A 72,089-nucleotide genomic window follows, 5' to 3' on the forward strand; every position below is an offset into this window, starting at 1 on the left:
ATTTCGAATCCCAAACAAACGCTTGACCCTTCCTAGTCAACTTAGTTAACGGTAATGCTAACTTTGAAAAACCTTCGATGAACTTTCTATAGTAACCCGCCAGACCAAGGAAACTACGGATTTCGGAAACTGACCTCGGAGCTTCCCATTGAGACACTGCTTCTACTTTCGTTGGGTCAACGGCAATACCATCCTTAGAAATTACATGCCCAAGAAAGCTCACTTCGTTTAACCAGAACTCACACTTTGACAGTTTTGCATAAAGTTTCTTTTCCTTCAATAGTTCCAATACCACTCTAAGATGATCCGCATGCTCTTTTTCATTCTTAGAATATATTAAAATATCATCAATAAATACTACTACGAACTGATCCAGAAAAGGATGGAAGATCCTATTCATATACTCCATGAAAACCCCCGGCGCATTGGTTACTCCAAATGGCATCACTGTATATTCGTAATGACCATACCTCGTTCTAAATGCCGTTTTCTGAATATCGTCCGTCTTCACCCGAATCTGATGATATCCCGACCTCAAGTCAATTTTGCTGAACACACATGCTCCAACTAGTTGATCCATCAAGTCATCAATCCTCGGCAAGGAATACCGATTCTTGATAGTAACCTTGTTGAGTTGTCTGTAATCCACACACAACCTCATTGAACCTTCTTTCTTCTTCACTAGTAACACCGGTGCACCCCACGGTGAGACACTAGGACGAATAAATTTCTTCTCAAGTAAATCTTCCAATTGACTCTTCAACTCATTCAATTCCGATGCTGACATACGATAAGGTGCCATCGACACAGGATTAGTTCCAGGAATTAGTTCAATAGCAAATTCTACTTCCCTCTCTGGCGGCAATTCTCTTACATCTTCTGGAAAGACTTCTGGAAATTCACATACTACCGGTAAGTCACTACCCACCGCTTTCTTTTTCACTTCCATGGATGCAATCAACATGAACACGGCAGCTCCGTCCTTCATTGCTTCATCCACTTGTCTAGCCGTCATCTCTAAGTCCTCAACAATGACGTCTTCAGGGAAAATAACCGTTTTCGTGAAACAGTTGATATGAACCCGATTAAATTGCAACCAATTCATACCCAATATAACATCAAGTTGTTCCAACGGAAGGCACACTAAGTCCATTCCGAATTCTCTACCAAAGATATCAATTGGACAGTTCAAACAAGCGAACGAAGTAGTCACTGAACCCGACGCAGGAGTGTCAATGACCATACTTCCATTAATCTCAGATATTTCCAAATTCAGTCGTTTAGCACAATCCAATGAAATAAACGAGTGAGTTGCCCCAGTATCTATTATTGCAATTAAAGGAGTGCCATGGATAAAACACGTACCTTTAATCAACCGATCATCTGGAGTAGTCTCTGAACCAGATAAGGCGAACACCTTACCACCAGCTTGATTCTTCCTCGGCTTAGGACACTTAGGACTGATATGACCTTCTTCCCCGCAGTTGAAACAAGTTACAGTGTTCCCTTTGCACTCGATAGCAATGTGACCTGCCTTCCCACATCTATAGCACTTCTTTTCCTCACTCTTGCATTCGTGAATGCGATGTCCAGGTTCTCCACACTTGAAGCACTTGATAGGGGCATTAGAGTCTCCCCCACTAGGCTTCTTCCAACCTCCAGCCTTCTGGTTACCCTTACCATACGGCTTACCACGATCCATATGCTTTTTCCCTTTCCTGTCGACTAACTCGCGAGAGTGCGACGACTTCAGCTTAATATTGTCCTCTTCAAAGATTCGGCTGCAGTCAACCAAATCGACAAACCTGCGAATCCTCTGGTATCTGATACCCTGTTTAATCTCATCGCGGAGACCATTCTCAAACTTAACACACTTCGAGAATTCACTAGCCTCATCATTATTGTAGTGGACATAATACTTTGCTAGCTCAACAAACTTGGACGCATACTCCGGCACAGTCATGTTACCTTGTGTCAGCTCCAAAAATTCAATCTCTTTCCTGCCTCTAACATCCTCAGGAAAGTACCTCCGCAAGAATTCTCTCTTGAACACAGCCCAAGTGATTGCAACACCTGCAGCTTGCAGTTCGTCCCTACTAGCCATCCACCAATCATCAGCTTCTTCAGACAGCATGTGAGTCCCATATCTCACCTTCAGATTTTCGTCACAATCAATCACCCGGAAGATCCTCTCAATCTCTTTCAGCCACTTCTGGGCGCCTTCGGGATCGTGAGTGCCTTTGAACAACGGAGGGTTGTTCCTCTGAAAACTATTCAGCTGCCTGTCAGCACCAATTCCAGCTCCATTGGCATTCCCTCCCAGCACACCAGCAATCATGCCCAGAGCCTCAGCGATAGCATCATCATTTCTTCCTCCTCTTCCAGCCATTGTTCTGCTAAATATCAAATAATATCTATTAGAACCAGAAGTATCGACAGTGTCAACCTTACACTAATCGCATACGAGGGGTTAACCGACACTAAGACTCTGACTCAAACGACCGACAATGCTCTGATACCACTATTGTAACACCCTTCTAATACCCCGCATAAATAATAAATAATAATCAGAGTAAACATGAAAAAGGGCATTACAACTTCCAAATAATTAAACAATAATACTCATGTCATGCCATAAAAGAGAACGTCAATCAAATTTATTCAGATCATCATGTTTAACACAGCGGAATTACTTTAACATCTGAATAACAAACAGCCAAGTCACAGACTTAAGGCGTTAACATAAAATCCATCCAAAAACAAAAGTTTAACAAGTAACTCTAAACGACGCCCCCAGTGTTACACGACCAGAGCATGACACGGACCCAACTGACTCTAACGAACTACTTGACGAGCTAATCCTCACCAAGTACGAGAGCTACTCCTTAATCTGAAAAATAACAACAGTAAGGGTGAGTCTCATTCACATTTAACTAATGTTATAAGATATAGATAATAAAATATCATTTCACATGCAATTCACCCAATTACAGTTATGATCAGATTCAAACATACAATCAGTAAGCAAACAACCAAATTAACACATATTATAACATTGGACAATCTTCCATTCATGTTATAACATCAAAACAGCCTAATGCAATGCAACTACATGCATGTGGTACCAAAATCTGGGATAACCCAACTCACCGACCCACCATCGTCAAGGATACGGCAACACCCACTCACTAATTCCACACAATGGGAATTAGCTACTACTGATCCACCATCGTCAAGGACCAGCCACAAATGATTATGAATGCATGCATCAACCATAACATGCTCATCACCCACATACATCGATCAATGTCATAATCATCAATAAAACACATATTTCATACCAACAATACATGTATAATAAACACCAGTTATAACCACACATCATACAGGTAAGACGTTCGTTAGTGTACCTATAAGCATATCCCACCACAACAAATAAGATCGATTGTTTTTAAAATGATTCAAACCACAGTTCAAAACACCATTTGATTGTATAAATTATTTGATTAGCTTCACTGTGCTCGAAACGGCACCAAAATCCGGTTTACGGTTTAAAAGTTACACCTCTTTAAAACTTTTCAAAATGGACAGTCGCAACAACTAACAGCACGCGGCGCCACACACGGTTCGCGGCGCGGAACGAATAGGAACAACGCCTTCGCGGCGCAAACAAGGTTTCGCGGCGCGGAACGAGAAGAAACTACGCCTTCGCGGCGCGGCCATACCCTCGCGGCGCGTACTGAGCACAACAACACTTCCTGGCCTTCTGCCACGCAGTTCGCGGCGCCAACTCCTGGACGCGGCGCGAACTGGCGATTTCCTGCGCTCCGAATAGCAGAAATCAGCCTGCGATTTCGTCCCTCTTTCACCGAATCACTACCAAACAAATCTCATTCCAACCAGATTTCGCATACAGTGAAATAGCACATATTATAACACGTTTATAATACATTCAAACATCCAATTATCACCAATACATGATCAATATAATCATTATGCATCAATCCTCCCAAAACCTAACAATTCTACAACCTGAGCATAACCCAATTGATCCGAATAACATGATCAAATCCTATCCTACCACCTATAATCCCATAATAGAAGATAAACGGAAGAGTCCCCCCTTACCTGAAGGTTGATTCTTCGTTCTTCCTCGGTCGCACTTCTCCGCTCCTCTTCTCTTTTCACGTTCAGACTTCTTTTCCCAAAATGCTGTAACCCTCTCTATTCCACAACTCCTCCTATTTTATTAAAATTGAAATAACCTTATTTTAATTAGTAATAGGGCCTATCAATGCACCCCCTCTTTACTAACTACAACACAAGCCCAATTGCTTAATTCCTCATAGTCTTCCATAATTCCAAATAATTCCCCATAATTTATTTAAATTAATTAAATTAAATTATGAAAATAAATAGAGTGTTACAAACTCCCCATATGAATTAGATCAAAAACCCTAATTTGAGCGCCAGATGAAATTGAAAGTTGTTGACTTTGAATTGAGCCACATTTGGACTTGAAATTTGATGAGGGGAATCACTTGAGAATATGATAATGTTTGAGCTCCTTTGTGGGCCTTAAAACCCTAATTTCCCTGAGTCTCCTGATCAGTCACCTACCTTGAGCAACAAGCAATAAACACAAATCTTGTATATTTTTGGTTAGCAAATGATATTTGAACAATGATAATGATGACAATGATGATGATCATACTATTCTCAAAATGAGGTGGGATATCATGGTCAAAAATTGGGGTAGAACACTCCCTCCTCTCTTTCCTCATGCAAATACAGGTTTTCTTGCAACGTTGTAACTTGAATCGCAAAGTATCCCTCAACGTTAAGATATCTTGGATATTGTAAGTCATACACAAGTTCTCCACTACCCCCTTTATAGGATTTCTTGAATCAACTCCACTTTTCTTCTTTTTCATCGTTGAATTCTAGATTAGCAAATAAAGGCTTAGTTGCCCGGTTACGACTTTGCCTTGGATCCCCATTGAAATTTGACCTAGGTTGGGCATTGTTGGTGTTGAGGACATGAGCATATGATCTTGTCTCTGTTACCTATATAACATGTGTCACTCGTATGTTTAAACATCATTTGCTTGTCCTTGTAAGCTTGATTTTGTTTTAAGTGCTTGTTGACTTCCTCTTAAATGTTTGTATCTCTTTTAGTGTCTTGATTCCAATCATCTCTTCAGATTTTTCTCCTTTGAAACCTTGGTAGATTCACAAAAATCTTCTGCTTGCCAATGAAGATATTGTTTAAATTGGTTGCTAGAAATCTCACATTCTTTACATTAAAGAATGTTACGAAGTCGTATCGCCTTCCCTGTATGTCTTTCTTGGGTGGTATCACGGCCTCATCAATGCCACAAAACTCCCTGAATTCCTCATACATCTCCTTGGTTCTACACTTGTCTTGTATCAAAGTGAAGAAGAAGGTCGTGCTCAAGACAACTTGACCCCTACCACGCCTAGTTACCTGGTTGTCCCATTGATTGTTTTTCCAGAATCTCCTCCTCCTATAGTTTACTTTCTTTCACTCTTTCATATTCGAACACTCTTATATAATAAATTAGTTTTAAACTTTGTATATGCATTTGGGTTCAAGCAATGTATCTTTCTTTATTATTCATAATACATTTAAAATACATGTATATGTTTAGGAATGCTGTAGTAATTTTATAGTTTGGTTTGGTGTGGTCTTAAAATAAATGCTACATTTAAAAAGCAATGTAATTTAACCGCATCTCAAGGACTTTTAAGTTAAGGCATTTACATGCCCTATTCCCTCAACCCAGACTTATGAATTTGTGTTTAACCTTATTATCTTTTTGAAGCATTATGGGGTGACTTTAGTTTAAAACTTTTCACCAATCCATATCCATTTTAAAATACCACTGGCCTACCAAATAGCTGGCTTCAGTTCCAAATTATTAGCCTCATTCACCCCTTAGCTAGCTCTTATTCTCTCATCATATTATCTCTCTTCCACCTTCAAACTTAACCCACATGACAAATTCTTAACTTATAATATAAACAATAATAAAATCTTTCATCTTATTAAAACAATAGTTTATTTAATTTGTGTAAGAGTAAATAGTTTATTTAAATGATTAACAAAAACTAGGTAGATGGAGATAGATTATAACTATAAATGATTAGAATTTGTTTGCAATGTTTTTTAAGCAAAAATAGTAGTAATAAGTGATAATCAAACTCCAATTTATCATAGTGTAGAATATAAGTGCTTATTATATACTATGGAGCAGTAAATTTTACTTACATGCATGTAGATTTCTATAAAACACCAAAAACAAATTATGTCTAAAACTTAATAATTTCTACACCTATAAAACAGCAAAATAAATACAATGCGCATGTCCAAAACTACCAAGCTTTAATTAGTAAATTTTCAATCTCCACCGCATTATCATCAAAAGATAGAAACAATACATCTTCTTCTATATCACGTGTGCAAACTCTCAACAAATTTTCAGTTGAAACCATTATATATGCATGGGGTGGCTTACCACAAGAAACGGTTATAATCATCTAATTTACATGTAAAACTATTGTCTGAAAATTACAACATTTCACATGAAATCTATCATTATATAGGTATGGGAAAATGACATATAATATTCATATGATCATGATATATTCGGTAAACAAAAATATCCATTGGAAAATACAACACAAAATAATAGCATCATTCATATTATGAAAATAATTATAATATGTTATATTATACCATATATCATCGTACCAAATTAAAGCACAGGCTTGAATATATAAAACATAGTTCTAGCACCAAAATATTAATACATGTAATAATAATCATTTTTGTTGTAATCTTTAGTCTTACTTGTTATTCTCTTCAACTACAACAACCTTGTTGTCTGTCTGTCCCAATAAGCTGCTCATGGATCGTGCTTTAACCATTCCAAGTTTCATTCTCTTCTTAATCACTGTCACTGGCTTCTTCTCATCATAACTGTATAACTTATCAACAATATCATCCCCAGTAGTGATTTTCTTTACAAGATCAGAATTAGAAGATGAAGCACTAGTATCTCTAATATCAACAACATTGCTAGGTGCAACAGTAGTAGTAGTAGTTGAAGAAACTCCAATAGATCTATTTCTAACACTTGTCATACTTCTCAACCTTCCTTTCCCTAAATGATGCTCACAAAGAGAATAACCAACAAGTGTTTGTTGACAACATCTCCATCCTCTTCCATTAACACGACTGCACCGCGAACCTTCCATCAGTGCACTTCCCCTTTTTGTTATCCTCTTCTTAATATCATTCACTTTTGTTTCGCTTTCTTCATCTTCATCCTCATCTTTTCTCTTGGAACATGTCTTATTCAGCTTCGTCTTCATCTTACTCTTCGGTTTCTTACTATCATTACTCTCCACACCAACATTCTCCAACCTTCCTTTCCTTTTCTTTAATGGAATAGCTTTCTCTCCCTCGCACCATCTCCCATCTACATATATAACTCTAACTCTAATTAAACCATTCTCAACAATATACATGCATGAAATAACGAAGTAGTAGTAGTAGTGTTTGTTACCTTGAGCAAAAGTAGTGGATGATGGAAAGAGTTGAGAATCAAGCAAGATATCTCCTTTGCTAAGAATAAAGCAGACCCAGAAATACCAAAAATCACATAAACACATGAAATTTACATAAAAGAAGAATATATAGATATTGATAAATAGGAGTGCAATATTATTGTTGAGGATGGGGACCAGTTATAGCAGCTAGTAGTGCACCTTAAGTGCAAAATGGTAGCTACCCATTTTACCGAAAAGAAGGATGGGCTTAATTTGGTTATACATACAAATATAATACACAATATTTATCTTATTTAAAACACCTACAACAGTATTTTCCATTGCTGTATATCTTTTTTAAATAATAATAATAATAATACAATTTTCTTTTCGGGAGCTGGTTAATAAACTTGAACTTTTATTTTTACTATTTCATGAAAGATGAAAGAATAAGATAGAAAAAAAAGTCCGAGCTTCATGATATATTCTCACCTGATATGATTACTTTTGTTGTCTCCACTCTTTTTCTCTTCCCCTCTAACCTTCTCATCCTGCAAAATCAAACAAAAAATAAATGGATGTAATGTAAGAGCCCTTTCTGAATGTGAAATAATAATTTTTTTTAGAAAAATAAATTAAATAAATTAGACACAAGGGGAAACAATTTGCAACAGATTAGACAAAAGTGCACTTCTAAAAGCCCAAATCATGAAGTTTTTTTAAAAAGAAAATTTAAAAAGATAAAATAAAAACGGTTTTTTTGCTTACCAAAGGGTGTTGCTTGTTGTGCTGTTTGTGTACCCCACTTAGTTCGATGGTGGATGGGTAATCGTAGCCGTTGTTTAGTTTCCCGATCAGTGGGAGTGTTTGATCAGACGGCTGACAAAGATCCAAGCTCGAACTAGCTGAAACAAGGAACGAAGTTGAAGAAGAACAAGGTTTCGGTTCTGTGTGAGCATGAGCACCATCGCTGAGTTGCACCATGACCGGTGACCGGTTAAACTGGTTGGGATCTGAGAGATGGAAAGATGAAATAGACTCCGAAGAAGAGAAAATAGGGTGTCTTTTACGGATCCTCATCGGTGCAAGATTCAGAACAAAAGAAAGAAACTGATTCACACAAAGCAATAACTCACGAGATTCAGTCTCTTAAAATAAATGAAAGTGATTATTTAAACAAAGATTCGATCTTTGAGTTTTGAGAATTTAAGAAAGAAAAAAACAAGATTGAAACTGTGAACCCATTTAGTCTACTTACTACATGGGCAAGACCAAGAGAAAAAATGTTTTATGCTTTTAGTTTTATCTTAATTTTGTGTGTCTCTCTATATATTCATTATATTGGTTCCTTCCACACGAGTTTACTTTCTCTCTCTAACTTTTATTTGTTGCACCACAAAAAGGAAGGAAGTTGTATGGGTGAGAGATGGCACGTGTGAGATAGTTTTTGGGAGGAGGAAGCACGAATGAGGATGGAAACTTGGAGAGACGGTAACCGGTGGAAGATAGAGAAAAAGAAAGTGACAGGGTCCAACGAAGATGAGAGGGTGGAATGGATTAATGGAATAGAAAAAAGAAAGCGTTACATAGTATTCTACTCCTATGACATTTCCAACTTGTTAGTATTATATCCTACGGTTATATGTATGTGTGTGTATATATATATATATATATATATATATATATATATATATATATATATATATATATATATATATATATATATATATATATATATATATATATATATATATATATATATATATAATTCGTCGCGAGTACGAGTTAGAAGATTTAATAAATATCCACAAGTATAATAAACATATATTTAATTATCTTTTTTATGGGTACGGATACGAATTTGATAGTATCCAGCTAAAGTAAGTGCTTTCTTTGGTGTGGATAGCTAATATTCCGTCCAAAGTGAAAGTGTTCGGGTGACGCCTGTTATATGATAGATTGTCAACAAGAAGTTAATTAGTAAGGCGTGGAATTTCCAAAATTCTCATGAGAAGGTTTGTGTGATCTAATTTAGTTATGACGAAGCTTTAGAGCATGTGATGATTAACGGTAGAATGGTTACATTGGTTTGGTAGAAGATTCTAACATGGTTGCAAGTATTTCATGAGTTGTGTGATAATTGTTGTTCGAGTTTTTTGAGTTCAACAGTAGCGATGTTGAGGAAAGTTTCAGAAAATAAGGCGGGGATCATGTGGTTGGCGGTGTCGTGGTGTTTATGGAACTCAAGGAATGACATAATGTTTAGGGATGGAATAGGTAATGTGGATGAGATCGTCTTTAAAGTTAAGATGTATTCTTGGTGGTGGCTTATTATAGGGTCAAAACTTAGAATTAATTGTAATTTTTATAAATGGTACACTTGTCCATTAGATTATCTCAAGTAGGTTGATTTGTTGGGTCGGTTGTATCGCGTTTGGATTTTTATGATTTAGGTTAGAGTAGCCCAAGTACTCACTTTTGAATACAAGTTGCTTATAAAAAAACCACCTTTTTGCCTAAACTTTACTTCACTTAAAATTTTTATGGTCCCCTCCAATTTTTCATATGTGGTAGACTGGGATAAAAAATTATTTATAAAGACTTGGCATCGGTGATTGTATTAATATATGGAAATGCTTATTAGTAAGAAAACATGGAAATAAGAAAGACAATAATAAATCTCCATCATTCATTCATTGTCACCACAACCCTATTATCCTTATTAAAAATGAAATTACATTTAAAATTAATTTAAAATTCACCTTTAAAATAGAGACATATGTGCATTCTTGCATTTCTTCTTCAAATTTTTTCCTACTAAATAGCACTACTCTTAATATATTAATTACTACTAATTAATAACTTTAATTATGTTTCTATTTTAAATTAATTAATCAAAACTATTAAATATAACATTGTGGGACTATTTCATTTAATAATTAGTCCAGCATCCATGTTGTCAATAACTGTAGTAGTATTGAGATATATAAACACTATTCATATTTGTTACAAAATCGACGTGGGACTTTAATAAGAAACAAAACCAACACTTGCACCTTCAGCCCTTGCTTCTTTTCCATCAAATTGTATCATCTCAACTTCTCTGCATCAAACAATTGGCTTCCTCTTTTCTGCAAAATTTTCATGATTAACTTACCAATCCAACCAGCGACAAAAACACCACTAACAATCTAAACAATGGATCAAAGCAAGCATATCAAAAAGAAAATCCAAAAGCGTCTTGCATGGTAGTCCACATATCAGCAACAAGTATAAGTGGATGATGTTAGAACAAGAATTGTTCTGATCAATAATCTTAGTTTTGATGATAACAATGTATATGAATTTTGCTCAAGATAATGTGGTACTCTAATCCTATGCAATTTCCCTTTCAGGAAATATATAAAGAGTATGCACAAATCAGCGCTAAGAAGCTTTGACTCAGAAGGTTCAGTATGCAACTTTAGCACATGGTCTGGCAAGACATCAGAAAATGGTCAAGCAGAATCAGAACATGGTCTATTAGAAGCATCAGAAGAACTTGAGTTCAGAAGCAGGAGCACTGAAGTCATGGAATCACGCTCAGAAGCATATCAAGATCAGAAGATCAGAAGATGCTCTGCACCAAGCTGTTTGTACTCTGATGATTTTCAACGTAGTATCTACAAAGAACAAATCAGAATCAAGTACTAGATGGCAGGCTACGCTGACTGACAAAAGGAACGTTAGAAGCTATTAAAGGCAATGTCAGTAGTCACAGCAAAAGCAAGGCTCGAGGTAGTTGACAAAACAGTGAAACATTAAATGCAATGCTGTACGGAATACGCAAAGCATTAAATGCTCCCAACGGTCATCTTCTCAAATGCCTATATAAATGAAGTTCTGATGAGAAGCAAGGTTACCAATTCTTAACAATTTCTGTGAATATTAACTTGCTGAAACGCTGTTCAACTCAAAGCTCAGAAACTTCATCTTCAACCTCACTACATTACTGTTGTAATACTTTAGTGAGTCTAAGCTTAAATCTGTAAGAGAAATATCACAGTTTGTGATTATCGCTTTTAAGAAGCAATTGTAATACTCTTAGAATTTGTTTACATTAATTTGTAAAGGACTAGAGTGATCGGGTTGTGATCAGTATACTCTAGAGAAGTCTTAGAAGGTCTCTAAGCAGTTGTTCCTAGAGTGATCAAGTTGTGATCAGAAGACTCTAGAAGACTTAGAAGTTGTCTAAGTGGAAAACCATTGTAATCTCGTGTGATTAGTGGATTAAATCCTCAGTTGAGGTAAATCACCTTGTATAGGGTGGACTGGAGTAGTTTAGTTAACAACGAACCAGGATAAAAATACTTGTGCAAATTATTTTTATCTTACGAGTTTTGAAACTACACTTATTCAACCCCCCCCCTTTCTAAGTGTTTTTCTATCCTTCAATTGGCATCAGAGCGCCGGTTCTAAGGTGCAAGCACTTAACCGTGTTTAGAAAAGATTCAGGAAGAGAAAAACGCTTCAGTAAAAGATGGCTGGTGAAATTTCAACAAATACATCTACATCTACATCTGGCTCAGCTGAGCAATACAATGGTAATGGTAACAATGGTTACACTAGACCACCAATATTCGATGGTGAAAACTTCGAATATTGGAAAGATAAATTGGAAAGTTACTTTCTTGGTCTGGATGCTGATCTATGGGATCTTCTGTTGGATGGTTACAAACATCCTATTAAAACTACTGGTGTAAGGCTCACGAGAAGCGAAATGACTGATGATCAAAAGAAAGAATTCAAAAATCATCACAAATGCAGGACTGTTTTGCTGAATGCTATCTCTCATGCTGAGTATGAGAAGATATCTAACAGGGAAACGGCTCATGACATATATGAGTCCTTGAAAATGACTCATGAAGGAAATGCTCAAGTCAAGGAGACCAAAGCTCTTGCACTAATCCAGAAGTACGAAGCCTTCAAGATGGAGGATGATGAAGACATTGAGAAGATGTTTTCAAGATTTCAAACTCTGACTGCTGGATTAAGAGTTCTGGACAAAGGCTACACCAAAGCTGATCATGTAAAGAAGATCATCAGAAGCTTGCCCAGAAGATGGGGCCCAATGGTGACTGCATTCAAGATTGCGAAGAATCTGAATAAAGTTTCTTTGGAAGAGCTGATCAGTGCCCTGAGGAGTCATGAGATTGAACTTGATGCAAATGAACCTCAGAAGAAAGGTAAGTCTGTTGCATTAAAATCTAATTTTAAAAAATGCACTAACGCTTTTCAGGCTAAAGAAGAAGATTATGAAGAATCAGAATCAGAAGAAGAAGAAGAAGATGAACTGTCCATGATTTCCAGAAGAGTCAATCAACTCTGGAAAAGCAAGCAAAGGAAGTTCAGGAGCTTCAAAAGCTCAAAGAAGCCTGAAAGAGGAGAATCTTCTGGAGGCAGAAGATATGACAAGAAAAAGGTCGTGTGCTATGAATGCAATGAGCCAGGACACTTCAAAAGTGAGTGCCCAAAACTTCAGAAAGTGAATCCCAAGAAGAAGTTTCATAAGAAGAAAGGTCTTATGGCAACATGGGATGACTCAGAATCAGAATCAGACTCTGAAGATGAGCAGGCAAATCTGGCACTAATGGCCACAATGGATGATGGATCAGAATCTACATCAAAATCAGATTCTGAAGAGGTATTCTCCGAACTATCTAGAGAAGAGTTAGTTTCCAGTTTAACAGAACTTCTGGAACTCAAGGCACATCTTAGTATCAAATACAAAAAGCTGAAGAAGCAGTTTGAATTTGAAACTAAGAAGCTGGAAGTGGAAAATTCTGAACTGAAGGAAAAAGTTTTAAATCTATCCAAAGATAGTGGATCTCCTTCTGAAACAGAAAAATCCATTCCTAGCATGAATCATATTATGAAAGAATATGACTCGAGCTTCAGAAAGTTCTTATCTAGAAGTATTGGCAGAAGTCATCTTGCTTCTATGATATATGGTGTTTCTGGAAACAGAAGGTTTGGTTTTGGCTATGAGGGTGATACCTCACATAAATTTGAACTTATTGATGATCTGAAGATCACATACAAGCCATTGTATGATCAGATCAAATATGGCCATGCACATGATATTAGGCTCACTTCACATGCATAGAAGTTTAACACTGTTCACACCAAGAAGCATGTGACACATCCTAAGAAATATCATGCTGACAAACCTAAAGAATATCATACTGTTCCTCCTGTTAAATATTTTGCTAAACCTAAGTTCAATCAGAACTTGAGGAGAACTAACAAGAAAGGACCCAAGAAATTGTGGGTACCTAAGGAAAAGATTATTCCTATTGCAGATATCCTTGGCTGCAAAGAAGGAAAAGCACAACATGTCATGGTACCTGGACTCTGGATGCTCGCGACACATGACAGGAAGAAGGTCTATGTTCCAAGACCTGGTGCTTAAATCTGCTGGAGAAGTGAAGTTTGGAGGAGACCAGAAGGGCAAAATTATTGGCTCAGGAACTATAAAGTCTGGTAACTCTCCTTCTGTTTCTAATGTTCTTCTAGTAGATGGATTAGCTCATAACTTATTGTCCATAAGTCAATTAAGTGACAATGGTTATGACATAATCTTTAATCAAAAGTCTTGCAAGGCTGTAAGTCAGAAGGATGGCTCAATCCTATTTACAGGCAAGAGAAAGAACAACATTTATAAGACAGATCTTCAGGATCTTAAGAATCAGAAGGTGACTTGTCTTATGTCTGTTTCTGAAGAGCAATGGGTCTGGCACAGAAGATTAGGACATGCTAGTTTGAGAAAGATTTCTCAGATTAACAAACTAAATCTTGTCAGAGGACTCCCTAATCTGAAATACAAATCAGATGATCTTTGTGAAGCATGTCAGAAGGGCAAGTTCTCCAAACCTGCATTCAAGTCTAAGAATGTTGTCTCTTCCTCAAGGCCATTAGAACTTTTGCACATTGATCTGTTTGGCCCTGTCAAAACAGCATCTGTCAAAGGAAAGAAATATGGATTAGTCATCGTTGATGATTATAGCCGCTGGACATGGGTAAAGTTCTTGAAATACAAGGATGAGTCTCATTCAGTGTCTTTGAATTCTGCACTCAGACCCAAACTGAGAAGGAGTGTAAGATCATAAAGGTCAGAAGTGATCATGGTGGTGAATTTGAGAACAAATTCTTTGAGGAGTTCTTCAAAGAAAATGGTATTGCCCATGATTTCTCTTGTCCTAGAACTCCACAACAAAATGGAGTTGTAGAACGAAAGAATAGGACTCTACAAGAAATGGCCAGAACCATGATCAACGAAACCAATATGGGTAAGCACTTCTGGGCAGAAGCAATAAACACTGCATGTTATATTCAGAATAGAATCTCTATAAGACCTATTCTAAATAAGACTCCTTATGAATTGTGGAAGAACAGAAAGCCCAACATTTCATATTTTCATCCTTTTGGATGTGTTTGTTTTATTCTGAACACTAAAGATCATCTTGGTAAATTTGATTCTAAGGCACAAAAATGTTTCCTTCTTGGATATTCTGAACGCTCTAAAGGCTACAGAGTATACAATACTGAAACATTGATTGTAGAAGAATCAATCAATATCAGGTTTGATGATAAGCTTGGTCTTGAAAAGCCAAAGCAGTTTGAGAATTTTGCAGATTTTGATATTGATATATCAGAAGAAGTAGAACCAAGAAGCAAAGCTGCAGAAGCTGATAGTCTCAGAAGCAATGGATCAGAAGATCAAGTTGCTGCATCTTTAGAGAATCTCAGGATTTCTGAAGAGCCAACAATCAGAAGATCACCTAGACTTGCTTCTGCTCACTCAAAAGATGTCATTATTGGAAAGAAAGATGATCCTATCAGAACAATATCTTTTCTAAAGAATGACAATCAGAAGTAGTGATCTGAATTAAAAGGCGTATAGTTTTTTTTAAATACAGTTGTCATCTATTTCCAGATGGTAACACGTGTCTACCCTATTTGGACAAACATGCGTGCAGTTGAGGAGGCGCCTTTCCTAGGTAATTGTTCTATCACTTCATTTGTCATAATTTCTCTCTCCTCTTGTCACGTAACATTAAATGCCATTCATCATTTCCTTTTATTTTTTTTATTTTATATTCTTCAAACGTTTCAGTTTTTTCCCTCTTTCATTTCTCTCTCTTTGCGTTCAATTTTTCATCGTTCACCATCTTTCTCTGTCTTTCTGCATTTCTGCATAAACCCTAGTTTACTCATCTTTCACCTAGCATTCATCATGAACCCATCTTCAAGTAACTCTCGGTCTGAAGAAATGTCTTTGTCATACCCCAAAATTTGCCCATCCCACTTCTCTTATTCATACTCATATCAAGGTGCAAAGCTCAAAGACATCCCTCCTAAACAACAACCCTCAAACTAGGGTTTTGATCTTCTCAAAGCAAAATCAGTCTCTGATACCTCAAGTTGACTTCATGGCCTCTCATATGCCTCATAAAAGCCTCATGACAAGTTTGAAGCTCTGATTCCTCAGAATGTTCAGTCAACTGCTCAAACGATCAATAGTCGACTATTTACCCTAAAAAGCCAAACTATGGTCAAACCACAGTCAAAACTTTTGATTTTGGTCAACATGCTCATTATGAAGTTTCATTCATCATTTGATCAAGGATTGATCATGATTCATCAAGGAAATCTCCCAAATCATCAAGAACCTGAGTTTCTAAATTAGGGTTTTTAAAGGAAAAGTCAACTGAACTTTGACCAGCCATATCTCTCTCATACTTTCTCAGAAATTTTCCATCCAAAGCTCATTTTGAAGGAAATTGAATTCTCTACAACTTTGTCTCTCACATGCCAAGACTGAAAATGCACCATTTGAGAGATATGAGCCAATACATTACAGGTCCTTCTAAAGGATCGCAAAAAGGTCATTTTTTTCTCAAAGCTCATAACTTGGACATGGTAAACTCAATTGAGACGAAACCAAAAGGGGTGTTTAAAGGACTCTTTAAGCTTTCTAAAAACTATGAGAACACCTTCATATGATTAAAAATGAGGGAGATACGCGTAGTACAAGTTGATCGATTTTCAAGAAAAGCATGAAACCACAATTGAACAATTTTGCATTTTTGAGTTAACGGGCCTAGGTTTTGGACCTTAAACATGTTGGTGACCTAAATAAGAGCCCATAAATTTATTCCCTTTGTTTTATGACATTTATTTGATTTATTTGGATTTTATTCCATTTAAATGATAAATAGATTGAGTAAAATCATAAAATAATGAAGTAAACCCTAAAGCTTCTATTTTTAATCATCCAAAGGACCAAGAGAAGCCCCATGAAGGTCCAAATTCGTGCTAGCATGGTGGTGTAAAAAGATATCCAAAAATAGAAGGATTAAACTCATTTTTTCCTTAAAATTCCAAGACAACTTATAAGGTAAAGGTCCAAGCCCATTCATGACCTAAATGCATCCACTATATAAACACAACATCTTCAGCAACAAGAGGACGAAAAGGAGGAGAAGAAACACTAGGGTTTCCAAACTTCCAAAATCAAGGAAAATAGGGCATAACCAAAAGTAACTCTCCAGTCGCTTTCGTTCAGTTCTAAGGATTGATTCATCTTCTTCAACACTCCAGCAACTGCCTCAAGTCTTTAAGCAAGCAAAATCGTGCCCGGAGCTGTTCCAACGAAGTTGCACCGTTTGGTATGTTTTTGTGAATCTTAAACCTCCGTTTTACGCCTTATAAATGATTTCTACGCATGTATTTGTGTTTATATTGATGCTTGTGGGTGTTTAGAACAATCTTCCTCAAGATTTGACGTAGGAATCCGAGAACGCCATTGTTAGGGCGTTCATAGCATTCATCTTCGTTTTCATGGTTACAGGCTTTTTTATGAGAAACCAACCGTTCCATTGGACTCGCAGTGTCCAAATTAGTATATCTGGGTTTTTGTTTCTTTCGTTTTACTTGTTTCTGCAGGATGTTCAAAACCTTCTCGTCGGAGAAGATGAAGACGCCACCGCCGGCGGTGGTCTGGAGTCTCCTGGCTGGGTCAATTGCTTGCGTGGAGTTTCCATGACATTTGATTCGTCCGTCAAAAGATTAACTTCCTCTCACCACGTTTGATTGGATGCAAGTGCAGCATGTGGGCCCTGGTTTGACTTTATTTTGAATACCCCAATTAAAACGATTTATTTATATAATATGTATTCGATGCGTTTGAATCATGACTAACAAGTAATAGCACAAGTGGCAAGGAATCTATGTTGGTAACTAAGAAGAACTGGGCTCGATCCCAGCGTCCTGCAAGTTTTCTTTTTAAACATTTATTTGGTTGGGCACCGTTTGATCCAGTGTGCAACATTCACGAAGACTCGCGATGCACCCTCGAATGCCCACCATCAGATCTCAACCTCAACAGATCTAACGCACCACCAATCCGCAGGCACACCAAGGATCCTCCAGGAATTGTCACACAGGATCACAAACGCCCAGCTGAGTCTATTTTCTTTTTCTTTTCTTTTCAATTTTTATTTAGATATTTTCATATTATTTCTTTTGTTTCTTTCAACCATAATAACCACTAGAATTAGATTTATTTAGTTTAGTTTTTTTGTTATTATCTATTTTTAGGACAAATGATTAATTAATTAATGATTAATTTTTTAGATCAATTAGAAGGTTAGCATTTAAATTAGGTTAATTTAATCATCTAGAAAATTAGGGTTAACTAAGTTATGATTTAATTTGGTAATTTAAGATTAAATTAGATTAATTAGGTTAATTAACTTATTGACTTAGTCTAATTTTAGGTTTTTACCATTAGCCTTATAAACCCTGTAGGTCACAATAAGTTTTCTTGTGTAGGTTTAAGGGAAAGGTTTGTAAACCTTTTTTAGGATGGGTAGATCATTCATGCACTAACAACCTCTTCTTTGTGCCCAATTTTCAGGTTTAATCAAAATCCTCCGACAGCACGCCTTACCAATTAAAAAGCTAAGTTTCTAACTCTTTCTTTATTTAAATATTATTTTACTTTTATTTTTGCCTTGTTGCCCAAAATAGGGTTTGCCTCGAATAGTCAATACACTCACCCCTATTATTTGCATTTTAATTTCAGGGTCAATCAAAGGTTCGAGGGAGATCAAGACATTCAATGTTAAAACTTATTATCGATCTTTCTTATTTTACTTTCTGTTTTAATTCCCCCGTCCCCGCAGGTGTTTATTGTAATAGCGTAGGATTTTTATTTTCCTGCCTTTAATTTCCTGCAATTTTAAACTGCGTGGTTAGTAATCTTAGGGAGTGCAAGCCTTTAACAGAATTAGATAACTAATTATAAGATAATATATATGAATTTAATCACATGATTGTACCACACACTCACCTTTAGGGTAACCTCTTCTGTTGCCTTATTGTTGCCTTATTACTGTTGCCTCTAAATTGTACTAAATAGTCAAGTCCCTCGGTTCCGAGGATACCTAAAGCAAGGTTGCCTACAGAGATTTAAAATCATCTAGTCCCTCGAAGTTGCCTCGATAAAAGATGATTGTCCCAAATTGCTAAGGTATCCTCGCATGATGCCTAAACAATAAAATGACTATTATATCCTTCCCTTAAACTACCTGTCTTTTTTATGGCATGGGATAGTCTTATGGTGAACGATTACTCGATGACCCTTTCCACATCCAATTGAAAGACTTCCTGCCCTCTTATGGTACGGATAGACCCTTTCGCCTCGAAAAGCTAAAAGAACGATTTTTCAAACTTAGGGTAGGTGCTACTAATTGCTTGCTCTAAAATTCAAACTCTTTTTCCCACTAATTTTCAAATACTTTTCAAAAAGACTACGCTTATTTACAAGCTAAAGTTCTTATTCGAATTTCTTTTCACACCTCATTTTCAAACATTTCAAACATTTTCAAAGTGAGCTAAGCAATTAAGAGCCCATGGATAACCATGGATGCAAAGGGTGCCTTACACCTTCCCTTTGCATAACTTACCCCCCGAACTCAAAATCTTTTAAAAGGTATTTTCCTGTTCTTTTAGCCTTTCCTAAAATTGGATAAAATAAAAGTCGGTGGCGACTCTTGCTTACCGCGACATTTTCGATTATAAAAGTCAGTTCACCGTGTTACAGAACTGGCGACTCTGCTGGGGACGCTTTCGATTAAAAGAGGGGTTACCTTAAAGTCTAGGATCACTTTAAATTGTTTGTATTGTTTGCTTTATTTTTAAGGGTACTGCTTGGGAATGTTCTTGTGTGAAAGATCCTACACCCGGATCTAGTGTACCTTAGGTATGTGGCATGAGACCAGGGAGGCTGTACGACATGTATCGTTATGGTTAAACTGGTGGCCACCGTTAGTGCGACACTTTGGTTTGTCCTGATGGCCCTTGAATATGATTGAGGAGACATTTGGCTACCGCGTGGTGTCATAAGCACTAATCCGCCCTTAGAACCCTAATTGAACTTGACTTTGGCCTATAGGAAGTAGCGAGATAGCTGGCTTTGGATTCCTGACTGAAGCCGGTTGATACTCGATGCTACACTCATTGAGATTGGACTCAAGGGATGCTTTTGGCTGGCCGATTATGCGCTATGTTGAGACAATGCCCACGAGAAAGATCAGAGATATGAGCACCATAGAACCCGATCTTTATCTAGGACAGGTTGAACCAACTAGACTTCAGTGGGGAGGGTACTTACCTACGAACTTCACGCGAGCCTTTAAACCTAAGGACACTTGTGTGACTCGTCTGTGTTTGCTACTAACCTTTGTTTTCTTGCAGGTTTTGTTAAAAGACTTGTTTGCCCCCACTATTCTATGTTGTGCCTAATGAGGTGCATTCACATAACATACTAACTGTTGCTTCCTTGCAGGTTTTGTTAAAGGACGGGTTTACCCTTACTATCTCACACTATGTCTAATGAACTGCATTCGCATAACATCATGACATCATGACATCATTAACTAACCCTTTCAAGGATCTTAGGAATTTAGGAAGCACAATTTCAGGTGCCTTTATCAAGGACTGAATTCCTATCTAGGGGCAAGAGGATTTATTTTCCTCTGGCCACGTACCTTCCAATTCAAAGACACCGCACCTATCAAAGGGCAAGAGGATTTACTTTCCTCTTGCTATGTATCTTCAAATTCAAAAGTGTCCCGAATCAGAGGCGATGACCCACTCGATATGGTGAGCTCGACTCTCAAAGAAGGATGTTCAAAAACGAAATTCAGAATTCTTCAAACAAAGATGCAACCAAATCATTTTCTAAAGTTGCTAACTAAATTCCTAAAGATCCTTGAAAGTATTGCATTTGCATTCATGACATCGCATATTCCTAACCTTGTTTTCAGGTTCCGCCTCGACAATCATTCCTCTCAGATATAATCGAGCTGGAGATTCATTCTGACAAGCCCTTTTTACATTCCAAAACTTCGTCAAAATAACTCATCGACTCTAACAAGCAAGCATTCTCTATCAGATATGGTCTAATATATGATCCGTTCCGGTATCTTCAGTCAGATATGGTCTAATGTATGACTCGTTCTGACATTCCAACAGATATGGTCTAATGTATGACTCGTTCTGCCATTCCTCAACAGATATAGTCCAATGTAGGACTCGTTCTGACATTCTAACAGATATGGTCTAATGAATGACTCGTTCTGACATCCTTCATCAGATATGGTCTAATGCATGGCTCGTTCTGATTGTTCTCCTTCAGATATGGTTTAATGAATAACTCGTTCTGATTTCCCACTTCCAGATATGGTCTAATGTATGACCCGTTCTGGCATTCCTCTTCAGATATGGTTTAATGAATAACTCGTTCTGATGTCCTATGTCAGATACATTCCGGAAGCTCGAATCCCGGATACTCTGAATCTCTACACCAGTTCCACAACAACGAAGAAAGCCAGACGTACCCAAGCATCAATTCACCGAGATCAATATGTCATTGGTTCAAGCATTACAACATCTATTGAAGATCGAATTGATTACTCTGAGGGACCCTCCTAAAAATGCTAACACCTCCACTCCTGACTATAAACTCAACGCGAGGTGCGCGTACCATTCCAACAGTCCTGGACATTACAAAAACAATTGCTGGACATTGAAGAATAAGATTCAAGATCTGATCAATGATGGAGAAATCTAATTCACCTCTCCTGAAACTCCTGTGGTGATCGCCGCTCTTATGCCTAGTCATGACAAGACTGATTGAGATCTAGACGGACGAACTATTGGATCATTAGATCTACTTTCATTTGCAAGTTTCTTTTTTGTTTGTTTAAACATTCGACTTATGATAGACATTATCTGTTTTAATAATCATCATCAGTGCATTGCATATGTTTGTCTTGAAAAAATTATTTCGCTATCACTCATCCAAATTGCATCTTTACTTTGCATATGTTTGATGATACTCAACTCCTGCTAAGCTGTAAGCCTTCTGAGGGAGGATGACGAAAACGATACCGCAACCTCACACAGTATGCTTTTGAGCGGACTATGCTGACGATGTACAGGCATTGTTTCAATTCCTAAACGGTGGAGATATAAGGATGTTAATCCCTCGTCAACCCCGTTGAGCCTAAGAAGTAGAAGATTTTCTTGTACTAATTAAAACCCTTGATCATAACCTGGGGCAAGGTAGTTCTCAGTTAATTTGGCTGTGCATTCTATTTTAAGAGAATCATTTAGTACACCTTTCAACAAAGTTTCAATCACAAGCATTCATCCGCACACATCAAAGAAGTTTTGGAAATGTCAATCAAAAGACAATGACGTTTCAATCAATCATCAAACAAGGCAGTCAACATCTTTCAAAAGGAAAAAAAAATAAAAAAACATACATACAAAGAAAAGCCTGCTAAGTCAAAAATCAAAAAAGAAGACTTAGGCAAAAATCAAGGCATCCCGCTGACTGTAAGCTCAAAATAGACAGTTCAGGCAAAAGTTAGGGATATCAAAAAGATGAAAAAAGAGAAGTCAAATAAATTCCTGAACAACACAATGTTGTGACTACCAAAAGGAAGAAGTGACTGCCATCTCAAAAGTTCTCTTTGCTTATGAACCATCATCGTTATCAAAGGTGCAAATCCAAAAGTCTCTTGGAACCTGAATGCATGAGTCGAATTAACTGAGTTTAGGACTGAAGATCATCACGAAGAGGAGTGGGTACAATCAAATTTTGAGCCTTTATCCTTTGTTTCTTAAACCGTGAACCGAGCCACGTTACAACCCTCGAAAGTCCTAATTGAAGCATGGTTAGTTCGAAAGCATACTGTCACCAAAAGGGTATCCTGACTCCTTAAGGTTTACCAAAAATGCTGAGTTGATATTTCTTCTACAAACATCATGTTGTTACAAAAATCATGTTTCTATAAATATCCCTCTTTTACATCTCTTGTTTTAATGTGTTTTCAAAAAACTCAAGACAAACGTATGCATTGCATCTCATGAATACATTATTAAACATATTCTGCTACATAATTTCAAATGTTAGCAACAGAAAGAATTTGCACAGGGTACAACTAATGACTGAAAGTTATCTCGACAGACAATATTACTCCAAGAAGCCATGTCTCTTACGTATACAAGGGGCATGACATGTTTTGCCCAATCAATCTGGGGCAATCAAGTCAAGATTCCGAGAATCTCTCATGGATGCTCGAACAATCAGGGGCAGGCATCCAAGTATATCTAAAAGCTACTCTCCGATCAACATGGGACATTGTCATGAGCCTATAATTACTGGGGGCATGCCACCCATAGGGAACATCTCATAAAGTCCTCGCGAGGCGAATCTTTCCAAAGTTCCTGCTAACTGGGGCAAATCTATGCAAGTCCAGTTTGACATCTTGATCAACATTCAGTGACATGTCCTAAATCCAGGAATGACATGTACTATAATGCTAGAGGCAATATTCAAGACACCCACGTCTTCCCACAGAGCCGGGTTCACGAGATCATATCCCCACAGAGTAATCACTAAGAAGATGTCGTCAAATACTCTTGTCCCGACAAAGACATGGCTTCCCAACAGAGTTTACGCCTCCAACACCACTGGTTCTCCGACACTCTGCTCTTCTCCAACATGGTTTATCAATATCTCAAATCCTCATTCAAGAATACAGGTACAGACAAATGAACGAAATCTCCAACTTTCCAAGATCTAATTCAGCTACTACGAACGGTACTGACACGATCAACGCTCAAAGATCTAATTCATCTACCACGAACGGTAATGACACGATCATTTTCAAGATCTAATTCAGTTACCACGAACGGTACTGACACGGTCAATGCTCGAAGATCTAATTCAGTTACTACGAACGGTACTGACACGATCAAATCTCAGAGATCTAATTCCATCACCACGAACGGTGTGGACACGATCGACTACTTCTAAAGTCTAATTCGGTTACTACGAACGGTGCTGACACGACAAGAGAGCCAATTCTATCATCACGAACGGTGTAGACACAATCATCTTCCAAAGTCTAATTCAGTTACTACGAACGGTGCTGACACGACCAACCCTCAAAAATCTAATTCATTTACTACGAACAGTAATGACACGATCAACATACAAACAACTACTTCTCAACACTTCAAGTTCAGATACAGTCTAACGTGAGACTCATTCTAACATGCAAAAACTTATCAAGATAGGTGGCATCGTTAAGCCCATCTCCGACAAAAGTCCTTACTTCAGCTAGGGCAAATTTCTTGGTATTCTAGTGTTCAATCCTCTTCCACCTTCAGATTCCGACCAGCATACAAACCACTCTACATCTTCAGGTTTAAGAAGATTGAACAGGGGCAGCTGTCATACCCCAAAATTTGCCCATCCCACTTCTCTTATTCATACTCATATCAAGGTGCAAAGCTCAAAGACATCCCTCCTAAACAACAACCCTCAAACTAGGGTTTTGATCTTCTCAAAGCAAAATCAGTCTCTGATACCTCAAGTTGACTTCATGGCCTCTCATATGCCTCATAAAAGCCTCATGACAAGTTTGAAGCTCTGATTCCTCAGAATGTTCAGTCAACTGCTCAAACGATCAATAGTCGACTATTTACCCTAAAAAGCCAAACTATGGTCAAACCACAGTCAAAACTTTTGATTTTGGTCAACATGCTCATTATGAAGTTTCATTCATCATTTGATCAAGGATTGATCATGATTCATCAAGGAAATCTCCCAAATCATCAAGAACCTGAGTTTCTAAATTAGGGTTTTTAAAGGAAAAGTCAACTGAACTTTGACCAGCCATATCTCTCTCATACTTTCTCAGAAATTTTCCATCCAAAGCTCATTTTGAAGGAAATTGAATTCTCTACAACTTTGTCTCTCACATGCCAAGACTGAAAATGCACCATTTGAGAGATATGAGCCAATACATTACAGGTCCTTCTAAAGGATCGCAAAAAGGTCATTTTTTTCTCAAAGCTCATAACTTGGACATGGTAAACTCAATTGAGACGAAACCAAAAGGGGTGTTTAAAGGACTCTTTAAGCTTTCTAAAAACTATGAGAACACCTTCATATGATTAAAAATGAGGGAGATACGCGTAGTACAAGTTGATCGATTTTCAAGAAAAGCATGAAACCACAATTGAACAATTTTGCATTTTTGAGTTAACGGGCCTAGGTTTTGGACCTTAAACATGTTGGTGACCTAAATAAGAGCCCATAAATTTATTCCCTTTGTTTTATGACATTTATTTGATTTATTTGGATTTTATTCCATTTAAATGATAAATAGATTGAGTAAAATCATAAAATAATGAAGTAAACCCTAAAGCTTCTATTTTTAATCATCCAAAGGACCAAGAGAAGCCCCATGAAGGTCCAAATTCGTGCTAGCATGGTGGTGTAAAAAGATATCCAAAAATAGAAGGATTAAACTCATTTTTTCCTTAAAATTCCAAGACAACTTATAAGGCAAAGGTCCAAGCCCATTCATGACCTAAATGCATCCACTATATAAACACAACATCTTCAGCAACAAGAGGACGAAAAGGAGGAGAAGAAACACTAGGGTTTCCAAACTTCCAAAATCAAGGAAAATAGGGCATAACCAAAAGTAACTCTCCAGTCGCTTTCGTTCAGTTCTAAGGATTGATTCATCTTCTTCAACACTCCAGCAACTGCCTCAAGTCTTTAAGCAAGCAAAATCGTGCCCGGAGCTGTTCCAACGAAGTTGCACCGTTTGGTATGTTTTTGTGAATCTTAAACCTCCGTTTTACGCCTTATAAATGATTTCTACGCATGTATTTGTGTTTATATTGATGCTTGTGGGTGTTTAGAACAATCTTCCTCAAGATTTGACGTAGGAATCCGAGAACGCCATTGTTAGGGCGTTCATAGCATTCATCTTCGTTTTCATGGTTACAGGCTTTTTTATGAGAAACCAACCGTTCCATTGGACTCGCAGTGTCCAAATTAGTATATCTGGGTTTTTGTTTCTTTCGTTTTACTTGTTTCTGCAGGATGTTCAAAACCTTCTCGTCGGAGAAGATGAAGACGCCACCGCCGCCGGTGGTCTGGAGTCTCCTGGCTGGGTCAATTGCTTGCGTGGAGTTTCCATGACATTTGATTCGTCCGTCAAAAGATTAACTTCCTCTCACCACGTTTGATTGGATGCAAGTGCAGCATGTGGGCCCTGGTTTGACTTTATTTTGAATACCCCAATTAAAACGATTTATTTATATAATATGTATTCGATGCGTTTGAATCATGACTAACAAGTAATAGCACAAGTGGCAAGGAATCTATGTTGGTAACTAAGAAGAACTGGGCTCGATCCCAGCGTCCTGCAAGTTTTCTTTTTAAACATTTATTTGGTTGGGCACCGTTTGATCCAGTGTGCAACATTCACGAAGACTCGCGATGCACCCTCGAATGCCCACCATCAGATCTCAACCTCAACAGATCTAACGCACCACCAATCCGCAGGCACACCAAGGATCCTCCAGGAATTGTCACACAGGATCACAAACGCCCAGCTGAGTCTATTTTCTTTTTCTTTTCTTTTCAATTTTTATTTAGATATTTTCATATTATTTCTTTTGTTTCTTTCAACCATAATAACCACTAGAATTAGATTTATTTAGTTTAGTTTTTTTGTTATTATCTATTTTTAGGACAAATGATTAATTAATTAATGATTAATTTTTTAGATCAATTAGAAGGTTAGCATTTAAATTAGGTTAATTTAATCATCTAGAAAATTAGGGTTAACTAAGTTATGATTTAATTTGGTAATTTAAGATTAAATTAGATTAATTAGGTTAATTAACTTATTGACTTAGTCTAATTTTAGGTTTTTACCATTAGCCTTATAAACCCTGTAGGTCACAATAAGTTTTCTTGTGTAGGTTTAAGGGAAAGGTTTGTAAACCTTTTTTAGGATGGGTAGATCATTCATGCACTAACAACCTCTTCTTTGTGCCCAATTTTCAGGTTTAATCAAAATCCTCCGACAGCACGCCTTACCAATTAAAAAGCTAAGTTTCTAACTCTTTCTTTATTTAAATATTATTTTACTTTTATTTTTGCCTTGTTGCCCAAAATAGGGTTTGCCTCGAATAGTCAATACACTCACCCCTATTATTTGCATTTTAATTTCAGGGTCAATCAAAGGTTCGAGGGAGATCAAGACATTCAATGTTAAAACTTATTATCGATCTTTCTTATTTTACTTTCTGTTTTAATTCCCCCGTCCCCGCAGGTGTTTATTGTAATAGCGTAGGATTTTTATTTTCCTGCCTTTAATTTCCTGCAATTTTAAACTGCGTGGTTAGTAATCTTAGGGAGTGCAAGCCTTTAACAGAATTAGATAACTAATTATAAGATAATATATATGAATTTAATCACATGATTGTGCCACACACTCACCTTTAGGGTAACCTCTTCTGTTGCCTTATTGTTGTCTTATTACTGTTGCCTCTAAATTGTACTAAATAGTCAAGTCCCTCGGTTCCGAGGATACCTAAAGCAAGGTTGCCTACAGAGATTTAAAATCATCTAGTCCCTCGAAGTTGCCTCGATAAAAGATGATTGTCCCAAATTGCTAAGGTATCCTCGCATGATGCCTAAACAATAAAATGACTATTATATCCTTCCCTTAAACTACCTGTCTTTTTTATGGCATGGGATAGTCTTATGGTGAACGATTACTCGATGACCCTTTCCACATCCAATTGAAAGACTTCCTGCCCTCTTATGGTACGGATAGACCCTTTCGCCTCGAAAAGCTAAAAGAACGATTTTTCAAACTTAGGGTAGGTGCTACTAATTGCTTGCTCTAAAATTCAAACTCTTTTTCCCACTAATTTTCAAATACTTTTCAAAAAGACTACGCTTATTTACAAGCTAAAGTTCTTATTCGAATTTCTTTTCACACCTCATTTTCAAACATTTCAAACATTTTCAAAGTGAGCTAAGCAATTAAGAGCCCATGGATAACCATGGATGCAAAGGGTGCCTTACACCTTCCCTTTGCATAACTTACCCCCCGAACTCAAAATCTTTTAAAAGGTATTTTCCTGTTCTTTTAGCCTTTCCTAAAATTGGATAAAATAAAAGTCGGTGGCGACTCTTGCTTACCGCGACATTTTCGATTATAAAAGTCAGTTCACCGTGTTACAGTCTTCATCTCAACTGGTTCTCAACAAGTTTGACTTTGTTCCTCTGAAAACTTGCTCTTTGTCTCCATCGGAAATGGAAGTACTGTGTGAGTCCCCTGTGGACTTTGTTGACTTGGCTGCATATGCTTTCAAGCCAGAAGCTAGGTTTATGGCTCAAGGATGGGCTAACTATTTGGGTAGATTGGTTGGACCAGTCTTTCCCGCTCTTGTGAAAGATTTCTGGGCACACGCAACCGTCACTCCAACCACCATTCTCTCTTTCGTGCTAGGGCATGAAGTGGTGATCACTAAAGCTCTGATCAGAAAACTATACAATCTTGATGATGAAGAAGGTGGAACTGGTCCTCTTGCTGGAAGGGTTGATTGGAACAAAGTTGAGAAACTTATCTCAACCGTCACTGGTATTAACTCCAACATGACTGGCACGTTGAGACCTCTATTTCAGGTGTGGGCTGAGATCATCATGGGCTCTCTTCACCATAGAAAGAAGTCTCTCTCCTCCACTTTCATCAATCCAGATCAGAAGTATACTCTCTATTATATTGGAAAGAACATTAAACTTAATATTTCCAACATACTCTTTGAAAACCTGAAGCTGGCTATTGAAGAGTCTAGGGATGAGTATCGGGAGCAGTATCCTCATCTTCCGAAGAATATTATAACTTTCGGCAGAATGGTCTCAGATATTCTGATTGAAAGTGATTTGCTGGAGTCTCTTAAGACTTGTGGAACTCCTTCTTTCTTCAGAATTGATCAAGGCAATGTCTCCTCTGGCTTTGATCTTTTAAGAATGAAACTGGTGAAGGAAATAATTTCTGTTCCAACTGTTCTCTCTGATATCCCTATCAGAAGAGTCCCTGTTCAAGGCTTCTCAACCATGTTTCAAGCTGAACTGGTTAAAACTGTTAAGCATTATCTAGAAAGTTCTGTGAAGACGCAAGCTTCCGTTGATCCTGCATGGATACGTGGAAGAGTGCTTCCCTCTCAAACTGATCTTCAGAAGAAGGATCAGAAGAAGAGAGAGAAGAAACTGAAAAGAAAAGCAGCAGAAGATGCTGAGAAAGAAGCTAAAAAGAAGAAGGTCACCTTTGACCCTCTTAAGGTGGATCCTTTCAGAGCTAAGAAGACTGGTATTTATTCCAGGCAGGAATACATCCCAACCCCCTCAGAATCTCCCTCATTCATTCTGCTGTCTCCTTCTGAAACATCAACTCCCATCACACCCCCACAAATTAACCTGCAACCACCCTCACCCCCTATAATTCTGAACTCTACTCCCTCAACTACTATACTTCCCACAAATATTCCATCCTCATCACACCAAACTACAGATATTCCCTCCTCATCTTCTAACTCTCTTCCTTCTGACCCTTGTCTTTCATATCCCATACCTACCAGGACCCCAAATCCATACTCCTGTCTTTACCCTGATTACAGCTTCACCTTTCGCCCTCCTGCACCAGCTACTCCTGTCTTTCTTGAGCTCTTACACTATCGTGTGAATTGTTGGTTAGAGCTTCTGGAAACTGCCTACCGCCATAATCTGGATGAGCGTTCTCTTCGCAACCTTTGGAGAGCTCTTAGACAGAGTTTCCAAGTTGAAGCTATGAATGTGCAGAGAAGATTCACTGCTGAAGCACGTGGTGCTCCTGGACTCTTGTTAGAATTTGACGATGGCAGATATCGTCATGTCATCAGAAACAGAAGAATTCTTGAGGAAAGGATGCCTGAAGATGAGTTAATTGGGAATCCCTGCAGAACTCTTGTGGTCTGGCGACCAAAGTTCATGGTTCTGACTGGTGACTTTCAGGGGCTGTTCAATTGGTTCAGAATGAACCCTTCTGAAAGTGCTCCTGATATGGACTTTCCAGAAGTGGTCTATCCTGCAGCTGTTGCTGGTCCTCCTTCTCCAACAAATCTTGCAACCATTCTTCAAGCCCTGGAAGATGGAAATTCTGAGTTCCCAGAACCAGAATATGCTGAAACTATTTCTGAGTCTGACTCAGATGTAAAGATGGAAGATGCTGAAGAGATTGACTGTTCTCGTTCAGAAGATCATCCTGCTGAGAATGTGGTGGTACATTCTGATGATCTCCCTGAAGAGACTACCATGGAAGCAGCAGTGGAGAATGCTATGCCAGTCAACAGAAGTCTGGAAGTTTCTTCTTCTGGTGAACCCTCCTATCTGGTGCGGACTTTGGAGGCCATGCAGAAGAATCAAAATGACCTGGCTTCTCGTCTGGATAGGCAAGATGAGACCAATGCAGAGTTCAGAGCCTTCATGGCAAGGCAGGCTGAGAGCAACAATGGGATTCATGAGACACTAGCCAAGATTTTGTCAATGCTAGGGTCTTAGTCTTTGTGTCTTAGTTGTTTTCTGCTTGTTTGTTGCATCTGTTTTTTGCATAACTCTTGTACTTCTGCTTATTTTATCAATGACTATTTGTTTCTCTTTCCATTTGTCCTGTGCTTATATCTGAATCTTTTACATTCTTTTTGATGTTATGACAAAAAGGGGGAAAATAGTGATAAATGATTTGATTTATATTAGCAGTTGCCGGGAAGAAAGCCCCCACATTACTAACAGAAGCTGCAAGCTTCATATGTTTCTAAGTTGTGTTGTTGCAGGAATTGAAGATTCAAGATCAATAAGCAACAAGATGAATCAAGTTCTTGGATTCTTGAAGCAAGCTGAGTGCTATGAAGCTTCAGAATCAGAAGCAAGAAGGAAGAATGTTCAGATATTCTGATGATAGAATATGTTCTGATACATTCTATATGGCTTATATGGCTCTGATACATATTATGTGTTCTGAAACATATTTTATGTTCTGATTCATTCATGCTGACTTTTGTCGTTTAGTTTTGTTCTGTAACATTTCAGGATGTAGAGATGCTCTGATGATGCTCTGGCACATTCAACAATGTTCTGATACAATCTAGCATGAAGTGATGTATGAAGAAATTCAAGCTCTGAAGCTGTCCGCTGGAAGCAGAAATCAGAAGCTGTGAATGTTCTGAGGATCAAAGAAATTCAAGTTCTGAAGCTGTCCGATGGAAGCAGGAATCAGAAGCTGTGAATGTTCTGAGGATCTAAAGAAATTCAATGTTCTGAAGCTGTCCTATGGAAGCAGAAATCAGAAGCAGTGAATGTTCTGAAGTTCAAGCATATGTGAACGTCTCTACTGAAATACTCAGGGAAGTCTTTTATTTATAAAATTCTTCTAGTATTAATTTCAGGGGGAGATTATTCATCTCAGGGGGAGATTGTTAATCTCAGGGGGAGACACATTCACATTATGTTTATATGCTTATGCTATAACTGTGTAATTGTCTTTTGCCGTCTGTTATTCTGATTGCAAATTCATATCATTTATATATGTTTTTGTCATCATCAAAAAGGGGGAGATTGTTAGAACAAGAATTGTTCTGATCAATAATCTTAGTTTTGATGATAACAATGTATATGAACTTTGCTCAAGATAATGTGGTACTCTAATCCTATGCAATTTCCCTTTCAGGAAATATATAACGAGTATGCACAAATCAGCGCTAAGAAGCTTTGACTCAGAAGGTTCAGTATGCAACTTTAGCACATGGTCTGGCAAGACATCAGAAAATGGTCAAGCAGAATCAGAACATGGTCTATTAGAAGCATCAGAAGAACTTGAGTTCAGAAGCATAAGCACTGAAGTCATGGAATCACGCTCAGAAGCATATCAAGATCAGAAGATCAGAAGATTCTCTGCACCAAGCTGTTTGTACTCTGATGATTTTCAACGTAGTATCTACAAAGAACAAATCAGAATCAAGTACTAGATGGCAGGCTACGCTGACTGACAAAAGGAACGTTAGAAGCTATTAAAGGCAATGTCAGTAGTCACAGCAAAAGCAAGGCTCGAGGTAGTTGACAAAACAGTGAAACATTAAATGCAATGTTGTACGGAATACGCAAAGCATTAAATGCTCCTAACGGTCATCTTCTCAAACGCCTATATAAATGAAGTTCTGATGAGAAGCAAGGTTACCAATTCTTAACAATTTCTGTGAATATTAACTTGCTGAAACGCTGTTCAACTCAAAGCTCAGAAACTTCATCTTCAACCTCACTACATTACTGTTGTAATACTTTAGTGAGTCTAAGCTTAAATCTGTAAGAGAAATATCACAGTTTGTGATTATCGCTTTTAAGAAGAAATTGTAATACTCTTAGAATTTGTTTACATTAATTTGTAAAGGACTAGAGTGATCGGGTTGTGATCAGTATACTCTAGAGAAGTCTTAGAAGGTCTCTAAGCAGTTGTTCCTAGAGTGATCAAGTTGTGATCAGAAGACTCTAGAAGACTTAGAAGTTGTCTAAATGGAAAAGCATTGTAATCTCGTGTGATTAGTGGATTAAATCCTCAGTTGAGGTAAATCACCTTGTATAGGGTGGACTGGAGTAGTTTAGTTAACAACGAACCAAGATAAAAATACTTGTGCAAATTATTTTTATCTTACGAGTTTTGAAACTACACTTATTCAACCCCCCCTTTTCTAAGTGTTTTTCTATCCTTCAGATGAATGCATGTAGCAGTTGCCACTTGGTGGATTACCATCAGAGGCTGATTACCATAAGAGTTTGAGCCACCTTTAGAGTCTGAGTCACCTTCAGACTCAGAATCGCCTTCAGATTTAGCTTTAGACTCAGAATCTCCTTCGGATGCATATTCTCCTTCAAAGACATCTTCAAAAACACCTTCAACTCCAAAAGCAGGAATAAACTTGCTCCAAGGTGAACTTGCGCAGTTCCAGAGGCCACAGAGAGTCAGACAGATACCAAGAAGACTTGTAGATTTTGAGTTGCTACATGACACTAAGATTGACTTTGAAGGTGAAGTCATATAGTGTGATATGATGATGAATGATGAACCACTCAACATTGATGAGGCTCTCAAGAAGAAAGTGTGGGTGAAAGCCATGAAGGAAGAGCTTGAGGCTATTGATAGAAATAAGACATGGGAATTGACTACTTTGCCAAAGAAAAAGAAAGCCATCAGTGTGAGATGGGTTTTCAAGATATAGCTGAAGCCACATGGGTCAATTACCAAGCATAACATTAGGTTAGTAGCTAGAGGATTTCTATAAAAGTCTGGTTTAGACTATTTTAAAGTGTTTGCACTTGTAGCTAGACATGAAACAATCAGACTGGTGATTACTCTAGCTGCAAATAGGAATTAGCCTCTAATACATTTAAATGTGAAGTCAACATTTTTGAATGGTACATTACAAGAAAAAGTGTATGTGTTACAACCTCTTGAATTTGTGATAAAGAACAAAGAAGGGACAGTGTACAAGCTGCATGAAATTTTGTATTTACTTAATCAAGCCCCAAGAGTTTGGAATCTGGAAATTGATTCATTTTTCAAGCATCAGGGATTTAGAAAATGTGAAATGGAGTATGGTTTGTATGTGCATCAAAACTCCGATGGCAATGTGATTCTGGTGTGTCTTTAAGTAGATGACATATTGCTTACAAAAAGTTGTAATAATGAGATAAACAAGTTCAAGAAGGTGAAGATGAATACATTTGACATGAGTGACCTTGGAAATATGGTATATTTTCTAGAGATAGAGATTCTACACTCTGAAAAGGGAATCATTATACACCAACTGAAGTATGAACTTGAGTTGTTAAAGAGGTTTGATCTGATGAATAGTGAGTCTGCAGTCACACCTACAGAAATAAACCATAAGCTAGACTCTGATCCAGATGGTGAAGATGTAGATGTTGTAACATTCAAATAGTTGGTTGGCTCTCTAAGATATTTGTGCAATACAAAACTTGACATTTGTTTATGCAGTTAGTATGGTGAGTAGGTTTATGAGTAAACCAAAGTGGTCACATTACCAAGTTGCAGTCAGGATACCCATGTATGTAAAGGGAACTTTGAAGCATGGAATTTTGTTTTCATCTAGAGGGTCTGATGCTGCTGAGCTGATTTGCTATTCAAACGCTGACTGGCATGGAGACAAAGTTGTCAGAAGAAGCACTACAAGTTATATATTTATGTATATAGGTGATCTCATTTGTGGGTGTTCCAAGAAGCAACCAGTGGTTACATTATCAACTTGTGAACTTGAGTACATAGTTGGTGCTTTATCAACTTGTCAAGATGTTTGGCTGATGAATTTACCTTATGAATTGAAGTTCAACGTGAGCAAACTAGTCAAACTGATGATTGATAACAAGTTAGCAATAAAATTTATCAAGAACTCAATGTTGCATGGGAGAAGCGGACATATAGATACTAAGTATCATTTTCTACGAAATCATGTTCATAATGGAGTGCTTGAAGTTGTTCATGTAACACTCATAAGCAACTTTCAGATGTGTTTATCAGAACTATAAAGACTAAACACTTTATTAATTAAAAAAATAAAATTAATGTTGCAGTGGAAGTGTAAACTTCACTAACTTATTTTTAAACTAATAAATAGTATGTATTACCCTATATAGTTTATTATTAATACTGTACAAAGTAATAGTCAAAACATACATGTTTTGCATGGAATTTTTGGTAAAAAATGAATTTTGAGAAAGCGTGGCATAAAAAACATCTATAATATAAGAAAGTTAATGGTTGTAGAAAAGTTACAATACTCTTATTTGATTTTTTGCCACCACATTAAAATTGTTTTTATTTAGTCTTTGCACAATAAATTTCTTAATTTTATTATTAAAATAATACAACTCTCATATTTTATCAAACTTACCAAATCTCTCTCCATTCTCTATTTTTTTTCTCTTTCATCACTTTCTCACTTCTTTCTTCCACAATTTTCTTTCCTCAACCTTTTTCGCTTCATTTGTGCATTTTTCAACAACAATGTTGAATATCAAATGTTTCTTTCAATCTTCGAAATTTAATTTACTTTAATTATAGTTTCGGCATAGTTTTTAACATCTTTAATCTTTTTTCATATAAGATTTTACATAAATGATACGAAATATTTTGGCTAAATTACCTCTAGGGTCCTTTAAATTATTTAATTGTAACAAGTCAGTCCTTTATATTTTTTTTGCTACATGTGGGTCCTTTATGTTAGCTAACGCCTGCACCGTTGACCTTTTTTCTGCTTTATTTTGTTCTATTAATTTTATTTTAACTTCAAAAATTCATATTAAATCTGTTTTTGGTCCAAAAATGATGAAAAAGTTCCTAACAATATTTCTTCCCATTTTACACTTCGTGTAATTTTATGAGAATTTTATTTTCTATTTTACTATTTTTCTTTTATTTCTTCTTATGCGTGCATTTTAATTAGTTTAAAAATACTTTTATGCATTAAAAAATTCTGAAAATTTTGTTATATAATTCAATGATTGTCTTTGACCTATGTTAAGTGACATATCTATACTATTAGTGCCACTTCAGCTTTTTTGAAAAGAAAATTGGGAAAATGGTCAACGGTGCAGGCGTTAGTTAACATAAATGATCCACATGTTGCGAAAAAAATATAAAGGACTAACTTGTTATAATTAAATAACTTAAAGGACTCTGGAGGTAATTTAGCCCAATATTTTTATATACGAAAATTTGTTATTAAACCAAATATTTTTGTAAATGATACCTAAACAAAAATAATAGTTGTATACAAGAAAAATATACACGAAAATAATTATTATTGATCTATATATTTTTAATATACAAAAATGGTATTTATGATCCAAATATTTTTTATTCAAAAATGGTATACGGGAAAAATCTATTATTCATCTAGATATTTTTTATACAAAATTTACTATTGATCTAAATATTTTTGTAAATAATACCTACACAAAAATGAAATCTTTATACGGGAAAAAATATATTATAAATTTATATATTTTATACATGAAAATTATTATTTATGATCCAAATATTATTTATTCAAAAATAGCACAGGCCAAAAAATTTACTATTGATCTAAATATTTTTATACACGAAAATTTAATATTGATTCAAATATTTTTATAAATGATACCTAAAAAAAATAATATTTGTATACAGAAAAAATCTATTATTTTTGAAAAATGGTATTTATGATCCAAATATTTTTTATTCAAAAATGGTATACGGAAAAATCTATTATTGATCTAAATATGTTTTTATACAAAATTTACTATTGATCCAAATATTTTTGTAAATGATAGCTACAAAAAAATGAAGTATTTATACGGGAAAAAAAATCTATTATAGATTTATATATTATATATATGAAAATTGTTATTTATGATCCAAATATTTTTTATTCAAAAATGACATATGCAAAAAATTTATTTTTAATCTAAATATTTTTATGAACGAAAATTTAATATTGATTCAAATATTTTTGTAAATGATACCTTAACAAAAATAATATTTGTATACAGAAAAATCTATTATATATGAAAAATGATATTTATGATTCAAATATTTTTTATTCAAATATGGTATACGGGAAAAAATTCTACTATTGATCTAAATATTTTTACATAAGAAATTTACTATTGATCCAAATATTTTTGTAAATTATACCTAAACAAAAATGAAGTATGTATACAAAAAAATTATTATTGATCTTAATATTTTTATATACGAGAAATGATATTTATGATAAAATATTTTTGATCCTAAAATAGTATATTAAAAAATATATATTATTGATCTAAATATTTTTATGTACGAAATAATTAATTATTTATTTAAATATTTTTTCTTTTTAAGATTTTAATTAAAATAAATAATGTATTCAAATACACCTAACAAAACAGAATCCGTATTTATGCACACATTTGTTACTACTTGATTTAATATAATTTTTACACTACAAGTTATTCAAAAAAAACGGTAGAATAGAATACTAGTAACAAGTTGGAAAGGTGATCGTATGAAGGATAATTTTGATATTAAACACTTTGCGGGACCCTCAACCTCGCTTTAAAAATAGGATAAAGCTAACATGTGCCCCAAGGGCACATGTTAAGAAACCTAAATATAGTGAATTTGTATTGGAAAACATAATAAACACATTAATTATAAAAAGTTTATGAAAACAATGCACAATTTCTAACTAAAACTTTCTATATTTAGCTCTTAACATGTGCCCTAAAATTATTATTATAAATAAAATCACCCACTCCTTTCACTTATCCTCTTTTTCTTAGTTTTTCCCTTAAATTAAAAAACACAGATTAATATTAGTACCAAGTAACGTTTTCTTTCTTCCATTCCAAAATTCCACCTATTCATTTTCGTCGTACTCTGTCACTTTTTATTTCTTTCTCTCTCCTACCGGTTACCGTCTCTCCAAGTTCCCATCCTCTCACGTGCTTCCATCTCTCACGTGCCATCTCTCACCCATACAACTCCCTCCCTTTGTGTGGTGCAACGAATAAAAGTTAGAGAGAGAAAGTAAACTCGTGTGGAACCAGTATATAGAGAGTCACCCAAAAAATTGAGATGTTAAAACTAAAAGCATAAAATTTTTTCTCTCTTGGTTTTGCCCATGTAGTAAGTAGACTATATGGGTTCTGAGTTTCAATCTTGTTTTTTTCTCTCTTAAAATCTCTAAACCAAAGATCGCACCTTTCTATAAACAATCTCTTTTATTTGTTGTAAGAGAGTGAATCTCGTGAGTTTGTTCTTCTGTGTGTATTAGTGTTCTTTGTTTTGAATCTTGCACCGATGAGGATCCGTAAAAGACACCCTATTTTCTCTTCTTCTGAGTCTATTTCATCTTTCCATCTCTCAGATCTTAACCAGTTTAACCGGTCACCGGTCATGGTGCAACTCAGCGACGGTACTCATGCTCACACACAACCGAAACCTTGTTCTTCTTCAACTTCGTTCCTTGTTCCAGCTAGTTCGAGCTTGGATGTTTATCAGCCGTCTGATCAAACACTCCCACTGATCGGGAAACTAAACAACGGCTACGATTATCCATCCACCATCGAGCAAAGTGGGGTAAACAAACAGCACAACAAGCAAGATCCTTTGGTAAGCCAAAAAACCGTTTTTATTTTATCTTTTAAATTTTTCCTTTTTTTTTTTATTTTCTTAAAAATATTTCATGATTTGGGCTTTTATAAGTGCACTTTTGTCTAATCTCCTGCAAGTTGTTTCCTCTTTGAGTCAAATTTATTTAATTTATTTTTCTAAAAAAAAAGTGATTTCACATCCAGAAAAGGGGTCTTACATTACATCCATTTATTTTTTGTATGGTTGATTTGATTTACAGGACGAGAAGGTTAGAGGGGAAGAGAAAGAGAATGGAGACAACAAAAGTAATCATATCAGGTGAGAATATATAATCAACCTCTAACTTTTTTTGCTATCTTATTCTTTCATTAAATAAGATGAATATTGTGTATTATATTTGTTTATTTTTGTATATATAACCAAATTAAGCCCATCCTTCTTTTCTGTAAATTGGGTATAGCTACCATTTTGTACTTGAGGTGCACTACTCGCTATAACTGGTCCCCATCCTCAACAATATTGTTGCACTCCTATTTATTAATATCTATATATTCATATTCCCCTTTCATGTAAATTTCATGTGTGTTTGTCATTTTTGGTATTTCTGGGTCTGCTTTATTCTTAGCAAAGGAGATATCTTGCTTGATTCTCAACTCTTTCCATCATCAACTACTTTTGCTCAAGGTAACAAAACATTACTACTGCGTTATTCCATGCATAGATATGTTGTTTGCGAAAATGTTTTAATTAGAGTTAGAGTTATATATGTGTAGATGGGAGATGGTGTGAGGGAGAGAAAGCTATTCCATTAGGCTATGTTTGGGAGTTTGGAGGGGAGGGGAGGGGAAGGCTTCTAAAAATGAAATTTTAAAAAAATGTAGGAAAATATTTGACATTTTTTGAAAATATGATTTTGTTTAGAATGATAAAAGAGTCATTATCATTACTAAATTTTTAATTTTCAAAATACTATAACAACCTAAAAGATATTTGGAAAATTTATGTAAGTCCTTCAAAACCCTCCAAAATCCTCCTTCAATACAATTTTTGAGTTCCCCCATTTTATGGGGTTTTTGGTGTTATGAATAAACTCAAACCCTCCAAAACCCTCCTACCCAAAATCTTTTTATCATTTTCACCCAATTCTTCCTAATTTTCAAAGCCCTCCCCTCCCTTCCCCTCCAAACTCCCAAACATAGCCTTAAAGAAAAGGAAAGGAAGGTTGGAGAATGTTGGTATCAAGAGTGATGATAGTAAGAAAACAAAGAGTAAGATGAAAACGAAGCTGAATAAGACATGTTCCACGAGAAAAGACGAGGATGAAGATGAAGAAAGCAAAACAAAAGTGAATGATATTAAGAAGAGGGTGACAAAAAGGGGAAGTGCACTAATGGAAGGTTCGCGGTGCAGTCGTGTTAATGGAAGAGGATGGAGGTGTTGTCAACAAACACTAGTTGGTTATTCTCTTTGTGAGCATCATTTAGGGAAAGGAAGGTTGAGAAGCATGACAAGTGTTAGAAATAGATCTATTGGAGTTTCTTCTACTACTACTACTACTGTTGCACCTAGCAATATTGTTCATATTAGAGATACTAGTGCTTCATCTTCTAATTCTGATCTTGTAAAGAAAATCACTTCTGGGGATGATATTGTTGATAAGTTGGAGAATTATGATGAGAAGAAGAAGCCAGTGACAACGATTAAGAAGAGAATGAAACTTGGAATGGTTAAAGCACGATCCATGAGCAGCTTATTGGGACAGACAAACAACAAGGTTGTTATAGTTGACGAGAATAACAAGTAAGACTCAAGATTACAACAAAATTATTATTATACTTGTATTATTTTGGTGCTAGAACTATGTTTTATATATTCAACTTTGCATGTGCTTTAATTTGGTACGCTGCATATTGATGTTTAGACATTATTTGTTTTGGTGTTTTATAGAAATCTACATGCATGTAAGTAAAAATTACTGTTCCATAAGCACTTATGGGAATTTCTACACATAAATCGGAGTTTAGTTATCTCTTATCATGTTAATTGAAATTAAACACCACCTTAAATACGCTTGACTTTTTAATGGTTTTGATTCTTGTCATTTTTTATTAATATTATTTTTTGCTTAAAAAATATTGCAAACGATTTTTAATAAATAGTTAATCATTTACTGTGGTTATAGAATATTTACTTTTAAACAAATTAAATAAACTATTCACTTTTAAAAAATATTGTAACCCATTTTTAATAAATGGTTAATTATTTACTGTAGTTATATATCTATCTACACCTGCCTTGTTTTTATTAATCATTTAAATAAACTATTGTCTCTTAAATAAATTGATTAAATATAGTCTCACATTTATAACTCCCAACCCATGGAATTCTTACAAACACTAACAGGAAAAACTTCCTACTGCCAAGAAAATTGACTGTAGATCCTATGCAAAAGCTCACTACAGGAAGAGATATAATATGATGGGAGAATAAGAGGTAGCTAAGTGGTGAATGAGGCTAATAATTTGGAATTGGAGCCAGCTATTTGGTAGGCCAGTGGTATTAAAAAATGGATGTGGATTGGGGAAAAGGTTTAAACTAAAGTCAGTCCATAGTTAGACACAACTTCAGGATTTATTTAAGTGAATGTAAGACTACAAAGTTAGAGTGACTTCGTTCTCTCATGTATAAATCAATCTCTTTTACTATCTATTTTTTTATTTATTTACATTCTCTATTAAAAAAAAATAGTTAAAGTCATCAAAATGATGAAATTTCATAGTCTCTGAATCCTTTCCCTTTAACTTTATAAGCCTTGGTCGAGGGCATAGGGCATATGCCTTAACTCACATTTTTTATCGTATTTAAAGAGTGAATAATATTTTTTCTAAACTTTTTAAATAAAAAATTATTATTTATAATAAAAATATAAATAATTTTTTTATAATATAAATATAAAGATTATATATATTTTTATTAATTACTTAATTTACTTATAGTTTAGTAATAATTTTACTATTTCATTAACCAACAAAATATACCTAGATATTAAATTATAAATTGTTCACTAATTTTTACGCTCCATTAATTAATTATATTTTAATATTAAAAATATTTTTTTATATGTTTAGACATTCCTTAACTAATTTTTGAATTAAATTAAATAATTTTTTTTACATAGAATTAACCCAAGTTAATTTATTATGCAATAAATTTTCTTATGTCGGGCACTTAATAAACAAAATATAAAGAGAAGGGATATTCTTAATCCAAGAGTAAGTGTAGAAAAATTATTCCAAATTTTAACCATTGATTATCATTAATCTAAGAGTTTTAATTGATCATTTAATTTAATTATTTTTAGAAATGTTTTTCTATATAAAAATTTAATTAAAGTTGTTAGATTCATAATCAATCATTAAGATTTGAAGTAACTCTTCTACAGTTACTTTTGGAGTAAATATATCCCTCATCAAATATAAATTCTAGAGAAAAAAAGAATATACACTTACAGCAGTGTAAAATAATTTTACATTGTCAACCAATCACGACTATGTTAAGTGCCAAGTCACACTGTTATTTTTAAAAAAGTTATCTGACATGGTTGATTGATGAATCTCAATTGGATGACAGTGTAATATTATTTTACAGTGTCAGTGTAGTACCTTTAACCTCTAAATTCTATTAACTAATTTTTATATCCAAATAATCAACTTTGCTATATCATGTAAAAATTACTTTTTGATATTAGAATATTTATTAACAAAATTACGAATTATATCAAGTATTAATCATATTTTGATGGATTTAATAAAAATACATCAACAGTGTAAAACAGTTTTACATCGTCATTTTGAAATTATATTTGTTAATTTTTTAAAATATTTAATTTTTTCTTTAAATCACATAAAATATTTTTTTTAAGAATTGTGATGCACGAACGTGTAAAATAATTTACACTGATAATGCATTATCTTTAAGCTCTATTTATATATATAAATCTAACCAAATTTATTTTAAAAGAAAAATAATAAATTATTTTAAAAATTAAAATTTATTATATATTATTTATGGTATTTGTAAACAGTATCATGTAGTGTGTGTAAGAATAAGTGTTAGCTTTTTTTAAATTGTAATTTCTTGTGTCAAAAAGATTTGATTTGATTTATAAGTGCCGAAACAGTTTATTACACACAGACTTGATTTAGATCTAAATTAGGTAGATTTGATTTAGGTCTAAAATATATTAGATTTAATTTAGTTCAAAAATAGGTATTTTGGACTTTTATAGTTTTGGGTTTTGGCTTAGAAAGCAAGCTAACATAAATCTATAAATAGAGTGAGTAACCCATATTTTTGTAATCAAGTCAAAAGGTTGTATTCACAGAAATTGCAGGTGTAAGTGAATAATAAAGTTTTCCATATTTTGTGGGCAGTGAGTTTACCTATTATCATGTCGTGATAAGAATCTTGTTTAAATTTGCAGAAACCCTAATATCTTTTCTTCTTTAAATTTATTTTCTCTTTTCATTGTTATGGTGTGGTGATAACAATCTTGTTCATCAAGATTGATAGAAATCACTACAACACGGAAGGCCTACGAAAGCGCTTATTTTGGGCTTTAAAAGCGCTTTAAAGCGCTGTGAAAGCCAGCGCTGGCGTAGGTAACAAAAGCGCTTCTAAAAGCGCTCTGGTAGACCCCCCCTATAAGAGCGCTTTTCTGGAAAAAGCGCTCTGGTATCCCCCCCTATTAGAGCGCTTTTCTGGAAAAAGCGCTCTGATAGCCCCCCTATAAGAGCGCTTTACCAAAAGCGCTTTCGTAGGTTGCGTTTTTTATTTTATTTTTTATGCTTTTTTTTATAAACCTATTATTTTTATAATTTCTAAACCTGCATTTATGGCAGCATTATTTCATGAACCTGTAATTTACCATTGTTATCCCATAAACCTATAATTTACAATCGTAATCCCATTATTTCAGTAATCTCATTATTTCAACAAAGAAGCGATTTCGATTATATACTAAACATGCATTATAATTATACCATTGTAATTAATCCAAAATATATATACACCGATTCACATATTTCTAACATGAAAACAACTAAACCAATTCACATGACATTATAACAATAAGAAAATCATCCCTAAACAACTAAATCAACTAAATCGGTCCTAGTCCTGCAAAGTCTGAACATCTTCAAATGACTGAAAATCTTCACAATCTGCAAAATAAAAATAATATAATCAAAATAAGATTATTATTATATAAAGGCTCTAAAATAAGAAGGTAAAGAGTAGAACGAGTATATATATATATATATATATATATATATATATATATATATATATATATATATATATATATATATATATATATATATATATATATATATATATATGTCGTGTAAAAAGAATAATCAAATTAAATATATCAATAAATACAAATTAATTTATTAATATTTAGGACTTTATATATCTAACTTGAATACATAGAATGGAATATCATTTATTGTAAATTAGTTCAACAAATTTTGTACATAAAGTTTAACTTAAATTTAACACAACCACGTCATATAGCCCAGAGGGATAAAGCAATATAGATCACTAACAATAATCCTGTCACAGACACCCTCAAGAACAACATTAGCTACATGTTATTGATAGGAACACTATTAGAAACTCAACCAACAGCATGTCAAACAATTACAGAATTTGAGAAGTTGTTACCAAATTGATCAAAAGAGCCCAGTATCCTTGTGAGCTTTCTACTATCTCTTAGCAATATAAGAAGTTTCTCTGCAACAACAATTAATGTAAAGTTCACAACCAATTGACAGGAAAAATTAGACACAAATAAAAGTTGAATATTAATTTCTATGACAAATAATACATGACAACTAGTTACTACTACTTACCCTTCAGCGTTTTCCTTCATCTTTGAGCTATGCTATATCTACACTTATTTTCCTACACTTGTATATTACACCGTATATTTTAACACAGATAGATACTTGTGCACAGAAATTAAGATAGAATAAATTAATAAAAAATGAATTGTATACCTTGTATGTAGAAAATTACGGTGTTGGTGTAAGCTAGGGGTGTATGTTTACTCAATCAATAAATGTTGCAATAATGAGAAGGGGTTGTTGGACTAGAAATTTGAAGGTTTTGTTGGACTTAACCTGCATCGCCTCATTTCTATCCAAGTTGTATTGTGTCACAGAATATGAATCAAATAACTGTAACCCGAAGGATCCTGCCACAGAAGACTTCGGGGTACAATTACTTGATTCATATTCTGTGGAACATAATCGGCAGGGGCACATCGTGTTCTATCCTTTACCAGTCCATCCACTGTTTGAAGCTCAACCTACAATAGAAAAACGTGATTATTACTAACTACATATAGAAAATCTTGAATCATGTAAAAGTTGATGAAACAGATATCCCTTGTAGGTCTCATTATCAATAACATCTTCTACTTACTTGATACATGTCTTCAATACTCTAAATCACTGATAAAAACCTAACAAAAGCGCTTTATAAAAGTTTAATAGCTCAGATTGTCATTTAAAATGATTAGTTTGTCATTTATAAAAGTTTAATAGCTCAGTTTATTTTATGATTGTCATCTATGGCTAGTTAAAAGTAGAATGTTAATTTCCAGATACATTATATTGAAAAAAAAATTAGAATGTGAAAGCTAAAAGAGTTCAAAAGTTCCCTAGAAATGAATGTTCTCAACACGTTCCACATTGGAACTCGTAATAGTGGCTAATAAAACAAAAAGTCCTATGCTTTATGTCCAGAAAAGATCATGTAAAAAGCGATCAATCCTGGAGGCCCTTTAAATCAATTCATACTAAATTAAAAAGTGTATAAAACTATAGATAATACATCTATAGATGTAAATACTAACTTCACGGATCTAATGAAACTTTTATTCCAAAAACAAATTACTTGAGTTTTTTTTTTCTGCATAAAAACCTAACAAACTTTGTCTTCAATACTCTAAATCACACTAATAAATATAATCCCTTGTAGGTCTCATTATCAATAACATCTTCTACTTACTTGATACATGTCTTCAATACTCTAAATCACTGATAAAAACCTAACAAAAGCGCTTTATAAAAGTTTAATAGCTCAGATTGTCATTTAAAATGATTAGTTTGTCATTTATAAAAGTTTAATAGCTCAGTTTATTTTATGATTGTCATCTATGGCTAGTTAAAAGTAGAATGTTAATTTCCAGATACATTATATTGAAAAAAAAATTAGAATGTGAAAGCTAAAAGAGTTCAAAAGTTCCCTAGAAATGAATGTTCTCAACACGTTCCACATTGGAACTCGTAATAGTGGCTAATAAAACAAAAAGTCCTATGCTTTATGTCCAGAAAAGATCATGTAAAAAGCGATCAATCCTGGAGGCCCTTTAAATCAATTCATACTAAATTAAAAAGTGTATAAAACTATAGATAATACATCTATAGATGTAAATACTAACTTCACGGATCTAATGAAACTTTTATTCCAAAAACAAATTACTTGAGTTTTTTTTTTCTGCATAAAAACCTAACAAACTTTGTCTTCAATACTCTAAATCACACTAATAAATATAATCCCTTGTAGGTCTCATTATCAATAACATCTTCTACTTACTTGATACATGTCTTCAATACTCTAAATCACTGATAAAAACCTAACAAACTTTGTCTTCAATACTCTAAATCACACTGATAAAACCTAAATCACTGATAAATTAAAAAAGCCCCAATAATATTAACTATAACCCTAAATAAAATTTTGTATTTTTGAAAGCAAACAATGAAAAAAAGGAAAATTTCCGGCACAAAACCCTAACCTGAACAGAGAAGAGACGGTTGAAGGGTGGCGATGGAGTGAGGAAGGCGGCGGCGGAGTCGGTTGAAGGCTGGAGAGGAAGTGAGGACGGCGGAGCAACGAAAGGAAGAAGAAGGTTCGCGTGTTTTGGATCTGAAACAAAACGCGTGTGTTTGTAAAATATATAATTTTTTAAATGGGCTACCAGAGCGCTTTTCAAAAGCGCTTTAATAACACCCCCTACCAGAGCGCTTTTATCCCAAAAGCGCTTTCGTAGTACCCACCCTATAAGAGCGCTTTTAAAAGCGCTTTCATAACCCCCCTACCAGAGCGCTTTTTAAAAGCGCTCTCATACCCCCCCCCCCCCTACCAGAGCGCTTTTTGAAAGCGCTCTCATAACCCCCCCTACCAGAGCGCTTTTTTTGCATCATTTTCCCTTGTTTATTAATTTTGTTTTTAGCGAGCCCTACGAGAGCGCTTTTGCTAAAAGCGCTTTAGTAGCTGCGCTGCTACAACTTAAATTTGGCGTAGTGAATTCATCATAGATTTTGGTGGATTTCCATCATCTAGCAAATATAGTTTTGATGAATACTTTCAAAGAAGAAAGAGTTTAAATAATCACATGATGAATGTTTGTCAATTATGAAGTTTAAATAAAGATGTTTGATTATAATTAATATTGATGAAGATATTGGCGATCAAAGAAGAAATATTGATAGACAAGTATCAAGCTAAATGATCAAGTTTAAAGGTTCATTATAATTTATGTTATATCACTTTAGATACTTAGAATATCTCATACATTTTCATCTCTAAATTTTATAAACCATCGTGCATAAAAATCTTTAAAAACTGCATTTTTCACTTTAGGTGCAATATTATGTTTTTTTCGTAAATTATGGCGTTTGAAACCGTCATAATCACACTTTCAGAGTCACCGTAATATTCTTGTTTCAGTTACATGTTCAATCCGTTTGAATTTATTTTAATGTTATAAAGGTGATAATGGGTTTCACCTTTTATGTAACCGGTTACACACTGTAAAAACGTATATTTTCATGAACCATTATCATTCCAAACATTTGCAAAATTCATGGAAATGCTACAAACATTCATATTGAAACCTTCATTCGAGTTTTACCTATTAGCATAAATTTTTTGATAATATTCATTTGAGAGAACGTATTGAAACAACTTATGACAACAACTTATAACATTGTTCATAAGGGGTTTTCAACATACTTTCATAATATCTTCAAGATAACTATGCTTTATTTTTTGTATTTTAATTCAAAGTATAAAATACAATATAACAATGATAAATTTATTCATTTTTACTTAAATAGATCAATTTGATAGGCTTAAAAGGCTATTTATATGGCATGTGGCATAGCCTTTTGATTATGAGTAATCAAAAGTAAGTATTTGTTTTATCGTATCCACAGGGACTGTTGCAATATCAATGTCGTTCAATAGTTAATATGGTTTTAAGCGGAAGTTTGTAAGATGTTTAATTTTGTAAGTTACAAAATGTAAAACGGACGAATGATAAAGAAAGTTTCAGAGAGATGAGACTTGCTAGGATTAGATTTCATCCACCAATAGAATATGCAATTTACTAATTAGTTATACAATACCTAAATATTTATCAATATCATCACGTATCACTCACAAACAGAGTTTAAGTCTAAACTTCTGATGAGGTTTCTACATTATTGTTTAATTGATGATCTCTCAGCCTATTAAACAATATGACATTATTAAGAATTGATATTTCTGTGAATGTAAAATTTAAATCTATGTCTAGCATTTAGAATTTAACAGATTATTATCTTAGATCAAGATTCAAAACGTATTTCTCAATATCAATTCCAATCTATAAAGTTAAAGAGTGAAATAAAGATAACATTGATATTAATGCATAAATAGATCATATATAATGCCATGATAATTAAACATACATACTTTTATGGTGAACTAATCCATTCCCAACAAGAAAGGGATTTAGCTCTAGGCATTATAGCCTATAAGTTTTGACTCTTTCGGGGAATCCCATGAACATGCATTTCAGCGTTATAGGTTCGACCTTGTCTTGCCTAATGTGAGCATAAGATACATAGCCAAATACTCTAACACAGTCGAAGAACATCTATTTATCAAATATGTTACCGAAACAACCTCTACCCAAAACGCCTTCTTTAACCCATCATTAGTCAACATGCATCTAACTCGTTACAAAATGGTTCGATTAAATCTTTCAGCCAAACCATTTTGTTGGAGAGTACCTGCAGTAGTTATGTGCCTTGCAATACAAGAGGCTGCACAAAAACTATTGATCGTCTCATTACAAAATTCAAGGCCATTGTCGGTTCTCAACCTCTTGACCTTTCTGCCAGTTTGATTTTCTACCAGAGTCTTACAACTTTTGAAATTCTTAAAAGTATCATCCTTAGTCTTCTGGATGAACACCCATAACTTTCTAGAATAATCATCAACTATGGATAGAAAATATCTTGCTCTTGAATGTGATGGGCACCTCGCAGGCCTCCAAAGATCAGCATGGAAGTAATCAAGGGATCCATGTGTTCTTTGTTTACCTTTATTGAAGTAATCAAGGGATCAGCATGGAAGTAATCAAGGGATCCATGTCAGGTAGAGGCGATTAACCAACTATTTGGTCATGTACAAAGTTTTGAGTTTCGACCACAAACTCGCTGTCGTCGTCTCTTTCCAAACCTGTCAGAGAACTTTATCACTAAGGCTCAATAAGATGGTGTTGTACGCTTTCTCTACCATAGTCGTTTTCTCTTTCTCTACTAATGCAGCGTCCATGGCTGCGGCTCCCTTCAACGCTTCTAACCAACCCTACTGAACCAGTAGGGCTATCATCTTTAAGCGCCACAATATGAAATTGTTCACTCCGGTGAATTTTTCAATCTCATCCTTTGTTGACGACATTCTTCTCCATGTTCACTGTACCAATTTGTTGTGAAATCGATGCCAAGAACAAAGTATAATAGGTTTATTTTCTTATAAAGAAAACCCACAAGGGTAGGAAAGATGGAAGCAAGAAGAACACAATGAAATTGGTTATAAAATGTTATTCTTTACTTTCTCTTTGAAAGAAGATTACTAGTGTTTCAGAATAACAAATAAGTTCTCTCTGCTCAATTAGGATTTGCGGTGTGCAATGATAAGAGACTAGTATACTATTTATAATAAAACTAACACACTAAACTAATGGGCTTTTACACACAGACCCATTACACAAGTTAATTACGGAACAAGCTAACTTAAACAATTGGGCATAACCCAAATCGACATGCTAACTAACCTAGCATACTTCAACTACATCATGTGAACAAACTTCGACGACATGCTAATTTCCTATCAAACTGTCAAACCTAAAAGCTACCCTTAGATCCTACTAGAGTTTGATATAATATCTCACATCATCATTGTCCCACTTTTGTCTCTCTCTAGTTTCAGCAATTGTTTCATCTTCTTTTTCTTCAGGTTTTGGAATGTTAAGGACATACACCACTCTCAATGTTGTGATAAGGAAGTTCATTTTTATTATTTGCTAACGAATAAAATTCCTTTCATCAAAATTCTCTAATTTCACAAAGTTAGAAGTCATCTCTTTTAGTGAAACAACCATTCAATAATATAAATTGTTCCTTAAGATTGTTTGGATTTTTTTGCTTTTGTTACTACAGCAAAACTCAGAGAAAATGGAGATGGAAAACTGAGAAATAAATTTGCACGATAAATTCCAAAGCGTGTATTTCCACACTAACCTTAAGGAATAATCCACCCCCACCAATCCTTATATGTTGGATACAAAAGGATTTACCGACAGATTTCTGGCAGGATACTTTGTAATCCTTAAGGAGAATTGCACAAGCTCTCTAAACGTATATGTTGATAGTATTTTACAGAAGAATGTTTCTTTCACTTACTCTCATGCATTAGAGAAGAGAAAGATGATTTAGAATGATACTGTAATTGAGACATGTTAATTTTTTGTTTTGTTTTGAATCAGATGCCAGGAACCTCTAATTTATAATGAAATTCACATCTGTTTGGAAACAGAAAACATCTCTTGAAAAGAATTAGTAACGTTCCCATAAAATTTGCAATGTTCTGTTAGTAAGTTGCACATGTTCCTAGATAAAAGATAACGACCCTCTTTTCATTTTGAATCAATTTATAGTTAAATAAATAACAAAATCATTCAAATATTAAGGCACGATCAATCCAATGACTTGGCACATTACAATAACAATAATTATTACTAACCATCAAAGTGTGAGATGCAAAATATGAATATAGTATTTATATCATTATTTCAAATAATACAATCATCTAACTTTTATTACTTTGGAAATTCTTTCACATTTTTCTAGTAATCAACTTTGTGCTTGTTACGACTTAAATTTTATATGTAATATAATTTTTGTATTTAATTTAAATATTATAGTTTATTTTAGTGGTCCACCCGCATTTTTTCTTGGTTCCACCATTGTGTGTAATCTAGCTTTTGATCTCTACGGATCACCCTTTCCTGTTGTTTGTTATGTTTCTCTATCTCCCAAAAACAATATATATCTAAAAATCTAAAGTGAAAAGCTATTTATACAAGCCTGAAAAAGTCACTTGCGCTCAGCCCTATTATGTGGCGCTTAGAGCAGCTACCTGACAAAGAACTTAAACCGCCATAAATGGAGCTCAGCACGCTCTCCTCTGAATTTGGTTCTTTGACGGCGCTCAGCATAGCCCTGCAGGCAGCTTTGCACAAAAATGCATGTTGAAGCCATTTCTTTGTGTTTTGATGACCAAAGCTCCTCCAATGCATACATACCTACAAAATAAGTTGCAATTGATTAAACTACACAATATTTACATGATAATCTACTAAAACTAATATTCACACAAAAGCTGAGATTTTGACTTATAAATTCAATGAATCAAGCTAATGAGTGTCACTATTTCATACAACTATTCAACACAATTGGGCCTTCATCATCTTTGTAGCTAACTCTTTATAAAAAAGTCGAAGCCTTTTCTATTTAAAAAAAATTGACCAAATCTAAGTCTGTATAGACTAGACCATAAACTCCTGTTAGTTGGTTTGACGTATTTACACCCTTAACTCTAGCATGTCTGGTGCTAAATGTTTATTTTTTAATATGAGTCTTGCTAACGAATGTCATCAGTACATTCTTTAAACATACTAAATAAAGATTTTTTTTTTATAAAAGTCAATAAAAAAATTTATCACTTTAATCATTTAAAAAGTATCAGAATGACAATGGTTAGCATTTCCTTTTAAATATTAATTTTTTTTCTTTTTAAATATTTATAAATAAATATTAGTAGTACTATGTAACGCTTTCTTTCTTCCATTCCAAAATTCCACGTATTCATCTTCGTCGTACTCTGTCACTTTCTGTTTCTCTCTCTTCCACCTGTTACCGTCTCTTCAAGTTCCCATCCTTACACGTGCTTCCCTCTCCCAAAAGCTATCTCACACGTGCCATCTCTCACCCAAACAACTCCCTTCCTTTCTGTGGTGCAACAAATAAAAGTTAGAGAGAGAAAGTAAACTCGTGTGGAAGGAACCAATATATAGAGAGTCACAAAAAATGAGATAATAAACAAAAGCATAAAACATTTTTTCTCTTGGTCTTGCCCATGTAGTAAGTAGACTAAATGGGTTCAAAGTTTCAATCTTGTTTGTTTCTTTCTTAAAATCTCAAAACTCAAAGATCGCATCTTTCTGTAAACAATCTCTTTTATTTATTGTAAGAGACTGAATCTCGTGAGTTTGGTGTGTTGTGTGTATCAGTTTTTGTTTTGAATCTTGCACCGATGAGGATCCGTAAAAGACACCCTATTTTCTCTTCTTCTGAGTCTATTTCATCTTTCCATCTCTCAGATCCCAACCAGTTTAACCGGTCACCGGTCATGGTGCAACTCAGCGACGGCACTCATGCTCACACAGAACTAAAACCTTGTTCTTCTTCAGCTTCGTTGCTTGTTCCAGCTAGTTCGAGCTTGGATCTTTATCAGCCGTCTGATCAAACACTCCCACTGATCGGGAAACTAAACAACGGCTACGATTATCCACCCACCATCCAACTAAGTGGGGTACACAAACAGCACAACAAGCAAGATCCTTTGGTAAGCCGAAAAAACCGTTTTTATTTTATCTTGATTTTTTCTTTTTTAAAAAATTTCATGATTTGGGTTTTTTTAAGTGCACTTTTGTCTAATCTGTTCCAAGTTGTTTCCTCTTGCGTCAAATTTATTTAATTTATTTTTCTAAAAAAAAATGATTTCACATCCAGAAAAGGGGTCTTACATTACATCCATTTATTTTTTGTATGGTTGATTTGATTTACAGGATGAGAAGGTTAGAGGGGAAGAGAAAGAGAGTGGAGACAACAAAAGTAATCATATCAGGTGAGAATATATAATCAACCTCACACTTTTTTTACTCTCTTATTCTTTCATGAAATAGTAATAAAAGTTCAAGTTTATTAATCAGCTTACAAAAAGAAAATTGTATTATAATTTTTATTATTTAAAATAAATATAGCAATGAAAAATACTGTTGAAGAAGGTGTTGTAAATGAGATGAATATTGTGTATTATATTTGTATATATAACCAAAGAAAGCCCATCCTTCTTTTCTGTAAATTGGGTAGCTACCACCATTTTGCACTACTAGCTGCTATAACTGGTCCCCATCCTCAACAATAATATTGCACTCCTATTTATTAATATCTATATATTCTTCTTTCATGTAAATTTCATGTGTGTATGTGATTTTTGGTATTTCTGGGTCTAGCAAAGGAGATATCTTGCTTGATTCTCAACTCTTTCCATCATCAACTACTTTTGCTCAAGGTAACAAACACTACTACTACTTGGTTATTTCATGCATGTATATAGTTTGGAGAGTGGTTTAATTAGAGTTAGAGTTATATATGTAGATGGGAGATGGTGCGAGGGAGAGAAAGCTATTCCATTAAAGAAAAGGAAAGGAAGGTTAGAGAATGTTGGTGTGGAGAGTAATGATAGTAAGAAACCGAAGAGTAAGATGAAGACGAAGCTGAATAAGAGATGTTGTATGAGAAAAGACAACGATGAAGATGAAAAAAGCGAAGCAAAAGTAAATGATATTAAGAAGAGGGTGACAAAAAGGGGAAGTGCACTAATGGAAGGTTCGCGGTGCAGTCGTGTTAATGGAAGAGGATGGAGGTGTTGTCAACAAACACTAGTTGGTTATTCTCTTTGTGAGCATCATTTAGGGAAAGGAAGGTTGAGAAGCATGACAAGTGTTAGAAATAGATCTATCGGAGTTTCTACTACTATTACTACTACTGCACCAAACAATGATGTTGATAGAGATACTAGTGCTTCATCATCTAATTCTGATATTGTAAGGAAAATCGCTTCTGGGAATGATATTGTTGATAAGTTGAAGAATGATGGTGCTGAGAAGAAGCCAGTGATAATGATTAAGAAGAGAATGAAACTTGGAATGGTTAAAGCAAGATCCATGAGCAGCTTATTGGGACAGACAGACAACAAGGTTGTTATAGTTGAAGAGAATAACAAGTAAGACCGAAGATATTACAACAAAAATGATTATTATTATTACATGTATTAATATTTTGGTGTTAGAACTATGTTTTATATATTCAACTTAGCATGTGCTTTAATTTGGTATGCTGATATATATAAGGTATAGTAATAGTATAATATAACATATTATAATTATTTTCATAATATGAATGATGCTATTATTTTGTGTTATATTTTCCAATGGATATTTTAGTTTACCGAATATATCATGTTCATATGAATATTATATGTCATTTTCCCATACCTTTATAATGATAGATTTCATGTGAGGTTTTGTAATTTTCAAACAATAGTTTTACATGTAACTCAGATGATTATAACCGTCTATTGTGGTAAGTCACCCCATGCATATTTAATGGTTTCAAATGAAAATTTGTTGAGAGTTTGCACACGTGATATAGAAGAAGATATTCTGTATCTTTTGATGATATTGTGGTGGAGATTGAAAATTTACTAGTTACAGCTTGATAGTTTTGGACATGCACATTGTATTTGTCTTGATGTTTTATAGACATCTACTTGCATATAGGTGTGGAAATGGAAATTATTATTAGTATTAAGTTTTAGAAATAATTTGTTTTGGTGTTTTTTAGAAATCTACATGCATGTAAGTAAAATTTACCGATCCATATAAAATATGCATTTATGGGGGGATATTCTACACTGATAAATCGGATTATGGTGATCCCTTTAATTAATATTATTTTTGCTTTAAAAATATTCTAAGCAATTTTAATAAATAGTTAATCATTTACTATAGTTATCTACCTACCTAGTTTTTATTAATCATTTAAATAAGCTATTTACTCTTAAACAAATTAAATAAACTATTTTTTTAATAAGTTGAAAGATTTTATTATTGTTTACATTACAAGTTAAGAATATGTGCTTTGGGTCAATTTTGAAGGTGGAAGAGAGATGCTATGATGGGAGGATAAGAGCTATCTAAGGGGTGAATGAGGCTAATAATTTGGAATTGGAGCCAGCTATTTGGTAGGCCAGTGGTATTTTAAAATGGATATGGATTTGGGAAAAGTTTTAAACTAAAGTCATCCCATAATAATGCTTCAAAAAGATAATAAGGCTAAACACAATTTCAGAAGTCTTGGTTGTGAGGGCATAGGGCATGTAAATGCCTTTACTTAAAACTAGTGGTAAACCCGTGCGTCCGCACGGGTTCTGGTGTGGCTTGGACTGAATTTTTCTTATACATATAATATTAAGAAAAAAAAAGTGTTTTATATCAAATTGAAATATAGAAGTTTTAATGTATAAACAAAAATATTAAATTAATTTAAAAAAATTCAAAAATACTTTTTATTTATAGAATATGATATAATAATAATAATAATAATAATTAAAAAATGTATCAAATATTTAATACATTTAGGTTGTAATATAAACATTAAAAAAATATTCCATTTAAACAAAGAATAATTTGAGCCATAAATTGGATGTTAGTGTGTTTTAGATATAATGACAATTTAAAGTAGAATATGACAATTTTATAAATCAAAACAATAGAATATGAGTTAGAATCATCTTCTATCCATTCAAATAACATCTAAATTAAACTCAAAATTAAGTATCCCATAAAAAATAAAAAACCTGTATTTTTTTTTGAATAGTCATACTAACAGGCTCTAATTTTTTCTGAATTGTCATATAAACCTGTATATTCACAGGATATGAAAGATTTGTCATGCAGATCAAACTAAGAACATGGTGGTCTAAATGGTAAAATCTATTTTTTTGGTATGAACTGTGGGGGCCAAGTGAGGATCAACAATCCTTTTCTTAAGCACTTTGGATAAAAAATGATTGTATTCATGTAGTTAAACTATACTCTGGTATAAAGCATAAATACTACCAAAAATACATTCAAGTCCTCCCAAAGGAAATATGAGAAAACTTAAAAATGTTGAGTATACCAACATTTATCTTATATTTGTCTTGATAAATATACACTTCCATTTTCATAGCTGCAAACTACACAAACTGGTTTAGTGTTTACTATACAATTTATCATGATTAAATTTATCAAAGCATCATAAAGAAAAAAAATCAACAGAAGCCCTATAAGAAAAATATTATCTCGCTTGCATATTTAATCTAATACAACATAGCACTTGCTCTGGCAGCTCATAAACTTTGTTCCCCTGAACATGAACAAATATCATACGATAATAATTAGTAGAAGTATAACATAAAGTTCATCAAATGTTGTGTCAAAAGAGAAAACTACTTACCTGAATTGTAAGGGTAATATGTAGAGTGAATTCGTTTAATCTGTCAGTGAATTTGTTTTATTTGTACGATGCTGCTTGATTTGTAAGCAGCCTCCTTTTCAACATTAACTGTATCTGCAACAGCCAATTCTGTGTCTGCAGTTCTGCAAATGATTGACAAATTTGCGTTCTTCAATAAGCGTTAAAGTTGTTCCTGCTCAATATATTAAAAGTAACAAACTCTTAAGATAGCATAAATATGGCAAACACAAACATTAATAGAGAAAGAAGACAGGTTCAATTGGATGTTGGATTTTGAAAACAGCAGAAAAGAAGCATAAGCTAATATAATTTCGACATCAGCAGAAAATTGTGTAACTAATGGTTGAATTTTATGATCGTGTTGAGTTGAAGTAAGTTTTTTAAGCAATTAAGTACATGAGATATATTATATATACCTGATCAATTGCAGCAACTACATCTGCAAAAAATCCTCCAAACAACATATAGAGTTATTTGTACACAACAATCCTGAAAAAATTGCATCAAAAGTTTCCACAAACAATAATCAATTAGAGTATTATTCAAACAATAAACAAATTAAAAAATTAAACAGATATATTATCACTAAGTCATATATATTGTAAGCATAACTTTGTTGTATGGAAAACATATACATTGCAAGGAAACACACTTATCTTGGGGTGGAGGCATCTTCCTCACGATTCATTTCTGATGTAGTCAAGATAGCAAGCATGATCACGAGGGCTCAGCCTCAGTGTATCCCTAGCATAACAACCAGACAACAAACATCATATATGTTATAAAGTCATTTAGCTGTAATTTTCAACGGCGGTGACAGTATCGTAACTCTTATATCGGCTTACTTTAGACGGCTATTTAACAACCCATAAGGGCCTGTAAGAATATATAATAAAAATGAAAATCCTTAATTAAAATATCTGAAACCAAATCAAAAACTTTTTTCACAACAGGTAAAATATCTGAAACCAAATCAAAAACTTTCTTCACAACAGGAAAAATATCTGAAACCAAATCAAAACGTTTCGTAACATTTGCAGGGTAGTAAAAATATCTCAAGAAAATGACCAGCCAGCATAAGAAAACAAAAATACATTGTGTAATTGACCGATAAAGCCAAATTCAATGAAAGTATTAGAATCTGAACTCACAGTTTTAATATCATTGAATGACGACAGAGTTCCTGATACCATGGAATTCATCTTTCTTTTCTTCAATTCAAATTTCTGCATAGTAAAATATGCATGAAGTAGCATGTATTTAGCATCAATATGCTGCAATCGATCATGAAACGAAGAGATCAAAGAAACTAATTCATTACAACTAAATCAGAAACAATCAATATTAAAATACAATATAATTAGAAAGTCGAGTTAATTACGCATCAAAAGAAAGCAAGACCCCTTGTAGCACTGATGCATATTATAAATCCAAATAGATCCAAATATATCCCATATCAAGAATAATCATTGTTTCTTCAAATTCCACCGACTCAACACCATGGTAAATCATGGAAGAAGCACTACATTGATAGCGATAATCTCAACCGGAGAACAAAATTGATCAAAATACCTTAGAAGTGATCTCTTTCGAGCCATCCTGAACAACGTTATCAGCAAAAGCAGCAACCAATCACAACTCACCAATCCCCTGAAAAAATTCAACACAGGCAACCAATCAATCAACAACCCAACCAAAAACAAACTAACTCAAACAATTCAATCACCTGTAAAACAACAGAGAAATAACACACATTGAGAGTATCTGCAAAAACTTAGAACTAATCTTTAAGAGGATGATTCACTACACTATTTTTTACTCATGGTTCCAACAAAATCCATCTCTCATCCCAATTATCAACTAACCCAATTATCAACTAATCCCAATTATCAACTTATATAGCATAAGCACTTATTGTAGTATAAGCACTTTTTGTAGAGAAAAATGATGATGACGACAGAGATACTCATTAGATCTTTCAACCACAAAAAACCCTAAATACTAAATCAAAACCCTAACTACAGAACTGACATGAAGAATCAATATCTACTCACTCGGTATCGATTCGGTCTCACCACAGCTACACAATAGTTTTTCACCAAAGAAATTCCTACCCGGTACAGTTTTTCAAGTTTCAAGTTGCACTGGAGCCATCAGAAACCCCACCGCCGGTGAATCTTAGCCCTTCCATGTAAGCTAACATCACTAAACCTGAAACAACAAACACTAAATAAAAAATGATGATGACGACAGAGATACTCATTAGATCTTTCAACCACAAAAAACCCTAAATACTAAATCAAAACCCTAACTACAGAACTGACATGAAGAATCAATATCTACTCACTCGGTATCGATTCGGTCTCACCACAACTACACAATAGTTTTTCACCAAAGAAATTCCTACCCGGTACAGTTTTTCGAGTTTCAAGTTGCACTGGAGCCATCAGAAACCCCACCGCCGGTGAATCTTAGCCCTTCCATCTAAGCTAACATCACTAAACCTGAAACAACAAACACTAAATAAAAAATGATGATGACGACAGAGATACTCATTAGATCTTTCAACCACAAAAAACCCTAAATACTAAATCAAAACCCTAACTACAGAACTGACATGAAGAATCAATATCTACTCACTCGGTATCGATTCGGTCTCACCACAGCTACACAATAGTTTTTCACCGAAGAAATTCCTACCCGGTACAGTTTTTCGAGTTTCAAGTTGCACTGGAGCCATCAGAAACCCCACCGCCGGTGAATCTTAGCCCTTCCATGTAAGCTAACATCACTAAACCTGAAACAACAAACACTAAATCAAAAACAAAATCGAATCTGTCTGAAACTCAATAATGAAAATGAACAGTAAACACGAGTAAAATTTGAAACCCTAAAAATTAGGAAGGAAGAAGAAGGAAAGAAGGAATCACTTGCAGAGAGAAAAAAATAAGATAGAAAAGAAAGTGAGAGAGAGAGGGAGAGAAAGAGAGTAAGAAGTGATGTTTTCTTTTTTTTTGCAGAGCACATGATTTGCTTTGGCAAATGAAAAGTTGATAAAAAGCAAAATGAAGACATTTAATTGGACCAAATGAAAAAGTGTCATAAAAAGTAATATTTGGACACATTTTAACCCTCAAAATAATAGGTGGAATTTTTTAACAAAAGGTTAACTTGGTCTTTACCAGGTACTTGTATTTTCTTATTTTATAGATAAAGAGCTTGATCTGCTGTCAAAATCACATTGCTTTTTAAATGTACTGGTATTTACTAAACCAAACTATATGAAGATACAAAATTACTTCAGTATTCTTAAACATGGTACAAAATACATCCATTTCAAAATATACAATGAATAATAATATTAATTTTGGTGTCAGAAAATAGTTTCCTTTAAAAATTACATTGCTTAAACTAAAATGCATATACAAATTTTAATATTAATTTATTATATTTGTAAGATATATTATATTAATTTTTTACTTATTAATTTTAAGTTTTTAAATAATTTTTTTAATTCTAGTTTTCAGAAATCTAGCTTTTTATCATTTTATATGTTAAAAAAAATTACTTTCTCCGTTTTTTTATTATAAATCAGTTTGGAAAAAAATATTTTTACTCACTTTCCAATACCCATGAATCATTAATTAATTATATCTTTATTTATTAATTATTAATTTTAATTTTTTTAAATATTATTAATGAAGGATAATTTTATAAAAGGGTTAAATAAGTTTTTGGTTCCTATAAATATTGCAGTTTCATTTTTAGTCCCTCATGAATTTTGGCAACTGTTTTAGTTAGTTTTGACAACGGTTTTTTTTGTAAAAACGTTGCCTAAAAGCAAGAGGGACTAAAAAAGAAAACAACAATATTTATAGGAACCAAAAACTTATTTAACCCTTTATAAAATTACTCTTAGTGAATACAGAATTTACCATATTTTTTCATATGTGTGAAATCTTCAAAACGAATGATAATAAAAAAATGGAGAGAGCACTGTTATTAAATATGAATCGACTTAATTTATCAACAAAATGTTAGACAAGATGTCACAAGATTTTGAGATATTTTGACTCAGTTATCCACTAGTGCGTTGTTTTTGAAAAAATTTCTTTTAATTTTGAATTTTGCGCGATCTTTTGGAGAGAATCATATATGGATCGTATGTTACCTTTTTCCATATTTTGTGTGATTTATTTTGAAAAAAAAAATCTTTTTGAAAGATTTATTTTGTTCAAGAGTCTGCATGATTTATTTTTGGAAAGATTTAATTTGTTCAAAAGTGAATATGCTTTGAATTTGTTTGTGAAAATCTAATGAGCCTACTACCTGAATCGACTTTATATAAAGAGAGAAAACATATGCTCATCAAATAGATTTGTAGTGAATTTTTCCTAATTAAGAAATAAAATGTTTCTGGGTTGTGTCCATCTTTGTTCTATGTTATTTTATACCATTTTTTTGAGAGACAATGTTGTGGTTTTCTTTCGTAAAGTTTATCACGTTCTTATCGTTGAAGAGTTACAAACATTTGGGAGAGTACTTGAGTAAAAGTGATGGGATATCATATTTAGAGGAGTCTAAGTTGAAATTCACATGTAGTATTAGAAAAGGGATTTTGAATTGAGGATAGTTTAAATAAGACCATCATGCACTATAGATTAATTATTATTAGTGAATTTTCTTTCAAGAGGTTACTACCCTCTAGACGTAGGCGACAATTGGACCAAATTCGGATAACAATTTCTGGTGCATTTTACTTATTATTTTGTTTAATCATTCAAATATTATTTCAAGTTATCTTATCTCAAACATTAATTCAATATTATATGAGGCATCTTGTTTTTTATCAAATAAAATTTTAATTGACATCTAAGCAGGGCACTTTGTTTTGGTTTGGGTGTTTTCAAGTGTGACTAACCTTTTCTATTTAAGGTGGACAATATCAAAAAAAAAAAAATTGTTAGCCATCCATCAATTCTTGGTGTTTGGGTTTGGAATTTTGTTGGAGACACCAGTTCCTTGTTTGAATGTCAGAGTTGTTGGAGGAGTTTCTGAGCTTAATTACAAGGATGGTCCATTAGGGTATGGTGGATGCTTGGGAGTGGGTCCAGGATCCTTCAAGGGGTTTCTTGGTGAGATCAACTTATGTTAAGTTCTCTAGTTTGATGGGGGTGAGGGAGTGCATTTGTCTCAGATGATTTGTGGGTTGGTTAGGGTCTTAAGTCTTAGGGGCCTTCGAAAGTGGTAGTCCTCTTGACAGCTGCTGCATGATATATTTTCGACTAGACAAAACTTATCGAGGCTCCGAATTTTATCTACTATCTCTGGGGTGGGCTACGAAGTCTTCTCTAGTTAGTTGGATTATGTGAATCACTTGTTTGTCCATTTTAAGATGGTATCTTCTCTCTAGTATGATGTGTTTAGGTGGGTTGGTATGCATGTTCCCCTTTTTTTCGATCTTAGAGGTGTTTAAGGTTGTTCTGAGTTTTGGATGGGGTAAGAAGTCTTAATTACGGCTGGTTACGGTCTGACATGCTATTGCTTGGGTAATTTGGAAATTACGGTATAAAGTTATCTTTTCGCGCGAAAGAACGTCGTTCAATTAGTGGACAAATCTGATTATCTATTTGGCTTGGAAGTGGGCTCATGATCATGCTTCAGGTTCTTTCTTTTCTCTCGCGGACTAGGAATGTGACTCGCTCTGGTGCCTGCGATTTTAGGGGTGGAGGTGGCCAATTGCCCTTCTTTATTTCTTGCCGGTACTCGTGTCTCCCTCCTTTCAGCCGGCTTCTCAGGGAGTGTTGTGTTTGATGTCTCGGAGTTGGCTTCTTGCTGATTTTGGTGGTGATAGTAGTTTTTTCCTTTGTCTCATGGAGGAGAGTTGTTGCAGTTTCTCGGGTGGGGGTTTTGTGTGTCGTTTTGGTGGCATGGGTCTGTTTGGTTGGGTGGTGTCTCTGCTATGGTCTATTTTTCCGTTGGCCTTTGTTGCTTTTGTTTGTTGTTTTTTGTTCTCTCTTAGCATATCTTCTGCTTGTGTTTGTTTTCAGACATTTGTTTTTCTTATTTTTTATTCTATATTGCTATGAAAAAATTATTTTAGAGTTTAATATAATTCGATGAATCTTAATTTTTAATAAATTTTAATAAAACAGTTTTTTTTTATTAATAGATTTTTACAAAGGAGATCAAATAGTTTTTTTCATTATTTTATTACTCCCTCCCTCTTATAAAAAGTAGGGGTGTTCAAAAACCGATCCAGCCCAATCTAATCAAATCAAAAATCGCAAAAAACTATATTTGATTCTGATGTATGGGGGTCATTTTTTACCAAAACTGCACAGTTCGGTTTGGTTTGCGGTTTGTATTTTGCAAACCGAACCAAACCGCATTATATTACATAATCTTACAAAAATTATATATTTTTAATTCTTTAAAGAAATTAACAACTACTATGAGTTTATTTTGTCGTATTCTTTATATGATATTTATTTTATTTTACATATTAAAAAAATATATTATTTATTTATAAATACTAATATTATTTTTATTTGAAATAAAATTGATATATATTTATTTTTGTTTTATTTTTAATCTATAGATGTTGATAAGGATAAAATTAAAAGAAAAAAGTTTAATTTACATTAATTTCGTATCTCTTAATATATACAATATTGACGATAAAAAAAGAAATTTATAGTGTTATCATGATAGCATAGTCACATGCATGCTCTTTCTTATAACTAGATAATATAGTATTTCAAATTTAATTAAGTATGCAATTTCATGTATATTATCCTTTAGATATAAGATAAAATTGTAAGACATAATTCATATTTATATATCAAATTATAAATTTATTTTATGGTAATGTATGAATGACTAAACATAAAATTATGTTGTCTTCTATATGTGTTGGCTCAATGATTTAAATAAAAAAAACCGAATCAATCGAATCAATCCAAACCGTATTGGTTTGGTTTGGTTTTATTTCTAAAAGTCAACCAAACCAAACCAAACTAAATCGCACACTTTTTCTCTTGCGGTTCGGATGACTTTTAGAGTAAAAACCGCCTAAACCGCGCCGCGAATACCCCTAATAAAAAGTGTCATATTTGGTTTGGTTCGGTTTTATTTCTAAAAGTCAACCAAACCAAACCGCACGCTTTTTTCTCTCGCGATTCAGATGACTTTTAGAGTAAAAACCGTCTAAACCGCACAGCGAGTTCCCCTGATAAAAAGTGTCATATTTGAATAATGTGCGGTTCTTAAAAAAATTATTAGATATGTTGATTTTAATGATAAAATTAATATCATTTAATAAAATACCTTTATTAATTATAATTAATTGAGCTGTTGAATAATAATGAAAATAATAATAAATACTGAATTGATATGAATTGATATTGTAAAAAAATAATTATTATTTGAGACCGAAGGAGTAATTATTTCTTCTCTTATATTTGTATTTTTTCCGAAGGAGATCGAATGATAAAAATAAAGAGGAGATTAGACTTTTTTTTCAACTTTAAAAAAAATTTAAGAAATGAAAAGTTTATTTAAAATAATATTTTCGTAAAAGATAGAAAGATTATTATTTGTTTTTAGAAAAACTACAATTATATTTTATCTTTCTCTCTTTAAATGGATTGTTCAATTACTTTTGAAAAATAAAAAGAAAATATCCTAATAAAAAATAAAAGGATGGGTTTACTTGATTGTGTAGTAGTACTAAAAAAAATGGATTTAATCATCATTAATTTTTGTTAGAACGGTTTGTTTCATCTTTTCAATATTAGATTTATGTTATAGAATGTTAAATTAATTTTTAATTTATAAAAAAAAAGTCCAAAAAACTATTAATATTTTAAGAGACAATTTTATAAAAATAATTTTTAAATTTAAAACAAATGGGTCCATTCTATTTGTTCAAATGAAATTTTTATTCTAGAAAAAGAAAAAGGACACTAACCCTTACTATCTTAGGAAAGGGACAGGACAGTTGCTAGTCATGTTAGTGGAGTCGTGCATTAATATTCTGTGCTACTTGAGTCAGCAGCATCGTTAAAACTTAAAACACACCTTAAAAGTTGACCGTTTGGCAAATGTTACCGTACAAGGTTTTTGTTGATTACATTTACAACTGTTATGCATGTTTGAGAAATATTGTCACAGGTAGAAGGATGTTTATTTTGTGGATGTTGGTAAAATGGATACATTGGAATTATTTTCAAATTAAGCTAATATAGTTTTTTTTAGCTCGCGGAGGATCGAATCGTAGTCCTCCCTTACAAGTTCAGTGGCAATCACTATTCGACCAATTGGTTAATATAGTTTTGATTAAATGAATCTATAAATTTAGTCTATTTTAAATTTCAATCATATAGAAAGTTAATGTTAAGAAGAGTGTGTTACATTACATATAATTCTATAAACAACTCATTGTCTGCCTTTGCAACATGTGGTAGTTCTATTTCTATATATCTCTTTCGAATAGTTGTATTGAAAAGGACCTTATACTTTAGCAAATATAATAACAACTTGATGCAAGTAGGTTTTCATATGACAGATATAATAAGAATATGGATATCTTTGTCGTTGCTAAGTATTTTGTACGTGCTATGATTTAGTTTTAGGTCTTTGCTAAAATACTGCTTTTTATAGACCATGTATATTGCGAGTTGTTTTTTGGACGTAAATAAATTAAGGAATTAATTAATTAATCATCGCATTTCACATGTAACAGCAATTCTGGTACTGATCATAATGGTTGAAGGTAACTTTTCTTTTGTACATAAAGAAAAGGCCACTTGCAAAGAGATAAAGAAGGAAAATATGTGCCTTAAACTTTTTTTTTTATAAGCAATGAAATCTATTTAACAGCACCAGTAGTACAAAACAAAACATTACAGAGTTTCAGTGGTATAAAGCCTTCAGCCTAATATGTGCCTTAAACTTCCCATTGGTCATATTAGACACCTCCTTAATTATTTTAGTATTAATGAAAATGTCTTTTATTATAATTGGTCAAAAAAATTATTTTGAATGAAGTAGTAAATTTTAAAATAGTTTTTTTTTTTTATCACCACCTATTTAGTCCGGTTCGGGGATCAGTTCTGGCATCAAGTTGTTCCAGCCCCTTCCAGATCGTTGCGGGGGATCGAGGTTCTCCCTAAAATAGGTTTTTTTTTTTTTATTAAGATTTATAGAATTATGATAGAAAATATTTTTCTAGGGTTTGCTCTGCTAGAGTTTGAGATAACCCTCTCGTGCATGACCTTTAGGACCCTGTCAAAGTGACCCCCATGGCAAGTCCTTAACGTGCAAAGGTCGTCTTCGTCATCCTCTCAACCACCAACGCAATGGAAAACTTTTGTGCAAATTCTCAAGAATGCATGCATGTGATGTTCCTATGGAAAACTGTGCCAAACCTTGCCTTAAATGTAACCGTATCTCAATGTAGATTTCAGAGACGGCTACTTGGCTGGTCTTGAACGTTGTCGGAACAATCTCCAAGGTCGTTTAATAACAAATAAAGGTAGCGTACTGTCATACCCCAAAATTTACCCTATATTTTATTCTATTTATTTAATATACTATTATTATTATTATTATTCTTGTTTGTTTTTATTTAACTTTTAGAAGGTGTATAAATAAAAATATTAAGGGCTTAACTTTGTGATTGTTAAGTCCATTTCAAAAATTATTTTCTCCAAAGGGTGCATGCAAAATAGGGGTGTAAGTTGTTAAAATATTTCTTAGCCCATAGAATTAGAGCCCATATAGAAGTATCTTGTTTTAATATTTATCTTACATATATTTATTTAACTAATTGATTAATTTAATAAATTACCTTTTAATTATTTATTTTATTAAAATATTGGTTCTAGTTATATAAGTTTTAAAAAAAAGAAAAAAAGGAATAAACAATGGTCTTTGACCTTTTCAAATTAAAACAAACTAATTTTCTAAATTTAATCAATTTAAAAAAATATATTTATTAATGATGAAAAATGGCCAAAAATTGGTAAGAAAAGGGGACGCTTATATCCTTGTTTTTAGGCTAGAATTTTGTATTTTTAATATAATAATAATAAACTAACATAAAAATAATGACTTTTTCAATGATAAAAATTACCACTATATTAATTATTATTATTAATATTAACAGCTTTATGATTAGTAAAGAAAATTATTAAATTGTTTAATATTAATTTCAGATATTTATTTAATTTTTATTTATTTATCAAACAATTGACTAAGTAAACTAACCCTAACCCTGTTCATCTTCTCCCCCGAAGCCACCTTCACCTCACACAAAAAAATTTTCTTTAATCAATTCGAATCCAAAACATTAAAATCCGGAATCAATAACAACAAAAAATTCAAATCAAGATGGAACAAGAAATAATTTCGTATTAAAAAGCAAGATACAGAAAATCGTTCAAAATTCATTACAATTACAAACAAATCTCTAAATCCAGAAACATTTTGAATCAAAATCAAAACTTATTAAACACTAAATCAAATCGGACTGAGACATTAAAAATGTATCGAATCTGCAATCAAAGCTCTTAATCTAATTTCCTAAATCGACTAATCCTAAAAAGCTCTATAAATTAAAATCTGAAAATCTACAAAAAGGGGGTGAAAATTAATAACGAAAAGAAAACGAAAGGAAAATTGAGACGGAGAAAAAGTAGATCGGAGAAGCCATTGTTGCACCGTCGCTAGCACCTGAAAGAAAGAAGAAGGGTTAGCCGCGAAAACCAGGGGATAAATCGTAAAGAATTTCTGGAAGAGGTAAGATCTAAAAATCACTTAGCTTAGGGAATTTATCGATTTGCATGCGTGCCCGTATTTGATTGTATCTTGTATTCTTTCTGGAAATTTAACTTAGGATTCTAAGGTTTGAGGGTTAGGATTCATAGGGTTATTGGGGAGAAGATGAAGATCTTCATCTTGTTTTAACGTTCTGGGTTTATGGGATTTAGGAGAGAGAATGAAGGAAACCGAGGAGAGAGAGGGGAAGATAAAAAATGGAAATGAAAATAATAGGAAATGGGAGAAGTAATTCCCTGCAGCCACCCGATCAGCGCCATGTGGCCTTCTCATGGCCACATGGTTTATACAAGAATTAAATTCTGTATACGCCTCTTACCATGCTCCTTCGTTCAAAAAACACATGCAGACTGTTGGATCGTCCTATTCTAAATCTACGTCCCAGATTGTAATTCTGTGAACCATTAGATTTAGATCAAACGATCACGATTCTGCAATCCACCGTAAATACCATACGTACGCCTTTATTTGTCCAAACAGACCTTGAGTCATATTGGGTCAGGCCTATAATATTGACACCCCTAGAAATTGCTTAATAATATAAAACACACCCACTTTATATCATTTAAATTTCCTTTTTTTTTACTTAATTGATAAATCTAGAAAAAACCTAACTAAAAATAATTATTACGTAGTATTTTTTTAAACAAAGATATAATAGTTATTATCTTTTTATTCCCTTTTTAAAAAAAAAAAAGAATAATAAAATAATATATCTAATAAGTATTTAACTTTTTTTTTAAATATGTTAGTTGATTTAAATTTATAATATTCTATTAAAACTTCAACTTTTGCTTTGGTTTAATAGAAAAGATCTAATTATTAAAATAATTTGATAAATTAGATTGTTAAAAATTATTCAAATCTAAACACTTGACTTTTTTTAACTTATTAAAATCTTTTCATAATTAAATATAAAGGACATTTTATGGTTAATTTATTAGAATATGATTTGTTTACGTTATACAAATTTCAAATTGCTAGAAAATACTTAAAAAATATTTTGTCTTATTAATTAGCTTTTCTTTATGAAATTATAAATGTTATTATATAAACACTTAAAAATATGTTTTAACTTCTAGATTCTAAAAAAAAAAAACATTTAAATTATCTAAATGCAAATCAAAAATACAATTATTCTAAATAAACTAAAATACATTTAACATGTTTATTTAAATACAAAAATACAAAAAAAGGGATTGTACACAATATATTTTTTTCCGTAACTACGAACTACGATAACTACGAACTACGATAACTGCGAACTACGTGAACTCACTAAAACACACATCAACATACAAAAATAATGGTGTACAATCCCATAAAAAACACCAACAAACCATACGAACTACGTTGACTCTGATCCTCCATTAAGGAGGTACGTAGGCATTCGGACAACCGAAACGAGTCCCCTTTCCCTAAAATATAATTTGTCTGTAGGTTTAAGATTTTATTCTTTACCCTACTATTTAACCACAAACTATTTACCATAAACCTTACCCAACCCGAGAGCCATAAAAAACCTTAAGGAAGGATTAAGGGTGCCTAACACCTTCCCTTAATCCTAATTTCTCGACTTACCTAGAATTTCTTTATTTAGGTTTTCTCTCGTATTTCCCTTATCCTTAGGATAGAATAAATATAGGTGGCGACTCTGTTATTTAAGTTATAAACTTAAAATTTAAAGGCGGTCGTAACAGCTGGCGACTCTGCTGGGGACCCTTAAAGCAGAGAAGCACTTAAGGTTTGGGCCATGTCTCTTTTTGTTTTTAGGGTTTATGGAGTTATTTATTTTATGGTTTATTTTATTTTTTTTATTATTTGACAAAAATAAATATATCTTTATTATAGTTTGTATATAATTACCTGCCTATGTTTTTATTTATTCTTGTTTAATATTGGGGAATTATCATATCTATGTTTGTTAAACCTTAAGTGTGGGGATTGTCATTAAGTAAGAGGAGACTTGCATCGCCTACGAGCTTTAGTGACAATTCCACTCAGAGTGGGCTGAATTTCGAGAAATATCTTAGACGAGGCTAGACCTTGTCGAGGGTAGGATGCGGAATTTGGCTGATCTCTCTGGGAACCTACCCCTAAAATTCGAACCTCATGGACAAAAAAGCCCTTTCAAAAAGAATCCGACGAAACAAAAAGTTTCAGAGGGTATGAAAGAGCACCATGAGACCCTTAGAATTAAACCACCTTTGGGAAGGGTAGAAAATTCGTAGGACGAACTTATGAACCTACGTACTAAGGAAAATTTTATAATAAGAAGTCATCCCGAGAGGGGCATTACTTGGTAAATCTAAGTCTACGTAGGGTTACCTCCTACGAGTATCATCCCATAGACTCATAAGGGTATTATTTCGCTTAACCTGGATCCCTAGCATGTAGGGATTCCCTCTTAATCTGAAATTGTCTATAAGACCTCTCAGATTTTAGTTTAAGTGGACGTCCTTTTGTCCCTGAATGCACAACATGTGGCCTCATGATGGCCACGTGATGAGGAGACTCTTGATAGATCCCCGAGCGCTCGCATACCGCGTATCCTCAATCAATATTCAAACCTAGTCATTCGTTCGTTAGACTTTGAATCTACACCCTCAGATATTTCTTCTGAGGGCCATTAGATTTGAAGCGAGCCGTCCATGGGATTTATTGACGCCAATAGGCAATCCAAGCCATCCGTTCATTAGACTTTGAATCTACGCCCTCGGATATCTATTTTGAGGGCCATTATATTTGAAGCGAACGACTGATGAGATCCGGTGACCATCTTGAACGGTCACCATGTGTTCTTTCCCACGCATTCCCTAGCTTGTAGGGGTTTCCTTTGTTTATTGCAATCCCTAGCCTATAGGGATTCCTTTTGAAGATCTTGTTCTTCCCATGAAGGAAATCTTCGTTAATGCACGTCACATGGCCTCCTGACGGCCATGGGATCTGGCGTCTGTTGAAATAGTCACCAGGTGCTATCTTCTACGCATTCCCTAGCCTGTAGGGATTTCTTTTGTTGTGTCATAGTCGCTAGCCTGTAGGGATTTCCATCTATCTAGCATAATCCTTAGCATATGTTGGTTTCTTTCCTCGTATCACACATTGTCTTACATTCATACATTTGCATTTGCATTTCCACCATCGCCCGTGTCCAACATTTGCTATGCTAGCTGATTTCCCAAGACCCGTGAAGAAACTCGAAAGGTATTAAACTGTGGAGAGAGGAAAATTAACTATTGGAGATTCAAATGAGCTTGGTCCTACGAATAGAAAAGGCCGCCCTTCACTATACAAGCTACATGCTTACGCCTACACATACACCCCAAATTCAATTATCATTGGAGATTCCCCTGCATCGAGATCAACTGCCTTCTCAACAAAATTGGTATGCCCAAGGAAAATCAAAGATCACCCTTTACTTCTACAAGTCAAAGAACTAAGAAGTAAAACAAAGTCATTGGATCAACAAAGGATAATGTCCCTAGGATCAATAGGTTTTATCATTTCAAATTGTAATTTCTATGATCGCTAAGTGTTATTTGGTATAAACGTTGTACCTTTCGATTAATAATTCTAATAAAATAATCATGCATGTTTTGAATGAAATCCATTCGTTTCACTCTTTCGTATCTATGAATATCAATACTTTTCCATTATCAACTTTCCATTTTCACTTTTAACAAACTTCAAGGGAGAATGAAGAATTAAAATAACTAAATTGGCTGACGTATGCTTTCAATGTTAAGACCTTAGCTGACGATGTAAGGCATTGTTTCAATTCCTAAACACGTGGAGAAATAAGGAGTTAATCCGTAGTCAACCCCCTCGAGCCAGGAGTTGGAGTTTGTTTCTATTTTTCAAATAAACTTTAATTTTAACCAGGGGCAGGGTAGACTTCGATTAATTCAATGATGCATTCTTGTCTCAAGAGAATCAGCCCATCTATGCAAAGGTTCAAGCACACCCATTATCTCACAATCATCATCTAAAGTCAATGAAACCACAAAGATGAAGCTCTCAAAATCAGCATGGCAGTCAGAACGTTCAAAATGAAAAAAAAAGCAAAAGAACGATTTCAAAAAAAGAGGAGGGCCCGTTAAGTCAAAAATAAAACTTAGGCAAAAAAAATCAGGGCATCCCGATAGACCGCTAATTCAAAAGAATTGGTTCATGCAAAAATAAGGGATTAAAAACAAGGAAATAGGAGAATAATCTCGTGACTGCCATCTCAAGAATCATCTAAGCTTATCATCAACGTTTGAACCTTATATACACTCCTTGTTTATGAGACTACAAAAATGCTCTTGGAGACTGGACGCATCTATTGGATTAATCGAATTTAGGATTGGAGAATATCAAGGAGAATGGGGTGGACTAAATAAATTTTGAGCCATATATCCTTTGTTTCTTAAACCACGAACCACGGCCACGATATAACATTCAAAAGCCCTAATTGAAGCAAGGTTAACTTTGAAAGCATACTCGGCAAAATTTGTGTTATACTGACTCCCATGTTTGTTAATTATTGCTAATCACTTCGTTTCTTCAAACATCAATCTCTAATCATCCATTTCTATTTCACAACGAACTTCAATTTCAAAACTGGCATGTGCATAACTAAGAGTTACTTCTCAAAGGGTACAACTTTATCTACGAAGAAATACTTAGCATCAAGGAGATCTCGAATTTGGTCATTTCCAATAAACTCCTAAATAGGGGAACCACATCTAGGGGGTTCTCCTAATCATGGGCAAAATCCCAATGATTATAGGGGCACATAATCAAAAGATCCTATTGACTAGGGGCATTCATTCTAAGATTCAATCAACATGGGTCACATCTCTAATCAATAACAATCAGGGGCATATCTTTCAAAAATCCAAATATTGGGGCAGTTCATATCGAATTGATATCACGCCTTCCATATCCTGGAGATCGAGGGCAGGCCTTTCAACTATCAAGTGTTGGGGCAATGCATATCAAATTCGTATGATAAGTGATTCTAAGTCAAAGGCGTGGAGTATCTCAAAAATCAAAATAATTGGCTAGACATCTCAAATGCATACAACAATAAAAACTACGTCCAAGCTCATATCAAAACAAATCTATGCAAATACCTAACAAATTGGGGCAAGACATACTGCGAAGGGGAAAGCTATCCTCATATTTTTACAATCCCCAATAAGTCTCTCTCCTACATCTGCGATCTTCGAGTTTAAAACGAGTATCAGGAAAT

General features: G+C 34.0%; 3 protein-coding genes and 1 long non-coding RNA gene across 6 annotated transcripts; 2 read left to right on the forward strand and 2 right to left on the reverse strand.

Moving 5' to 3' along the window:
- Positions 1–6,340: 6,340 nt before the first annotated feature.
- LOC131621503 (uncharacterized) lies at positions 6,341–8,907 on the reverse strand. Of its 3 annotated transcripts, none has more exons than XM_058892553.1 (5): positions 8,712–8,906; positions 8,344–8,588; positions 8,068–8,126; positions 7,593–7,651; positions 6,341–7,505 (listed from the first exon to the last, which is right to left on the reverse strand). In XM_058892553.1, exons 2-5 carry the CDS (start codon positions 8,557–8,559, stop codon positions 6,871–6,873), a joined length of 969 nt encoding a protein of 322 aa, XP_058748536.1. In that variant the 5' UTR covers positions 8,560–8,588; positions 8,712–8,906; the 3' UTR covers positions 6,341–6,870. The 3 variants fall into 3 exon arrangements, with proteins under 3 accessions (XP_058748536.1, XP_058748535.1, XP_058748534.1); XM_058892552.1 differs by having other exon boundaries at positions 6,343–7,505; positions 8,344–8,685; positions 8,834–8,907; XM_058892551.1 differs by having other exon boundaries at positions 6,345–7,505; positions 8,344–8,905.
- Positions 8,908–37,648: 28,741 nt separating this feature from the next.
- On the forward strand, positions 37,649–41,286 carry LOC131621507 (uncharacterized). The gene is made up of 6 exons (XM_058892556.1): positions 37,649–38,258; positions 38,500–38,558; positions 38,866–38,924; positions 39,014–39,048; positions 39,442–40,040; positions 40,644–41,286. Exons 1-6 carry the CDS (start codon positions 37,947–37,949, stop codon positions 40,717–40,719), a joined length of 1,140 nt encoding a protein of 379 aa, XP_058748539.1. The 5' UTR covers positions 37,649–37,946; the 3' UTR covers positions 40,720–41,286.
- A 10,482-nt stretch (positions 41,287–51,768) lies between these two features.
- LOC131621508 (uncharacterized) lies at positions 51,769–54,940 on the forward strand. The gene is made up of 6 exons (XM_058892557.1): positions 51,769–51,787; positions 52,027–52,271; positions 52,495–52,553; positions 52,942–53,000; positions 53,087–53,714; positions 54,649–54,940. The coding sequence occupies exons 2-6, from the start codon at positions 52,056–52,058 to the stop codon at positions 54,677–54,679; spliced, it is 993 nt and encodes a 330-aa protein (XP_058748540.1). The 5' UTR covers positions 51,769–51,787; positions 52,027–52,055; the 3' UTR covers positions 54,680–54,940.
- A 2,660-nt stretch (positions 54,941–57,600) lies between these two features.
- On the reverse strand, positions 57,601–58,993 carry LOC131621504 (uncharacterized). Its single transcript, XR_009289611.1, has 3 exons — positions 58,652–58,993; positions 58,359–58,515; positions 57,601–58,222 (listed from the first exon to the last, which is right to left on the reverse strand). It is a non-coding gene; the product is annotated as an uncharacterized LOC131621504 (long non-coding RNA).
- Between the last annotated feature and the right edge of the window lie 13,096 nt (positions 58,994–72,089).

Source organism: Vicia villosa, unplaced genomic scaffold, assembly GCF_029867415.1.
Source record: "Vicia villosa cultivar HV-30 ecotype Madison, WI unplaced genomic scaffold, Vvil1.0 ctg.000009F_1_1_2_unsc, whole genome shotgun sequence".
In the NCBI taxonomy this organism is placed as follows: domain Eukaryota; kingdom Viridiplantae; phylum Streptophyta; class Magnoliopsida; order Fabales; family Fabaceae; genus Vicia; species Vicia villosa.

What these genes read in the sequence shown, in the direction of transcription:
- LOC131621503 (XM_058892552.1), bottom strand. Translation starts at nt 8,655, where the DNA reads ATGAGGATCCGTAAAAGACACCCTATTTTCTCTTCTTCGGAGTCTATT. An exon ending in ACAACAAGCAACACCCTTTG is followed by an intron (nt 8,127 to 8,343) that starts GTAAGCAAAAAA and finishes TTGATTTTGCAG; the next exon opens with GATGAGAAGGTTAGAGGGGA. An exon ending in AACAAAAGTAATCATATCAG is followed by an intron (nt 7,652 to 8,067) that starts GTGAGAATATAT and finishes CTTTATTCTTAG; the next exon opens with CAAAGGAGATATCTTGCTTG.
- LOC131621507 (XM_058892556.1), top strand. Translation starts at nt 37,947, where the DNA reads ATGAGGATCCGTAAAAGACACCCTATTTTCTCTTCTTCTGAGTCTATT. An exon ending in AGGGAGAGAAAGCTATTCCA is followed by an intron (nt 39,049 to 39,441) that starts TTAGGCTATGTT and finishes CCAAACATAGCC; the next exon opens with TTAAAGAAAAGGAAAGGAAG. An exon ending in ATAGTTGACGAGAATAACAA is followed by an intron (nt 40,041 to 40,643) that starts GTAAGACTCAAG and finishes AAACACTAACAG; the next exon opens with GAAAAACTTCCTACTGCCAA.
- LOC131621508 (XM_058892557.1), top strand. Translation starts at nt 52,056, where the DNA reads ATGGTGCAACTCAGCGACGGCACTCATGCTCACACAGAACTAAAACCT. An exon ending in ACAACAAGCAAGATCCTTTG is followed by an intron (nt 52,272 to 52,494) that starts GTAAGCCGAAAA and finishes TTTGATTTACAG; the next exon opens with GATGAGAAGGTTAGAGGGGA. An exon ending in ATCAACTACTTTTGCTCAAG is followed by an intron (nt 53,001 to 53,086) that starts GTAACAAACACT and finishes TTATATATGTAG; the next exon opens with ATGGGAGATGGTGCGAGGGA.